Source organism: Sylvia atricapilla, chromosome 3 (genome assembly GCF_009819655.1).
Source record: "Sylvia atricapilla isolate bSylAtr1 chromosome 3, bSylAtr1.pri, whole genome shotgun sequence".
In the NCBI taxonomy this organism is placed as follows: Eukaryota; Metazoa; Chordata; class Aves; order Passeriformes; family Sylviidae; genus Sylvia; species Sylvia atricapilla.
In genome coordinates, this window is record NC_089142.1 from 84969718 (window position 1) to 85041806 (window position 72089).

Consider the following 72089-nt stretch of genomic DNA (forward strand, 5'->3'; position numbering starts at 1 on the left):
TATTTTCCCACTCTGGTTTGTAATAAGTGTATAAATTCTTGAAAGATTGGATATTTATTTTGGTGGATTTTGAAAAATATATGGTATCTGTACTGGATTTCATTCTGAACAACAGTATGGCCCATCTATATACACCACAAATCATATGGATAATGGGAACATGCCACACTGCATTTCACGTTTATGGGAATTAAGTTATATAACTACATAAAATAAATATTTACAGTAATTAGGTTACTAAACATATAGAGGAGATACTCAAAAATATTCAGAAGAGGAGAAGGCACCTGAAGGGTAGGAGATCCTTTCCTCACTAAAATCAGATCCAGGTCACTTGTCCTAGAGATTAATTCTGAAGTTCCTCACCAGGTATCATCCATATTAATGCCAGATGCAATTTGAACATGGTGACATTAATTGCAAATCTAACATATCTGACATAGTAATACCTTTTAGCTCTTCAAAAACTGGGTCACCGGTTTGGTATTCTTAATGTCTATGCTTTGTATCCTGCTGGAATAATGGTAAACCTAGGGGTTCTGTTTAGTCAGTGTATTTGTGGTCAACTGCTTGCTCTATGATTGCACTGGAGAAATCGTCCTGAAATGGCCAGCCCCAAATTACTAATTAGAAGTGAAAATATAGCAAGGTTCCTAGTATTGAACTGAGTTCATGCACCCATTGAGAGAACACGAAAGGATGATGACAGATAGATCTCCAGAAATTTGGGTTCTCAATTTGTGAGTGATGAAGGATCTCAGTTCATTTGGTTGTCTTGTCACACTGAATAATTCAAACAGCTGTAATTGTAATCATGAATCAGTGCAGTCAGCAGCGAAGTTGCAGCAGAGTAACTGAGAAAGGAGCATGACCAGAGAATACATCAGCCATGTTCATTCTCTTGTGTGCAGCTACTTCATGGCACAGTCATGACTGTGAAAAATAGCCTCCTGCCTGAAATCAAATGATAAATCAATGATAAATCAGTAAAGAAAGGAGACAGATAAGGAATGAAATCTCATGGGGAGATGGCAAAGGGGGCTGGAGGGGTAGGAGGGAAGTAGAGGAGGGGAAGGTGATGAGTCCTGGAAGGTCAGGCTAGAGATGTAATTCCATCTCAAATAAACTCAAGTTCTTATAGGCTGATCTAAATGGCAGAAGTGAGGTTCCCCTTCTGGCCTGAGGTTCTGCATGGTTCTGTAATGTAAATTCCCCAGGGAGGGAAATGTTCTTTTTACCCTTATTCAAAACTGTGCTTGGTGGTCTTTGTAAAGGAAATACAACCTGGGTGGATTCACCCCTTAGATTCTGATGTCACAGGCCAGCAGTAATGCTCTGATTTGGGCACCCAGCAGGTACAGAAAACTGTAGCCCAGAAGTTGCAGCCAAAAGTGTATTGGTCTCATCTGCATTCATGACTTCTAACCAGTGTTACCCATTAGTCAACACTCAGCATATCACGGGCAGCTACATTTCAATCATTTGGGTCTGTGCAGTCATTTTGGATGTGTTTGTGTAGCAGCCCAGCCATACAGCAAGCTGAGGCTCTCTGGCAGCTGTTAAAAGCATTTTTACTAATGGCCTCCAGCCTGTTTGCATTTTCATGCACCTGCTGAGCTTGGAATTGGCCTCACAACTTGATTTTAAAGGTCCACAATCCTGCTGGGATTTCTTCACTAGAAAGTCATCATTTACAGCCTTGTATTAAACAAGAAAATAAAAACAAAAACAAAAAACCAACAAAAAATCAACAAAAAACCCCCAAAAACAAACAGACAAAAAACCCCCAAAAAACCAAACAAACCCAAAAACAAAAACAAAAACAAAAAAACCAAAACCCCCCCCAAAAAAAAAAACCAAAGCAAAAAAACCCAAAACCCAACCAACCAACCAACCAAAAAAAAACCAAAACAACCCCCAAAACTAAAAAAGACCCCAAAACACCAAAACCAAAACCAAAAAAAAAAAAAAAAAGAAAAAACCAACCAAACAAACAAAAAAACCCCAACCAAACAACCCACCAAAAACCAACAAACAAAAAAACCTACCTCCTACTGGCCCTAAATTCAGGAACACCAGTTTTTTTATTATCAAATTTCTGTTATATTGAGTGTTCCTTATCTCATCTCCAGATATTATTACACAACCTGGTAGTATGCAATTGTTCCTTAGCAGATTAATATTTTTTTCTACAGAGCTTTTTATTATATGCACATCCAGAGGTGTATTTGAAAGCAAGAATGAATATCTGGGGTTTTTTTCTCAAAACTGTGTAAGGAAGTCACTATTTGAGGTGATGGAATTTTTGTTTGCTTATTAGGTTTTTTTGCATTATGGTCCAAAGTTTCACATTTTTTAAGTTGCTGATGTGTTTAATGTTTCTGTTGCCATGCACTTTGGTCTGCATTTAGTGACAATGAAACACACAGAAGGTGCACTCTATCCTTCTTGCAAATGAGGAATATTCTCATCATCTCTACAAATACTCACCTGTCCATTTCCAAGTGCCTCAGGCAACCCAGTCTCACATGACAAGAGCTATCTAGTTTTAAAGTCAGGCTTGACAGACTCAAAGGCAGGAACTTTAAAAGAAGAGGAAGCATTCAGAACTTTTTTTTTTTTTGGTCCTAGTTTTAATTCTTCTGTGCTTTATTTTTCAGGGTGTGAATTTTGGAAGGAATTCTTTGCTTCTTTATGGAGAAGGGGAAAAGGATGTGCAGCCCATCAGGCTTTGGAACAGAGTTCTCTGAAGTTTTCCTAATGGTATTTTCTCTGAAATAGCTAGTGTCCTGTCACAGGATACTAGGACAGAATAATTTATTAGACATAGAGTAGCTGGCTCTAACATGTTCCTACATCTCCATGCCTCCTGTCTCAGCTGTGACGTGTGCAGTGATGCTCTCCTGGGGATCCTGCTTCAGCAGCCTTTGTGTATGATGGTTCCACCAGTGGTCAGCACACAACTACTACCTGGATCTCATCCGTCTGATGGGCACCATTATTCTGTCTGCAGCACATCACACTTACGAGACTAATTATTTGAAGTTTCCCATCTCTGAGTCATGTTTAAAGGAAGGAAGATTAACACATCCTCTCTTTAAGTCTCATCAAGACAGGGTATAAAGCTGGAATTTCATCATGCCTGTGCATTCTCAGATCCTGCCTGTAAACCAACAGTCCTGTCAAAAAGGAGCAACTTCCCTGAAACAACAGTCTCTTTTTCCTGTTGAGACAGCCATCTTGTGATTTGACTCATAAATAGTGGTATTTAACAGCTTTAACAGCTCAGCATTAGACTGCTCTGCATCATTCACTGCAGAGGAGAGGACTGGAGTATTAATACTTTTAAAATAGACCAGTCCCACAGAAGGAACTTGAAAAGTGTCATTAAAGATATCCATTCAATTTCTCATTGCATGAAAAATATTCTGGGCAAACTTCTGCCACAAGTAGATGCCCACCTCTGTAACTGTACAGGTAATGAATGGAGCATTTTCCTCTCCTATTTGCAAACTAAGATTTATGGATTTAAAAGTTAGGAATTATTTTCTTCTCCTGCAGGCCATTGATTTTCAATGTTTTTTTCTCCTGCCAGTTTCTCTAGCCTTGCCTCTGGGCACCTCAAGTGACTGAGTATAACATGTGTTGCTGCGCTCTCCCAAGAAAAACGAACTAAAGCACAAAGTGGTCAGAGCATATTTAAGGGCCCAAACAGGGACGGTGAATGCAGAACAGTTACTCCTCCTGGCTGCTTGCCTCCCTGCAGAACACAACTCCTCACTGACGGGAGAGTAATCTGCAGCATGCAGCAGGAACATCAGCTGAATAAATGCCCTAACAGAGGAGCTGAGTCTTCACTGTGGTCGTAGGAAATGAATGAACCCTCTCATCACCAATTAAGATCATTTGAAGCACTGATATCTCCCATCTGGGATGAGATGCAGCTTATCAACTAATCTGCTTCTTATGAAGAAGAGGTTTCTGTTCTCTCTCCCCCTTTCTTCCATTAGTATTTGATGAAAAATGCAAATGTTCCATTATTACCAAGCTAGGATACCTTTACATCATGAACCATACAGATAAAGAGCACAACATATACACTCGTGCATGGGAACGTATATGCATGAATATAAATGCCTGCACCTGCTGATGTCTGTATCTGGATGTGTATTTATATCTCTGACATTTGCCATCTGTTGAAAGTGTAATACTGGGAATAAGCATCTGGCACTGTTTCGTATAGTAGGGCCTTTTGACAGCTGATGCTAAGGAATGCTGTACCTTTGGGGATTAAGGACTAATTAATTAGGACAAGGAAAACATACTGCAGAACATTAAATTCCTATATTGAAAGCAAGAGTTTCAAGGAACTCTGATTTGGTTTTCATCTGGCCCACAGCCTAAAACCAACCCTAATTTAATGTTTTCAGAGGGATCCCATCATCATGTTTAGGGGAATTTAAAGGTGAAGTATGCAAGACATTAATAACATTTCTTGATCATTCGACATCCAGAATACTATTACACATCCAGAATTGCCCAATTACAAACACTGAACATGGAGAGTCACTGAGAAAAGGTTCCAGAGAAGTAGGCTGCAAGGGGTAGAAGGATGTGCTGTAAGCACCATATGGTGTACTGTGGGTTACCCGCGGGTTAATGGGTGCAAAACATTGCAAGCAGATGTGACATTCAAGCTGTTTAAAGACTAAAATGTTTTCTTAGCTATTCATTGCCCTCCAGGTCAGAAAGTGCTTAAATTTGCTGTAATAAATTTGCTGCACTTATTGCACTGATTCAGAAACCTCCAAGGACAGTCTTTGGTCATCTGTCTTTGCAACCCTTTGCTGGGTGAAGAGTGAGAAATGAAACAAGCAGACATTTAGGATATTATTTTCTTCTCTTGCCAGAGCAGATCAGCCCCATGATTTGGAATATAAACAAGTTTAGCAAAGGGAAATATACCACGTTTTCAATCTCACATCATGCCAGGCAGAGACACCTCTTATTTCTTTGTTACATCTTCCTTTACAAGTGAGTTAATCCCAATTATAACCAAGTGCAGTGTGTAGTTTGGAGATATATCAAATGGGTTATCTTCCTCTAAGGAAAGTGGGAAAGTTTACTGTTGTCTAGAGCTGGCAAACTTGGAAAGAACATTTGAAACCAGAAATATATTTCAATTCATGAAATCTGTAAGGATATAAATGTAAGGAAGTAGTCTGGTCTGCTTTGCTATGCATATGTACATACACAGGCACACACCCACCCCCACACACATGTACACACACACACTTTTATTTTCATTTTGTACAACCACTTGGTTCTTAGCAGGCATCAAATGAAATCCACATAATCACTACTTTCAGAAATTTCCATTTCGTCATCTTGTTTAATATTCTCCAGGATGATAGAATGATATTTTGAGGATTTAGGTTGGATTTTTAGCGGGACTAACTGTGTGGAATTTAACAGGGGAATCATATCTTTTTCTTTCAAGCCAATGACATACATTTTTAGGGGAAAAAAGCTAGTTCCACTACTATAAAGCATGTCAAAAATTAACTTACAGGATTGTATATGCAGATATCTTTAATTATTCCCATAGCCTTCACTTTAAATTCTCTAGCACCCTTAGTTTCTCAGACTTCTCTTTTCTGAAGGCTCCTGTTGATCTCTGTTATTTTCCTTACTATCTGCACTACCCGACCTTTGCCCCTAACACATGGCTGGTGTAGCTGCACATCAGGCTATCCCATATTGACTGTGAGACACCATATAAACTTCTCAGTGTAGAAGTTCTCTTTTCTGCTGTCTTCTGAGATGAGAGGGATAGGCCATTAGTGCTAGCTCACCTCCTTAATGATGAGTGAAAATATTTATTGCACCAAGTAAGTGGGCATCTATGTATCATTTAAGGCATCACTGATGTGCAGTCGTGCTCAGAAGCGAGGCAAGAAAGAATCCCTACCACACATCAGCACTACAGAAGAGTAATCAAATCCAGAGGTGCTGAGTGAGGGACACACAGGAAACAGAAGCAAGGTAGAGATCAGTCAGATTGTGTGTGGAGCACCCTGGGGCCTTAATTGCACCTTAGCAATAAGGGAATGGATTCAGAATGTAACCCAAACTACAGAGCTGCCTTCAGCTGCTCTCACAGGGGTAAAGAGAAAGCCACAGAATAATGCCAGTGGCCCGTCTGGTTGGTAGTGGAAGTAGGGCAGAGACTGGTGGCACCTAAAAGATGATCACAACCCATAAGTAGCTCCAACTCTCTCTGAGGACTGGCCACTTGGTGACTCAACATGAGGCTCCCTGCCTCACCTCTGAGTCCCTAAATCCTCTTCCTCCCAAGTACTGTGAGAACAAAGGTAGTTGTTCTGCACCTGTTTAATTTTGCTCAGTATTAGCAAATCAGCTGATGTAGATTGAGCCTCATTTGTTAGAGCTAAATGAATTAATATTATGATTAACACTAATAAATGCAGTTACTACGGTGTGGAATTTATTACTTTGGCTCTTTGGCAACTATCCATTAATTTAAAATTGTATCTGCTGGCTTACTTCCTTTAATTTTATATGAGAATGTGAAAGAGTATTTCTCTTTAAGAGAGAAAACAGTATGTGATATACTTCGAAAATTCATGGCTGCATATGCTACTAATATTGAAGCTGAGCTCAATGTCTAAATTAAAAACAACCCAGATGTCATGTTCAGAGTGAAGTAGCAACATAATGAAAAAGTCCAACTGCACCACAGTGGAAAAAGAAGAAGAAAATTACCAATTCACTACATAAACGTTTTTAAGAGTTTTTAGTGCAACTTAAATGTACATGTAATTAATGGTTAATATGAAATGCCATATGGACAGTTGGATTATGTAGATTCTGGCACTGGAGGTGTCATTCGTCTCAGAAAACATGAGAAAAAACAGAGAGTTTGAAAAATATTCCAAAGAAAGTTTGACTGGAGCTCTCTAGAATCTATTAATGTTGTTGGTGAGCAACAATCTGAGCAAAACCTACAGAAAGTCAGGTCCTAAATCTAAAAATGCTGCCTCTTTTGTCTGCAGTTTTTAGATCAGGGTTGAGAGTACTCTAGTAATGTAGATCTGTATAAATGTAACAACCGAAAAAGAGATTAAATGCCTTTTACAAGATCTTTTCTCATGCATTCCAAAAAGGTAAATATTTCTTGATTCCTGCTTTATACCTAAAATCCTGAAGTCAAAGACAGTTTGTGGGAAAGAAAAAGCAAATGTCAAAATTTTAAAGATAATTTAAAAAACAATTTCTTCTTAGATTTCAAAGCAGACCACAGAATAACAAATGAATGAAAAGCAGGTACTTTTTTTCCCCAAGGATGTTTTTTTACTGTACATTTTGTAGTAAAAAAAAAAAAAAAAAAAAAAAGAGAAAGAAAATAACGGAAAAAATATTCTGATCACAGGGATGTCATTATCTAAAACTCCAAGTAGGAAACATGACGAATACAAGATCAAGTACACAGCCATGTCACAATATATCTCTGAACCTTTTAAAAAAAATATACATAGAGTTTCTCATGTGTTATTTTCTCTGTGCCTTGCACACCTTCTCCACCTCTTCTACAAAATCATAGTAACAATGTGCAATTTCAGAATAGTTCCCAACAGCTGATCAAACAAATAAATAAACAAATGACAGGACAGTTGCAGTAGCCAGCAAAATGCTAGAAATTTCAGTAAAATTGGTAAGGAAAATAAGTTCTGCTGGATGGGCCATATGCATTTCTACAACCACAGCAATGCTCACCAAAACCCAATCTGAGAATCTGTTTACAAACCCTGAAGAGCTCCTGTTATAAGTATCTTCCTGAGGATGAGAGACAGGGGAGTAGGAGTGCACCAGACTGGGGAAGGGCTACATGTAGTGGACAGGATACATGGGACACCCCCTGCCCTGAGATACCTAAATTTAACTCGGCTTCTGTGGCAAATTTGGAGCATAACCAATCCCCTGAAATATACGAAAACTTAATTTTCCTGATGTTACTGATACAGTCAAGACATGTCATAGTGACTTTACAGACAAGGAGCTTTAGTCACAGTAGGGCGTGAGTGTGTCATTTTAGTGGAGCCAGAGCCTGACCTCTACCAGAAGCCACTGCTATTCATAATGTGGAGAGTTCCCAGGAGCTACTTTTGTTTCCCCTTTCTTTATCCTTTTTAGGGTATCCTGATAACTATTTTCCCCATTTTTGTTAGCAACATCCCTACAGATATCAGTATCTGCTGCAATTTGCCTTGAGCATTGACTAGAAGAGGTTATGAAGGAGATGGAAGAAAGAGGATGATTTTTTTTTTTATTTGTCTCTAGATTTAATTTTTCCTAGGACAAAAAGGGATGGTATTAGAAATGGGTTGTACAGTACATCAGATATTTGACCTTTGTACATCTCCTCCTTTCCATCTGGGGGATTTGATGAGGCTGAAAACAAAACCAAAATATGCATGGGAATATACCTTGTGCTGTGGGGAAAAAAGCAACTCAAAAGCAGTAATAAATCAAAACAAAACAGAAATAATTATATACCAACCAAAAAGTCCATTCAACAACAAATATTGTTTGCCCAGATGTTACAGTTAAGACCATGAGATTATGCTCAACAATTTACTCTGATCTGCCACTGTGGGTACCCTGCCTGCACTTATGAGAAAATCCTTTGCAATGACAACCAGATGTATTCTAGCACCAATAGAATAGAAATCTATTTCTGTGGTTAAAAAAAAAAAAAAAAAAAAAAAAAAAAAAAAAAGAAAAAAAAAAAAGAGGTGCCATTAAGAAAGAAAGAAAGAAAGAAAGAAAGAAAGAAAGAAAGAAAGAAAATAAAAAGAAACCCTATAAAATTACATTTCTGCTGTTAAACTGCTTTTCATCCTCCTTGTTTAATCTTGTGTGAAGGTTCACCAAGAGTCTGAGTAACTTTTGGAAAGCAATGCTAAATACAACTAGCAAATTCCTTGAAACATTCACGCATGGTTTAGTTGGGGCCAGACAGGAACAGAACCATATGTGCCTATTCACATTTCATGACCCTCCTTTTCTTTTACTATGCCTGTAACTTGCTTGCCTATCTTTTTGGCCAGTACAACAGAAAATGTTTCTTCCCCTCTCTTTCCAACTGCATGGCCCTGAAGCAAACCATGCTTTATAACACATGAGGGGAGAAGAGGAGGGGGGAGACACTGATATTTACACCGTGCTTTCCATTACCCACTCTGAGCTCCCGAAAGTCCCTTTTGCCCCTGTTAAGTCATTGTCATCATACTGCAAAAGCATGCCGTTGACCGAGAGGCTCCTCTTTGTCCAAATGTTTGTTATCTTTTTTGGGTAGGTGCAACACTGAGATGTGGCAAAGTCCCCCATGTCAAAAGAATGGCTACGTTTAGTTTTGCCCTCCAGAGGCAACATGAGGAAGCTGCGGAATTTGGACTCTGTCTGGCCCAGCAGTGGCTCTTTGTCCGAGTGGCGGGCCACCGTGGAAGTTCTGGAGTCTGTCATTTCCTCTTTTTTCTGACATTTCAGTTCCAGGGAGGCAAAAGCTCCCATTAGCCGGTCAATGTTGTGTTTTGACCGGGAAGGAGGCCTCCATTTACTGGACAATGTGCCCTGTTCACTTTGGAGGCTGTAGTTGTCACAGTCACGGCTATTTGCAGAGCTGGAGGAAGAGGAGATGCTGCTCCGTGCAGACTGACAGTTAAATTCCATAAGTTCATTTCTCACCACCACTTTGGGATTGACTTGGGGCAAGACTCCATTCTGAACTGGTTGTGCTCCATTTGTCTGTGAGTAGACGTTGCTGACATTAGACATCTTCCCCTGGGAATTGTTGCAGACCTTGTAGCGGACCATGAGAATTACAATGAATACCAACAGAGTTGCCACAATGATGCCTCCAATGATCAGAATCATGGTCCCACCCAGGAACTGGCTGTGCATTGACTGGCACTGAGGGTACTCTTCTTTGGTGAAGAACTGGGCACATCCCACAATATTTGTGGCAGTAAGGGTTGTGGCCGTGTCATCCCACATTGCCAGGACGCAGAGGTCATAGCCTGTTCCAGAAACAAGGTTGGTTACAACAAAGGCCTTGTTTGTGGCTGGTATCATCCTTGGAAAAAAAAAAAAAAAAAAGAAAAAGAAAAAAGAATTGGTTACTATTGACACAAAGGTAAAAGAGAGAACAGAGATTAGAACATGTTAACTGTTCTGAGTACTAGCAGAGATGAGCCATAAAATTCAGAGCCATAAAATTCAAACAAGCATTCCAGCTTCCCAGCTCCTGAGGGTTCGACATCCCAGCCTTCAGTAACACGCAAGTTTTGAGGGCCAGCTCTCAACTGTGCAATAAAGGGAATAGGAAAAACAGATCAAACTAAACTGGGGATTCTTTTTCTCCTCACTTGCATCTGTCCCAATCTGAAATATATTCAAACCTGAACAAATAACTCAGAATAAAAGCATGCAAAGAGCAGTTATTTCTGAGTATGCAAATGACCCTTGTTCTTGCTGAGTCTCAACTTGGCAGTTGTCACATCACTTCACAGGTGCTTTAACATTTACTGTCTAACATCAGCAGGTTACTTACCTTGTGAAGGCAAGGGTCTACATTTGGCTTTCTCATTGATTGATAATGAAAGGCAGGCAACCATTTCTCTCTTTTTCTCCACTCTCCCACTTACTTTCCCCATCCTCCTACTCCCTACTGTGGGAAATATCTCCTAAAAACGCAGCTAGCATCATCATCTTTGCCAGAAATTTATCGCTGCAACCACCTTCCCCTGTGTGAGTGAGAAAGAAACACTGCTATTGGCAGTATGGGCTGTGGAAGTGTGAGGAGAGGCAGGAAGATAGAGGTATGGAAATAAGAAGGTTTCTTTAGAATAAAAAAAATTCTACTCGTGTATAAGTCCATTTCCAAAAACCAAATAGCTAGGCTGAAACTCCAAATTGGGACATTTATGGACATTATTCTTTGCTGTTACAAAACTCAAGCAGTCATTTGAACTCATGCAATATTAGAGCATCACTAGCATTCAAAATTAGCTGATGGGAATGAACATGGTCTACCCCCATTTCAAACTGGTGAAAATTGCAGCACATTAGTGGAACACAATGGAGAATCTCTGATTTGGTGCTCCATGGGTGGTCAAGAATAACACTAAAGAGATACCCCATGCATGTTTCTCATTACTTCTACGTTACAGGCTTGGGTGAAAGGAAAAAAGAAAGCTGAAATTAAAATGGCACATTATGACTTAGATCTGCAGGTTTTTTGCACCAGCAACAAGTAGTCCTACAGGCACTCAGAACACACAGTGAGCTGGTGTGACCATTTGGGATGGCAAGGCCTGGGCACAGGAACAAGGCAGACTCCTCGTGGGAGCGCCAGGCTTCCTCAGCCTCAAATCATTGCCACAGCTAGCACAAACTGCAGCTCTGCAGAGCACCTTCTGTGCAGTGGGAGGGAGCAGACCTGCACAGTGAAGCAGCAACGTCAAGGCACTGCAAAGATGATTTTCTGATCATCTTTGCATTTATGCATTCACGCCACTTACTCAACCCTTCAGTCTGGCCACAGGCGAGGATGTGGCTCCCTTTTAAAAAGCAAACAAACAGAAAAAAAATTCTGTAAGGAAAAGAAATAACGCTGAGAGACACTTGGAATATAAACATCATCTGTCAGGCTTACTCAATGTTGTATTTGAAATTCTAGGCACATTTATCATCCTAATGGAACTGTTTGACACAGATATAGATGACCTATTCAGAATGAGCCAAGAGGTCATAAAGCAGACCTCATAAAACACTCCAAATACTGATACTAAAGTGGTTTCCCAAAGCTGAAATATTTGGTCTCAAACTATTTCTAATTGTAATGTTTTCCCTGTGGCTGTGTGAACAAAACACCTCTGCTCACAGCAGACTGCACTTCGTTGAATTGTTCAAGTTTATATGCATACACCAGGGATGGTATATGGGATAACAGAATACTACTGGTCGTCAAACATTTGATTTTAGACCCTTGAATAGTTTCACTTATTACTTCCTGTCTCCTTCTGTAATGCTATACTCCACTTTTCACCACCACTCCTAGACCAAAGCTTAAAAAAATTCTGCACTCGTTAGGTCATTCAGAAGTTATTTCATTGTAAAACCTCATTACAAACAAGTTGCACTGTTAGCAGAAAGAGTAGTCTGCCCTACAAACTGGGTCTTGGACTTGGGTCATAATTCTTGGAAAAACAGGACTATAACACCATCTGTTAGAGTTGTTCCTTTGGCTTTGCACTAATGGAACACAGAGACAAGAGAGACCACTGTCTCTGAGCAAACAGCAAACACCTGGGTTTACTCACTTTATAGCTTTGCATATGTCTGGTCATCTGTGCTTTTATGCTTTCTCGTCACTTACACAGCCCTTCAGTCTGGCCTCAGGTAAGGGTGTGGCTCTTTTTAAAGAGCAAACAAGCATACAAAAATAGAAATATGTAGCAGAGTTTCTAAGAGATGGAGGACATGATTTGTATTTGGAATGCGGTGTGAGCAATTCCAGACCGGGCCCCTTGCCCTGTGGGACCTGTGGGCCTTTGTGGGGCAGTGGAAATTCAGGCTGTGGCACAGCAAAAATTCACCTCTCTCTGTTAAGGTATTTCGGGTACTAACAGGTGCTCACATGTAGATCTATAGCGCTAATACAGTAGCCTCCGTAAGGTGGCAAATGTGTACATTCTTTGTGTGCCTTGTAATGTCAATAAAGTTGTAAGGAAATAAATATGGATGCACAAACAATAAACGTCAGTACAACATTGATCACTGCATCAGTGTGGATGTGTCGTAGCTCCGTCCGACCTCTCAAAAGGGACCCTAACTTTAGAAATACAGTTGTTCAGCCTCACACACTAATGCCCAATTTTAATGAACACTGATAGCCCAAATAATTTACAACTTGCCTTCTTCAAACACAATTACACAGAAGCTTCCAAGGAAGCGTAACTGCCTAGAATATTTCAAAGAGTGGCAGGTAGTGAATAGTTGCAAGAAATGTATAGCAAATCCATTTTTGAATGTATAGAAGTGAGGCCATAGCTAGTCCTAAAGCCTGGACAGTTAACTGTGTTGAAATGTGCTATAATAAAAACCTCATCTTAGCATTAAAAAGAAACAGAGTAATTCCTTAGTTCAATGAATTCTGGAAGCTACATCTGTGATAATATTTGGACTAATAATGGGTTTTTAAAAGATTACAGTTGTAATCCCAGTTAAGGAAAAATCAATCAACTCTCCGTATACATCTAAAATGAAGAATTTTGGATGTTTCTGTAAATAAACTTTAAACACTCTTCAAAATATTCAAATTATTCTGCTAAGGAACATCTAAGCATGGGAATAAGCATCAATTTCAGGGGTACTAGGAGTTAAGTAATTAATATCAGACTTAGTTTTCTATCTTACAGGGAAGGCAATCTTGTTCTCTTAAACTTGCCAAATTTTAGGAGTGTTTTGGCATTGCTCCATGCTTCAATCTACCCTCCCCAAATGCAGACACATTTTTATTCTGGGATATTGATGACTTTTTATTTGATTGTCCCCAACACAGGTAGCTGCAAGGTGCCACTTTGATCTTTGCTTTGCTGCCTAAGAGGGGATGTCTCTTCATGGCTGCTCCATGCCATGTGCAGTGGCATTAATTGTGAACCACCCTGCCCTTGACTCTGAGACTCAACAACACAGATCTGCTGTAAACCTAAGAAGGGCCAACAAAACTGGGTCTAGGCAGAGATCTTGCAAGGCTTTGTTCAGTCCCCTCATCACCTAAACACAGAAAGTTGGTTTCAGATAGCAAGGATCTGGTGCATTGGAGATCAAAAATAGCTTTTTAAGGTCGTTGGCTTCTGGAACTCAGAAAACCCTGGTGATCACTCACCAGCCCTCAGATAGCAAACATACTTAAAGTTGTGGTATCTTGAAGCAACAAGCTTGATATTGTCCACCTGCTCTTCAGGGCAGGGTGACCTTGCAGAGATGCTTCTTATCACAGAAGAGGAATAAATATCTAAATTTGATACTAGCTTTTCTTCAGGAAAAAAAGGTGACTAAGTTCAGGAGGAGATCAACTAACAAAAGGTTTGCTTATAGATTATAGGTTATGAAAGGTCTTAATCTATCCAGTTTAAGGAGCCCTGGAGCAGTGAGGACTGGGAAAGCAAACACACAAATATGTTAACAGGGAAAGCGTAAATTTAGTTCCAGTGAGACAAAATTTGAAATTTTTATGGAAATTTCACTGTCCAGACACATAAGACATAGTTATTTCTGCCTTTCTCATTTGGTTTATTCTCTTTAGAGTGGGAGGAGCAGGCAAATTCTCTACATTCCTGGCAGGATTTTGTTATCTGATTCTTAATCTAGCTTCTGAATCCTATCTGAAGGTTAAAATATCCCAAAGAAAACTATTCATACATTAATAAGGTTCTAACCTCTCTGAAAATCCTGCCTCTACAGGGAATGAAACAAGAATAGGGGTCTTACAATTGACCTTCTTAATTTAAACGGAAAAGCCCCTTTCTCACACTCTTTGGTGCAATAGCTTTAGTTACTGGAAGAGGAGACCTATGGCCAGGACTAGGGCATGGCATTAGTGTCTGAAACAGAACATCAGTAGACAGATGCTCCTTGGAGAGTTAATGTGTGAGGAAGAGCTGTGAAGCCAAGAGGATTTTAAGGGCTTTTTCAAACAATGCATTCCCATCAATCGTGGAGAGCTGTCTCTCATTTTGTGGAAGCACCAAAATGAGTCCAAGAGACACTTTCTAAAAAAAGGGAAGGAGAGTGCAAGAACTCTTATTTGAAGTCAATCTTATTTTGTATCATCACTAGAATGTCCTTGTTATGTCCTTGTGGACACAACATACAGAAAGCAAGCAATTTTGTGATTATTCACTTCGGTGTGTGGTGATATTAAGAAAATTGGAAAATAAATTAGTTAGAAATGCAGGAGAAAAAGGTTTGCTGCAGAATTCTGTCATAATCCCAGATGTAAGTGAGCACTGAAGCTTGCAGAGAGTGAACTGTGCTGAGAATTTAGGATAACTGAGTTTTATTCTTCCTTTATCAGCTTCACTGATATCAGCCTCCACTTTATCAGTAACTCTCAATTCCTGAGAAATCATTTTGCTGTACTGTAAGGCTCCTCATTTATAAAATTGAGATAATGCCAGCAATCTCCTTTCAAAAGAGGCCTGTAGTGTATCGGAGGAAATTAGTAGATATTGTGATTACACTGTAATATACAAACGCTTCTTTTCTTCTTTGTAGCACTGGGGATTAGCAGGACTGAACTGCCAGTTAATACTGTGGCTATGCAAAACAGACAAATTAGACAAAACCTAGATTAGGTTAATTGGCTAGGCAATTCTTTTCCTTTTCTCCATCAAAAGAAGGATATGATACCATCTAGTTTTAGCCTAAAACTGCTTTAATCACAGAACTTTCAGGGACTTGTCAAAGCAATTCCTTTGGGAAGCTACTTGCAACTTCCAAGACTCAGTTTTAAAGTAACACACTGGATTATGTTGCTTTTCTAATAATCTTTTTTTTTTTTTTTTTTTTTTTTTTTTTTTTTTTTAATATATTACCCAGGACTATATATTACCCATGCAAAACTTTCGTTTTAATATCTGGGTCTAAAGACTACCTGTATGCAATTTCCCCTTCTGAAATGGATGCTAGGACTTTAAAATAGACTCATGCTAATTTATTAAATGCTGTATCAGGAAAAGGTGGGGGAAAAAAAAGGTTAAAAAAGCTTAATTCCTTGGGTGCGAATTTTGTAGCTGTTGTATACCATACACGAATTATGGAGCAACTGCTAAGCACTGGTGTCATTAGGCACCATAACTTGTAATGGGGAGGAGAAAAGAAAGAGAAAGAGGGGTGCAAGTGTGAAATAGTTATTGTTTTGTAAAGTTATATTCCAGTTGGTTATCATACTATTGTTTCTGTGTAATAAAACCTTACTGTGAAAATATCAGTCTCACTGTACACTCCTAAACTTCCTCTTAGATAAAGTTGTTTCAGTTGAGTGCAAAATATTGCTATCAGAACTAGAAATCGATTCAGAAAAGCTAAATACTGGAATCTGAACAATTTTCATTTTCAGGGAAAATCTCATACCAAAAATGATCCTTTCTTTCATTAATAAGTTTCTCCTTTATTTTAAGATTTTTTCCCCTTCAGTCCAGTTCCATATGTTTTTCTGGAGGAAAAGAGAAAAGATTCCAGGTAATTTGCAATTGAGTGTTGTAGAAGAGTCTGAGAGAGTCCTTCATTTCAGGTAGAGTGTCCACCTTCAATCTCAGTAGGATAGAAGCAGGATGGTAGAGAAAGGGGAGAGAGGAAGTATCAGCAGGGGCATACTACAGAGAGATTGACTAAAAATCATGTAAAAATATGATCTTCCAGCAAAGCCAAGACAATTGTAAAGACAGTGAAGTGAATCAAGAGTGGAAAGACTTCAGATGGTGGACAGAGATTAAGAAATCTGGAGAAAAGGGCAGAAAAAGATCAGAGGAAGACTAGAAGGATCTAAATTGAAGTGAAAATGTCACACATGATGTATTGCCTGGGAGCAAGAGCATGCAATTGACAAATTTGGGCTGCAGACTTAGCATTCTTCTTGGCTGCCAAATTTGTGATTTGCTTGAAAGTTTTATATGATATACTGGTTGGGGGTTTTTTTTGTTTTTTTTTTTTTTTGTTTTTTTTTCTATATTTCTATCCAGGAAAGCCCCAGTTTCTGTAGTGATGGAATAAAAATAGAATCTAAAACATTACTAAAAATTAAGTAAGCTAACAATGGAGATTAATTTCTAACCCTTCAGATTTCAAAAGAAATTCTTAAATATATGTCTTCAGCTCATCCTAAGGCCTCAGAAATTAACCAAAAAAAACCAAAAAAACCCCACCAACAAGAAAAAAAAACAAAACAAAATAAAAGAAAACAAACAAACAAAAAACCCCAAAAACATCCACAGGCAAAAAAAGTACCAAGTATATTTCAGTGTGAGATCTCTCTTTCGGCACCAGATTAAAGATTTTTTAATTTAGAATTTGGGAAAGACAGAGACCTATTGTGACCTGCATTTTGAAAAAATGACAGTTTTATTTCTCGTGCCCTGGGAAAAGAGATGTTTGTTAGTATTAGCAACAGGGTATAATTCCTCTGTCAGTCATGTCAACACAAGGAAATGTCAGATAATACCAGGAGGTAGCCAGACTTTTTCAGTAAACACTAAATCAACCCAGCATGAATAATTTCTTGCATTTTTATTTTATTAGTTTTGGGGGCTTTTATGATATGCAATCATAATTTTGCTTTCAGATGGAACATTTATTATTAAACACAAATCCCTTCTTGCTTTTCTGAAACTTATCTTCTCATCACTCATTCATCCAGTTGCCCTTCAGAGAATCTGTCTTGTCAACTAAAACACATAGTACATATAATTTCATCATTATTTCCTAATTTGCTTATGTTCTTTCCTGCTCTTTTGGGGTTGAATGTGGGGAAGAGAAGGCAGAGACAAAAGCAATTGATATGCTTGTCAGAAGATGGTGAGCCAGAGAGATACTGATATTTAATATATGACTTGTGCTATAAGGGAAAGTAAAACCCAAAACATCCCAAACTTTAAACTATTGGCTCTGATCATATTTTTTTATATATATAGGATGCTAAATAATGTTCCATGGGGGTACTTTGAAGCAATTTATCAGGTGAGAGAGGAAAGTGTAGGCTTCTGGGGGACATCACTTCACAAGGCTGAGAAAGGGGAACCACAGTACAAGGAATTCTGCTCCCCTCCATTGCCATTGTTGTGGAAATATGAGCAGAATAAGGGAAAACTCTCTTCTCTTTAAAATTCTCAACAAAATTATTGCAAACCACATGGAGCTGCAGTTGGGTACAATGGGTGAGGCACTCGGATGAAAATCACCAGAAACATCTTCTAATTCTTTGTATCAATGAAGGTGTTCACTTCAGCTGTCCAGGAGAAAGCTACTGCTCTGGGACAATCTCATTTTGGTTCATGTTGGTATGACAACACAAAATTAGCCTTTCAGGTTCCCTGATCTATGCTGTAATTTCTTTCATGTGGACATGACAGCAGGAGATATTTTATGCCCTGAGCTTTCAATTTTATCTTTAGAGGGAAAGCAGATACATTCTAGGAAGCCTTGTCAGCACTAAAGATTAATCCACTCACACCCAAGTTATTCAGCAACACACAGAACACCTTTCACCTCATTATGCTAACTGCCTCAGAAAAAAAATTCCTCGCACTAATTCAAATCCAACTAAAACATATTTAAGCTCATTAGCAGAGTAATTGAAAGCCCACACAATATTTCTGTTGGTAAACGTGAAGCTTAAGTATTTATGGAAACAATGCAGAGGCACAGTAATGAATTCAGTCTGGATCTACACATAAATGTATCGTTAGAAAGCTATCATAATTCACAACAATGTTTCAAAGAGCCAGCTTTACTAATTTCAGATGAGTAAAGTTAGCAAATGACAGTGGCAGCAACGTATTACAACTGCCTTGTTTCTAAAGATGAGAGAGGTAAAAGTTTTCCATGAAAAGGGTGTTCAAGTCATTAAGCAGAACTGAGGACCTGGGACACACTTTCCCCAGGTTTTTATAGACAAATGTCTCATACACTTGTCTGAAGGGTCATGGTTATTCTTTCTGACTCGAGTATTTCTGAATTCTTTTTTGCAGTGTTGGACAGTTACATCAGAAAAGGTCATCCCTCCATGCCAGCAGAGGTTACCAGAAGGGAGCAACATTAGAAGTAATGAGCACATTTAGAAGTTCAAATGAAATTAATTTGGAAAAGGGAATCTGCTATTTTCCTGGCAGAACACAGCTGTCAGATTCAGCCATATGCTGTCCTTTCTTGAGAGTTACAAGTGGGGTTTTCCACTTATTTCCAGGGAGTGAAATCTGTGTAAATCATAATGAAGGGATCCTATTGTGGTTAAGAGATGTCCACCACCTTTTTCTGTGAGAGCTCACGTGAGCTGAGATGAATAGGATCCTCAGCGACTTGCTAGCAATTTTGTCCATGCTTGCAACTCAAAGCACTTGTGCCAGGTTAAATGTCCTGTAGAAACTTGGTGTCCTGCCACACAGGATAATTTTGTGTCCAGAAGGTCATGCTGGAATGACAAAAACTCCAGGCACTGCCTGAAGTTATGTATGCCCATACTTTGTAATTGGCTGGCCAAAGCAAACTCCAACATGCTGTTTCAAGTTCTTCTGTCAAAAAAATCTTTGTGCACTGGTAAGAGAAGTGCAGAGTCAGCTAACAGCTGACAAGACTATTCTAATTATTCCAACCAAAAGAAAGAATCTTGAAATGAAATGAAATGGGCATTACTACCTACAGAAAGTGTATACACTTATAAATCAGCCCCTTTCTCTCACCCTGAAAAGTGTCTCAGCATTCATTTAAGACACAATTTATGCATTATCATTAAATACATATTATTCAAGTGTTTCCCCACCCCAGTGTTTGAACTTGTGGATAGTCTCAAGAGATAAGGAATGGTTATCTACCAGAATCTCAAGCATCTCTCTTATCATGAAGATTAAAAAAATTGTTTAATTCCCAGGGCAGAGAAAGGGAGAACTGCATTTACCAGTTCTTGAAAAATGAGCTAAAAGAATATCTATCAACTCACCACAGACATAGTTTACCTATATTTAGAGAACCTCTCTGGCAAATCCTCTACTCAATTAGCAAACATTGGAATTGCCTTTTACTATGTAAAAGGGATACAGAAGAATTCTTTGCTTCCTGTAAACTGAGGAAAATTTTGAAAAACATATAAGCAAATTAATCATCAAGATTCTGGATTCTGAGCTAGAAGAGAGAAAATCGTTTGGAACAAAAATTTCTATGAAGCATGCACAAGGTAAAGAAAACTGGAAAAATTCAAGGTGACTTTTGCAGTAACATTTGGGAATTTTTTTTTTCATATGCAGAATGAGAACAAGGGCTGCAAAAATCACTAATGGTCAGAAAATATTGTCTCCTAAGGGGAAAAAAAAAGCAGAAAACAAACAACAAAAAAAGCAACATAGATGCCTTCAATGTAATGAAGGCATTTCCTAAAAGCAGAGGTTTGACATTTTGTCATTTTCTGGATATTGCACATAAAGCAAAGGAAAAGGAAGGCTAGAAGGACTGGATAGCCTAGAAAGATGTGGAGATGTTTAATTTTAGATTACTCTACAAAAGAATAGAACATAATTACATCCTTTTCAGTTTGTGATACCAAAATTAGACAAAAGCATTGCTCACCAACCAAAGACACCCTGCTTTTTCCAAAGCTGAGACTGGACTGAAAGTTTACTATGTGAAGAGTGACAAATCCATTACTGAAAAAGAAAGTAAAACCCATTCAGCAAGAAAACAAGTTTTAGCTTATAATTACCTCAGGAGAAAGAAAATGAGAAGTCAGTTAGAGCTTCAAATAGTAACATGATTTTATTGTCTAGAAACATGTTTTATCATTTAGGAATATATTTCTCTGACAAACGATCTTAGATGCCACAGATTTCTGGTGCATAAACAAAATATAGTAAAAAGTAGTCTACTATTTATTTACATTTTACAAACTCTCCACAATTAGGAGTCTAAAAGTAGACTACTAGCAGCCTAGTAAAGATCAACAGTCCAGAATCGAGGCTATGCATCCCATTAGCGAACTCATTGGAAAGAAGAAAGCTTGAGCAGTGTTTATAGGAATTTTCTCTCTTCTAGGTATCAGCTATATACTTTGCAGATATATATTTGGCCATCCTCAAATTAGTTCTCACTCACAGAAAGTATGCAGAAGATTTTTAAGTAGCAGAAAAGGAAAGAAATGCTACTCTTTAACAAAGTTGCATATTAAATAAGTTTATAAATATAGGACTGCTCAAATTTGTTATCTCCCATTTATTTAAGAGAGCCCCAATTGTTCTCTTCAGACAGCAGGATTTCTTCTTATGCTTCAACTTCACCAACTGATTAAAGTTTTACCTGGCTCCTGAGATTTACCCACTAATGGCTTAAATTACTGAATATGGTTTTAAGATCAAATAGACAGTGAGCAGGTGACCAACAAGTTAATTTGTTTGCACAAAGTCCCCAAAATACAACTAACGGTAGGTATGGCATCAAGTCTGTTGATACAGCCACGTCCAGATTTGCTAGGTTTATTGTTCCTTAACCATGATTAATTGCCAATCATAATTCCTGGAGGTTTTTGCAGGCATGGATATTTCATTGTTTACCAGAAGAACAAAAGCTCTTACTTGTTATAGGCATCCATATGAGGTCATTACTGAGAATGAAAAGCAGCTTATGAATAATTTTACTGAAAAACTATAAATTCTGTGGAATAACGTGTAAGAGTGTTCTGTACTGTTGAAAGTGAGATGAAAGAATGGATTTTTCTTTATCTTTGCTTGAAAAACTTTCAAAGAGTAATGAAGGAAGAGACTGATAGATTGCTCTGCTTTGGAGAGCTCCAAGGGTAAAGACTGAAAAACTCAAAAATTTCACTCTGTAGAATCTTCTGTGAGCTTTCCCGCTGTTAAGTCCAAATAGCTTAAATAAGTACAATAAGCAAAAATTACCCTGAGAGCTAAAAAGGAGTGTGGAATAAAATGCAAATCAAATGCACAATGGTACTAAGTGCACATCTTTTGCGTGCTTGAAGAATACAGAATCATTAGTCACCTCTACGATCAGTCAAGGGAGTGCTGTCCTCATCCTGTCAAAATGAGCAGTAGTAGAAATTTGCCAAACCTTCGTTGATATTTAGGAACAAAACTGTTGAGCTGAACATTGATTCATTACACCAAGCAGCATCAAAACCTCCGTGTGATCCCCCCAAAAAGACTAAGAAGTCAAAATTCAGACTCATTCCTAGAAAAGGAGCACAATACATACTTTTAAAAATCACTACATAGAAAAATAAGATTTCGGACTTCTTTGGAGAACAGAGCTAGGACTGCATTCTGGGGTATATATGTTATAGGACTCTGTTTTCCTATACGTGTATTTGTCATGAGTACTATCAGTATAGTAATCAGCATTTGACCCAACTTGTCTAATACCCAATGTAAACCTAAAGAGGAAGCTTAAGCATGATCCTCTGTACCCACTCTAAGGGCTGAAAGATTTGTTAGATCTGCTGTGATTAAAGAACAAATTATGTTGCATTCAGGAAAGCATTTTTTCCTCTTTTAATAAATAGTTACCTCAGAAGCACCAGAGTGCAGCTCAGAGTGTATGAACATGAGAATAAAGAAATTTTACTCCCTTACAAAGTACTGCAAAGTTGTGCCTTCTTAGCAGAACTGCTGATTTTGGCTTGTCTGCAGCAGGTTGGGTCAGAGGGAGTTCCAAACTTGCCTCTGTAGCACTTGATACATATCTGCTGGGCTCTGAGCTCACCTCTCTAAATGTTATTTCAGGCCCCTTCCTGGGTCACACCCAGACAGGGCCAATTCCATGACATGTGGGACATGCAGAACCATCAGTCTGTGGCAGGACTTCAGCAAGTCTTTGGCATGAAGAGAGAATAAGGGCCACATGAGCATCTTGACTGATGAGATGGTCTTTCCTACTTTCTTGCTGGGGAAGTCAGCCAGCTTTGTAGAGGTTTTAAATTTTTTTTAGAAGTTTAATTTCTTTCTTTATTTCTCTGTTTCACCAAAATGATGGAAGGACAGTCACCCGCAGAAGAAATGACGCTGCAAACCTGCTGAACAGCAGTTCTGACTGTACAAGATGTAGCCTGTACCCAACTGCCTGCCAAAGGAACCCCCACGTTGCCCTCATATATGTAGTAAAAGAAACAAGGTGCGAATGGTACAATAAGAGCTGTCTGAAAATCTGCTTGGGAGCTGCGTTTGTTTCCACAGTGGCTGGAGACATCTCAAGCTGGACACACCCCTCTTTCATCCCTGGTGCCTCTCTCAGGAGATAGTAGGGATGTAAAAAATCCTGATTCCAAGTGCCTCAAGGGCTTTTCATTCACTTTAAGATTGCTTTCAAACCCATTTAAGGTGTAGTAATTTCCCTGCTGTGTTCACTCTGTTTTTGCAGGTGTGTATTTGTACCATTGCTCCACGTTCAAGCATGAATCTTTTATCGATATTTGATATTCATGCTATTGATGTTTACCCTGCTGTGATAGTGCCAAAAATCATAGTGAAAGTGCCAAAAATCATTACTTGGTGGTTGGAAAGGGCTGCAATCAGAGATGAAGTGGAGATAACTCTGGCACTGCAGAAAACTTCTATGAGCTATTGGCTTTTACAAAACTCTTAGAATTTACTATCTAATATGCCTCATGGGCAGACTAAAATTAACTTACCTCAGACAACAGAAACTCCAGATAGAGCCAAATGATTCCTCACAATGCATGTGTTTTTCTCTTCCACAATAACCTAACTATAAGCTACAAGTCAAAAATGAGTCTGATCCTAAATTCATGTGGCTATGCACTTAATGAAGATAAAACTCTGACTCACAGTGATTAAATTTCAATGAAATATTGAAGAATGCTTAATTGGTTTCAATACTTCAGCAGTAAAAAGAATTTATTCTGTCATGACTAAAATTCATAACCATGTTTCAGAAAATGAGAAGGTCTTTAATGACCATGCTGGCAACATTATCAGCGCCATAGAAAAGGTGAATGATCAGAAAAGCTTCTATAAGCATCTGCATAATTTCTCACTCCATAGTGTAACTATATGGTAGCCTGCCCCAGATCTCACTCAAGTCTTTTTTCCTCATGTGCACTCTGGGTTTGTTGGCAAATACTGGCCTCTTTATTCTCTAAAGTGTCCTAGAACTTTCATAGTCATATTTCTGATGCCATTGCTATGTGGATATTTTTTCTTACCTTGCTATGGAATGAATCATTACGCCCTCCCTCCAGCACGAAGACAAATGTGAATGCTGCTCCTGAACATATGGTAGAGCCTAAAAAAAGGGTTATCTTGTAGGATGTACACTTGTAGGAGTGTATCTGTATGCATCACTTATCACATCGTCCCCAACAGAGAATTTAAGAGATGATAGCTTCTCTTTTTCTTTCTCAAACTGCTCATGTTCAGCATTTCTCTGTCTACTGCTTTCCAACACGCTCATGATTCCTCGAGAGAGGAAAGCCCACTCCCAGTACAACTGGCCTTTTATGTACTGCTCAGCAAACTTGGAATTGCTTTACATTCAGGGACAAGTTTTATAAGGTTCAAAAACAAATGTACAGAAGTTTTCCTCATTTCCATGTTCATAACTTCTGTGTGACATTATAGACACTTTTTTGTCTCTGAAAAGAGCATCCTGTAATCGTATGAAGAGACAGAATTCCGAAGTTACAAATTTCTACACTGCTCTCAGTTTGAGGGGCCAGCATAATATTTTATCCCAAAGCAATCTTCTCAGATTACAAAGTCTGTCTCCCTCAAGAAGCTGTGGGCCTCTTCAGAGTGACCTATGTGATAACAGCAAAGGGTCATTTTTCTGTGCACATTCACTAGTGTCAAGCAAATACTTTGAGGATTTCATAAAGCTTTAACCAGTATTTAAAAGTATTTAACTAGAGTAGCCTCTAATGGAAATGCTTTCTATAACTCAAGAGACAGCTATCATGAGTTGAAGGAACACCTGGCTCCATTTTTGTCCATAAGACAATCCTATAGAGGTGAAGATGGCTCTTCCAAGGATTTAAATAGATTATAAGATCTAAAATAGACTTAAAGCTTGGTAGAGAAATGGCTGCTGTAGCTGTCCACACAAAAGTTTACAAAATTGTTAAAAAAGCAAACCTAGCCTGGAAAACTGAATGAAACAGAACCCCCTTACCTAAGCAGAAATCCCAAGTTTGATGTCAGAAATGCACACTTCTAAGGATGGGAGGGAAAAAAAAAATTGCCATGGATGCAGAATGCCTCAGATAAAGGTGAATTTTAAGTATATGGGTCAATATGACCATAAAATAAACAGTATAGAAATTGCAAAGGCATCAGCATTTTCATCTTGGTTTAAATCAGAGTAGAGTCATGGGTATGTGCACAGGGGCCCTAGTAAGCTGCCTGGGACTGAGACTGCTCATCCAGCCACAAGCATACTGTGTCTTAATAACTCCTTCAGTGATGACAGCAATCACTTTAAGGCTGAGCTTGTGCTTACTAAACCTGGCCTAATTTGTACCACTGCACTGAGCCTGTGATTATTTCTTAAAAGAAATCTGCTCTTGCAATGTCTCACCTGCAGCCCTGCTGTCTTTGCAATGCTTGAGGCCTGGACACAGACGTTTCAAACACACCAGGAGAAGCAGCAAAGAAGGTGACACTGATGAATGGCTGCAGGGACCACTGACCATCCCAGACTGCAATACACCCCAAAAGACACATCTAGACCAAACCTCTTCCACAATGAATCACAGCACAGAAGGCATCCTGAAGGGAGAGAGGTGTGGCTGCAGTGCTCAAAGTATCTTTGGATGCACCAATCCACGGGGCTGGCTAGTGAAGAGCATCCCAACAGTGAAGCAAGAAAGAAGTGAACATTCTCATATTTTATCATCTCAAATGCAGCCCAGTGCAAAGTGTCATAATATCTTCTTAGTTTACTCAAGTACAAGCACTTTTTGCAAGCTGTATCTTGATAAAATCAACCCACAAAGATATCAGTGGAGCAGGATAGGAGACCTTCGAGGATCATGGCTTAATAGTTTACCCAGAGAATAAACAAAGATAGAGAAAGAATTTGATCCTGCCATATGCTTCCTGCACCTGTGGACTCTGCTTAAGGTTTGGTAGGATCTTTCCTACCACACTTCTAGACAGCCAGCAGCCTCTGAAATGGTCAGTACCTGTGGTTTCCATCAGCCTTACTTTCAGTGATGTTCAAGAAGGGCTGGTACTTGGAGACAAGTACTGACTGAAAGCTTGACAGCCTCTGCCATGTCTGTTATAAAAGCTCTCAAGGAGGACAACGTCATGTAGTGCCTTTTTTTGATACAGCCTAGGAAGATCCATATGACTGCTGTGATGTGACTTCCACTTAAAATGATGAGTATTCACTCACAGAAGTTAAGGCCATTGAAACCTTAATGCATACAACTGTAGCATTAGCTTAAAGAGAGATGTTCAATTTTATTGAACCTGCTGACTTCACCAGAAGAGTTTGATTGACAGTTTGATGGCTTTTATGTTCTTGCCTTTGTAAGGGGTGGTTCTCTAAGGGTAAGAGTGGTATGGGTAGTCATGACCATCTAGTCTGACTTTCTGTTCAGCAGAGTCCAGCACAGGCTGGAGACTTTACCCAGGGGCTCTTCCACTGACCCACAGCACTGTGGTTTACTGCACACAGGGACTAAAGGATTTCTCAGGGGATGAAAAGTTCTTGGCTCTACCTCTGTTTACTGGTCCATACCACAACATCAAAATGTCACATCTCATTTCCACTTTGAATATATAGGTCCTCACTTCAGCCTGAGAAGGGTTTACACATCTGCATACAAAGAAAAAACAGCAAGCAAAGAAAAGATTTTGAGGCAGGATGGAGAGCCTCTTTAGTCTACAAAGTGTATTTAAAGCTGTTGAGATTTATTAAAGTTCTGAAATTTACTTTTGGAAAAGTCAGGGGATGGCATGAACTTCTATACTTCTCAAGAGGAGACAACTATACTTGTTGTGGAGATTTGGAATACAAAAAATAATCTCACGGGTGATGCTTGGTCTATTACTGGCCAAGATGACTGGCTAAATAGTTAATGGATTTTTATAAAATAACTTTTATAAAATGACTGAAAGGCAGACTTGAGAAAGCCCAGATGGGCACAGATAACCTTTCCAAGGTCATGATAAATGTGAAGACAAGCATAAAGAGTTTAATTATAGAAAAATAACTAGGAAAACTTGTTGAAATTGAAGAGAATACAAAGACAACATGGAAAGAAGAAGTCCAAAACATTTCTTGCACAAAAGGTATTAAAAGTCAGTTCTAGAGTGACCAAAGACAGGTTGTTTTTTGTATCCAGTCACTCCCACTTGAAACATGTCTGTGACTGTGAGGAATTTCTGTGTGTTATTATCACTATTAAAAGTGGCATAGAAAAGGTCCCCTAAGATTTAGCTGCTTTTTCTGAAGGTCACAGGACCACATGAACACAGAGGAATGTCAAACCAGTACCTTTTCAGGTTAGCAGGTTAGTTTCTGCTGCACTACTCAGTTCTAAAGTGATTCTACTATCACACATTGCCAGGGAAGCCAGCACCATTCAGCCCCAAGGGTTTTGTGCAGCAGATCCTTTCATGACAAGCCATTTTCAAAACTTCTGTTGTGTAGATCAAACAAAGGTGACCTTCATCCTTTGCTTTTCTCCATTTAAGGTCTGCAGAAGTTCTCTGATCTACTGACAATGGCACATGATGCCCATAGGGAATATCCCATTGTTACCAATGATTAATAGTTGCACTGCACTCCCCTTAGGGTCATAACTACTCAACACTTGAGAATTTGAGAATGATGGAACATCCTGGGTACGGATAAACTTATGAATCCTTCCAAGCCAACAAAAATCACCAGCTGTCTAGGAGGTTTTTCAGAAGTCAGAGTATCATTTTCAGAATAACACGTGCATGTATGACAAGAGTGGGGAAACCAGATCACTGATAGGAGGTACCAGAGAAATAGTTTAAGACTGATTATTGCCACTTCTTAACTCTGTTCACTGTTGTTCACTTTGCAGAAAGAAAATGTCAGAAAGGCAATAATTTATTGTCCACTCTCTCTGTGTCTATGGCAGACGTTTCATTTGCAGCTGTGCTGAGAAGTGCATTCTGAACCACACAGCTTTTCCAAAACCAATAGTATAATAACATCATGAACCAGCTTCCAAAAGGGCTGCCTGTGGGAGTAGTTTATCAGTCACTTGGAGATACTGCCAATTTTAACCACCAAAACCTTTTATTTCTGGTAGCTCTGTAGAAAAAAATTCATACATCAAAGAGAGCTGGACTATGTTTAGGCTGGTGGATTGTTTAGAAATGGCTCAGCCACAAAAGCTCAGCCTTCCTGGCTGCTCAGAGCTCCAAATCACTATGTAGAGACAGAGTCTTGCCCCTGTCCTGGCAAGGTGAGGGGCCAGTCCTGCTGAGCCCAGCTCCTGGGTCTACCTGAGGTGTGGCTCCCAGGAAAGTGAGAGTGGATCTCACTCCACTCTAGCTGGGCATGGGAGCTGGCAGGACCTGGCATGAGGAGGAAAGTCAACCCTCCTTGAGCTGCCTCTGCAGCCATTGTCTGAACAAAACACTGGATCTTGGGGGTACAGAATCCTCTCCAGGGGAGCCAGGCTGTCTGTTTGTGTAGGCTGACAACTACAGTCAACTTTTTTGTAAACAAAACAGAAGGCATGTGAGATTGCCAAAACACTAACTCTCTGCTACACACTGTAATTTTCAGCTGTGAAGTTTAGCAGAGCTTTTCTGGATTCATAGCAGAAAAGTATCTTGTAGTTCTCAGAAGCCGCAGTTCATTAAAAAAATTAAAATATTAAAATGAAGCAGTTTTGTTTGCATCTTTTGGTTTTAATAAGAGTACTAATAAGTCCAAGAAAAAAAGATACCCGTTCAGATACCCATTTTCAAAAGCAGAACTTAGGAAGCTTGTTTTTCAGTGAAAACCTTTAAAATATTAATGGAATAGAATATTATTTCGTACTTATTTTTTCTTACACTTTCCATAATTTCACTTTTCATTTTGGGGGAAATAGAGTTACAATTTTCTGAGTTGTTCTACCTATAGATATTTAGAATTAACAATGGCCTAATTAAGAAAAGCTTGAATTTTTCATTGAATAGTCAGTCTCCCCAAAGTTTTGGTGCTCATCCAGATCTGATTGAACAGTAGTTAAATTTCCATAGTTTCTGAGGATGGAAAATAGGACTGAAACCCACAGGAAAGTCTGTTCTGCTTCCATTCCTGGCCTGCTATACAGCAAAAGAAATCACCTCATTTTACCTCTGTGGTGCAGTAGAGAAGATAGTGGATTTTTATGCAACTCTGTGTGTTAACCCATCCTTGGAAGCAGCACTGAATTTCTAATCTCTGAGTCCTAACAGAAGGTTGTCCCACTTGTGATTACCTCAACTGACGTTACCATTATGTTTGTGATAGACACATGTATAAGGAACATCCTATATTGGCTCATGAAACTGTGTCCTAAGTATATATTCATCTATCTGTGCTCAGTAAAATATTGGTTATCAAGAGGTATCTAAAAATAATGCGGTGAGAAGAAACAGCAGAAGGATTAACAGGCAGTCAAACCATAAAACACAGGATCAAATGATTTATCAAGCAGAAACATTTAAAGAAAGAATCTATGACAGAAAAGTCAACAGTCATAGACCTTATAATTCACCAGTTAGCAAAAATTCTCACAGACCTCCAAGTTTGATAATCCTGAATAGAAAATTTAAAAAAAAAAGAAATTTCAGTCTGGCCATAAATTGAATCACAAGTGGGAAAAGAGGATCCTGTCCTGACAAGAGGTCTGTTGTGACTACTACTAAGCTCTTGGTTTGTAGAAAAATCCAGAGGGGAACAAAAGGAAAAGAAGGAATACATTAAGTTACATGTAATTCTTATTTGGAATGGAAAGGGGGAGTAAAGACAAATAAGACTTTTTCCCCCAGATTGATCCTCTGCCTTCCTGTACCTTTCTATGTGTTCATGTCACCCTATTCAGATTTTATCTTCCATCTTCATTTCTCTGCCTTTAGCTAAATGTTTTAAAGCTCTCTGCGCCTTTTTGAACTGTCATTAAAACAAGGTGTAAGAGACAGCACTGCAGATAAACAGCAACGCATGTCACCTGCTGAGCTGTGCTGTCACTGCTGGCAAAAACCCAGAAGATCACACACTCAAAATTGGGCAAAACATCTGTGAATATGTTCTCAGAGAATATGTTATATCTTACATATAAGAGGGCCTTTTTGTTTCACCTTTATGCAGTTGGGGCAGGACAAATGCAGTACCTATTGCTGTTGTCACAGAAAAGTTGACAAATGTGATGACTCCCAGGACAGGAACTTCAGCTGGAGGTTTTTAGCTCCTGCAGCTGTGACTGTGTGAGGCAGAGCTGTTTGGTTTGTGTCTGGCAGATGGACTCATTACCTGTGCCAAACAATGCCCTCCCGTAAGGAGCTTGTGTAAAGTATTTTGCATTGCTTGGATGTCTCCTGGACCATGTGCCCAAAGCTCCTCCAGGCATTAACATTGGATGCTAATAAACCCATGGTACATTTTGACTGTAAAGTTGATTGGATATCTCAAATTAAACATAAGTTCAGTATTAAAATAGGAGGTTCTGCTAGATCAATTCTTTTCTTGCTTCTTGTAAGAAAAATGAAAATGAAAGCTGTAGCTGTGGGAACCTACCGTGTTCTTCATTTCCCTGGCACCTGTGAGGGATGCTCTGCTCCCAGCCCTTGCTCTGCTCCTCCACCATGTCCTCTGCTCCTTTCCCAGTCCCCCACCAGCAGCTGTCTCCTCTCCCTGCACACTCCAACCATTCCTTTGCCACTGAAAGAGGTGAAAGTAGGGACAATATAGGCTGGAAGCAGGAACACTGTGGTGAGGGGGGTGAGTGCAAAGTGAATGTGATAAATTTAGGGAGCCTTACATCCAGGAGGAGAGTAACTCTTCAAGTGGCATGATGTATGGTGGAAATGGGACTGTCATTCTGAAAGCTGTAACATCCGCAAAGAGATTGATAGCTACACTTCTATATTTCCATATGAAATGCCTTTTTTTTTTTTTTTTTTTTTTTTTTCCTATAAGCAAACAAAACAACTGGTATGGAGAATTTTCAGTCTCCAGAAACAGATGTTGCAATATTGGAATTTCCCATGGGAGAGATATTCCAACATTTGTTCCATTTTAAACAGGGCTAGAAAATAAAACTGAGTTGATACATGGTTTGTTTCTTCCTAGCCATTGCAGAGACAGGTGTTTGGAGGGTGTGCTAGACAGATGTTGCACATTGCTGCAATGACTGTAAGACCGATTACCATTGATCTAGGTTTTTTAAATCAGCTCCTTGTTTGATGTCAAGAGCAGTCAATTACGTTGTGGTTCTGTCCCATTATATGCCAGATTAGGGTTTGCTCTGGCTAAACTGAGTTACTAGATTCAAAACTTCCCCAAGATAACATCTTTTGTTTGGGAACGAGTAAATGTGACCTGATTTGGAAAGCAGCCTGCAGCACTTTTGAGTATATGCCTCCCTGTCATCAGCAAGCTTAACTGGGGTTAAGCAGAGGAGAGGAATATGACAAGAGCTAAGAAACTCAGATCATGTCCTCAGGGACTTTAAGCAGTAGGAAGGACTCCTGTAAGTTTCTATGGCTTTTCTTGGACTCCTTTTGCTACCTTAAAACCACAGAAAGTTTCTGGACTGAAACCGCAAAAAGAGGGTCGAAAACAGGTTTTAACCTGGAGCAGACATACATAGTTTCACTAAAAAATGGACGTGAACCTGGGCAAGCCACATTAACCCAGCCTTTAAAAGGGGTGGTACAGGGACCAGCAAACTTTCAGGAACTACGTCAGAATGGAAGCTGTTTAAGAACAATGAAATAAAGGATTTAGTCTGAAAAGTACTCCAGCTGTGGCATAATTGGTTAATTAAACCACAGCAAACAAAATTATCTACCATGAAAGAGCCCAAATAGGGAAAAAAAAAAAAAAAAAAAAAAAAAAAGAGGAAAGGTGAAACAAAAGACAGTATTATGTTTTAGTGGGAAAAAAACCTTACCTGCAAAAAACCGCACAGCTAAAACCTCATATGCTTTCACTAGGCAGAGTTTGTGTAGCACAAGGTCTTCACCCCACACCAGCCTGTACAGAGGTGCAGCGCCGTGCCCTGGTATGGGACTGCTGCAGTCCCCCAGGCTTTTGTTAATACTCTTCACAAGTGGGAATCCTGCTCCCAGTGCTCATTTCATCTTTCCCCTCGCAAAGAGTTCTTCACCTCATAGAAGTTGCTAGTGTCCCCAGAGAAAAAGAAAAACAAACGATTTAAACTACTAGCCATACATATAGCCTTGTGTGCTCAATGGGGGTCATACCCCTAAGAAAATCATTCACAGGACAGAGGTAATTCTGCACTGTTTTTTTTCTGGCAAAGAGATTGCAGCATTTCTAGTGCCACTGAGGACGCAGGAGATTTGTCTGACACCACCCAGGGAAGCCAGAGCTGTCCCTGCCCCTCTCTTCAGGCAGCAGCCTGTGACAGCCGCCAGCCTGGGCTCCAAGGGCCCTGGAATGGGGAGCCAGCCTCTGATGGTGACTCCGGGTGGCCCTTCCTTCTTCTGCCTGCTCAGGGGCGGCCACATCACTGACTGAAACACCAACCAGAGGAGGCTGCAAGGACCAGGGATGGAGGAGAGAAGCAGGAGTCCCCTTGGCTTCACTGCCTGCTCAGCTTACAAGATCATTTGTCTCCATTCCAGGGATAGAAGAAAAGAGGCACAGCGAGACAGGACAGTTCCAAGCCAATTTCTTTTCCCCTCTGCCACTGCTCAACTTTGGCAGCGCTGTTAAATTCCCCCCCACGGCACTTCTAGGCTGTGAAACTTCACAGCAGAGAGAACAGCAAAACATCACGCTAGTGACACATCCACGCCCCAGAGTAACCGAGCTGAAACTCTGCCTCTGCGCGCCCAAATTAGCCGGATTGGAGCTCCTTTGGACGCTGCCAGCCGCCCCAAGGCCCAGCTGAAGCAGCGTGGGGCTGTGCATCTCCCTCATTCCGCAGCAGCCTCGGGAGCAGAGGCGTCCCCCGCCCGCGGCGGCAGCGGGGCTGATTCCCGGAGCCGACCGCCCGCGGCCAGCCGCCAGACGGCGGAGCTGCTGCCGGGGCTCCGTGCGCTCAGCTGCCCGTATGCCGATCGGGACTGCTGCCTCTGCAGCCCCCGCCCCGAGAAGGATTCCCAGCGCGGTCTGGGATAGCTACATAAGAGCCAATTCCGCAATCTAAGCCGATAAAATAAACGGATGATTAAAAACAAAACAAAACAAAAACAAAACAAAACAAAACAAAAAAACAAAAAACAAAAAAAACAAAACAAACAAAAAAAACCCCACAAAAAAACCCAAAAACAAACTGGGTTGAGCCAGTAGGACTTTTATACATTTTCTAGTCAAAATTAAGTAAATGATGGGACAATAAATATATTAAAATGCTTGCTCAGATCCAAATTAATGGAAGAGGAAGGGGAGGGACGACAGATGGGCGAATACAGCATGAATTCACACCTAGTGTTGGCTGTCTCAAACTGTTCATCTCTGCAAATAAACTAATCTGTAAACCAGAAGCAGCTGATCAAAAGAGGTTTAGGGCATAGCGTCACCTTGCTGTCCCCAGGGATTTTTCAGCCACCCTAAAGCATGAATGTAGCTATGTAGTGGACAGACTCTTCCCCATTCAAGGATGGAGAGTAACATCCTTCTTTCTTGCCCAGCAAGATTTGTTTCCACTCTACAGTTACCTGAAAAGGCCAAAGCCTGTTTCTTTTCTGGACAGAGCTGCTTTATTGGATTGTTGACAAATGTTCTAGGATCTAATATGATCATGCTGTGGCTCTGAGAGGGCAGTAGGGATGTGACAATAGGGACGATCAGCCTGCTGGCCACGCTGTTTTTCTCTGCCATGAAAATCAGAACATTTAATTTTAAACATATACAATTCTCAATGGCATTATAATTTCAAGATTTCTTTAGATAAACGTATAGCCTACTATCCCCACCTTGCCACTATTACAGAGTTCTATAGATTACAGGGTACACGTACATGTTAGACTATAAAACAATACACATTTGTGGGAAAGGGTAGTATGACAATGAAATAACCCATATCTTGTTTTCAAAGACATCCATTACTTCATATTTGCTTCCTTTACTACTGAAAATTCGAGCTACATTTCTCCTATGTTTCTTTTTAAGAACAAAGAAAAGAGAAATTACTTCCTTGTAGTACAAGCCTTCATTGAAAACCTACAAGTACAGCACTCAAAAAATTACATAGAGCATGAACCTGATTTCTGCCTCAAATTTTAAGCTCCTCAGCTTGTCTGAATCGTCTTCTTTCATCTTTCCTAACCAAAGCATTAACACAAACACTACTCACCATCAATATCTCAACTGAAGCCCCAAAACAGGTTTAAGTGTGAAGCAAGTCTTGCATTCAGTGTGCACTGTATCATCTGAAAAGAGACTTCTTCTCCCTCTTAGTGCAAATGTTTTGCTCAGAAAACCTGCCTTTTATAGGCAACTCCAAAACTAAGCAGACTTGTAAGGGATAAAGCTAATCAAGTATTTATAATATAATTTATTTAGTCCAGTGTATTCTTCTCTTTATTTTTTTTCCCAGTGCTTTGTTTTTCCAGTTCTATATTTTTAAGTCATTTCTCTGGGAAAACAAGCTGTATCATCGCTATTATGTGTTAGGGTTAAACAGTTCCATCATTGTACAAGAAAAAGTATATTTTCTTCTGAAAATAGCCTGAGCCTACAAGCAGAAAGCCTGGTGTGAAAGATCATAATAGGAAATTCAGAGCAAGCAATTAGGAGGTAAGTCTGCAGCTATGCCAGTGAAATAAGGCACTATGTTCTGGCAGTGTTTGCAATTTTGACTTATTCTTTCCCTGTCATTCTCTTTGTCTCATGTATTTGATAGATAAAATAGTCCTACATAACCAAATGAATATAATTGCTTGCACAACACTCAAAATAATATTCACAGTCAGAGCCCAGCTGTTCAGCACTGAAAAGACAAGGAGAAAGAGGAACCTACTGCAAGAGGAGCAGGTGCCCTCTTCCAAGACCCTCCTACCAAGAATCTAAACCCACATCAGCTCTGAAACGGGTAAAAAGGCTTTCCAATGACTTCAGATGGGAGCTGTATGGGGTGGGGTGTCAGAAAGCTGGGGAGGTAGGAGCTGTCAAGGCACTCTCACCTGCCTACAGCCTGGAACCTGCACGTGAGCAAGTGGGAGCTCAGTGAAGCAGAATGATCTCAAACTGGCAAGGAAAATTTTAGTAATACAGTGTTTTAGAGCACAATATGCTTTTAAGGATTTTTTTTTTTTTTTTTGATTTGTAACTCCATTGCAAAACACCTGTGGATAAAATTAAATTGCCCTCTCCTTCAAGCAGATATTTTTCAGCCATTACTTTTATTATTGGTTCAACACACTTGAAGGAGATTTCTTAGCAGCCTGAATTGGTGGTGATCCAGTTGAAATGAAGGGTGAAGTGAGGGGAGGGAGGAAATTCTCAGCTATGGACTTAGAAAGACTAGGAGTAGTTGTCACACTCTGTGATTGCTGATACCTTTTCCATTCCTCCTATAAGGACCCAGATATCAGTAGATGTGACCCAAAATGAGGAAGATATTAGAGTGGATCTCTGACACCAACTAGTATTCAACAGATGAGCAGTAGAGAGAAAAGGAGTTTTGGGAACTTGCTGCAGGTGCTGAAGTGAAAATGCAGAGATCAAGTAGACCCTCTTGGGTGGTTAAATATGCATTACACATACAAATTATGGATCTATTAAAATTTTTCATTTAGAGATCAAATTGTTGACTCACCTGAAGCTAAATAAAAATCTTATTTCAGTAGTTCATTTTAGCATCAGATGTATAACTTTTTATTGCAATAAAGGGGGTGGGGACAGATATTGGCACTTAGGTTCAGAGCATCTGAGAGAGGGGATGTGGCAGATGTTATAGGCAAGAACTAGTTCATTCTGAATTCCCCTCAAGTGAAAAAGCTCAGTCTTATTGAGTTGAATTAATAATTGGTAGCAGAGATAAAACAGGATACTGCTGTCTTATGCTGAATCACAAAATTACAGAATATTCTGAGTTGGAATCCACAAGGATAATCAAAGTCCAGCTCCTGGCCATGCATAGGACTGCCCTAAGAATCACATCATGTGCTTGATAGTGTTGCCTAAAGTGATTCTGATTTCCTTTCCACCTTGTGCAACACCCCTAGATGTGGGGCAAGATGAGAATCAGGTGATTTGCCTTCATGTTCAATTCCTGAGACTGAACTTGGGGGTAGAGCTGTCACATACAACTTCTCCACAGGCTTCAATAAATGTTATCTGGCAGAAGTTAAACTTTGAAGGATGTGGGAATGCCTCCGATCTGGCAGCAGGTGCTGTGCTGCCCTACCCTGCTCTGCTGGGGCACTGCAGCACTTTCTCATGAGCCATCACATACATCCTCAGATCAGGGGTATATCTCCCTTAGGGATAAGGGGTCATTTAGTATTTTGCCTTTCTGTGTCAGCAACCAAACAAGAAAATGGTCTGGGCAGTATCCACATGGGTGGGTTCTGCTCATCCTGAACTGGACTTGCTCTGACCAATGGATTCCTCATCAGTTTCTGTACAAGCACCAAGTGGATGCTAGTTTGTCACAACAATATAGGATGAATTTAGGGACATAACTCAGATGTACATCTATTTTTCTTCCATATATTTATTTTTAGTATATTTATTTCATATTTTATATTTCTACTTTCCACTTCATTTTCTGGTAAAACATATAAATTTTCTCATTTTCATCACATTTTCTTTTTTATTCTTTAAAGATTTCTTGTATTGCAAGGGAGGGTGGGATGGTGGGAAAAAAAAAAAACCAAGCACGAAAAAACAAGCAAAAAACCCTACAACCACAACCCCAAAGCAAAAAAACCCTGTCCCTGTACTTCCCCCAGAAAAACAAAGAAAATAAAAATAAAAATAAAATACTAGATTAAAATGTTTTCAGCAGGCAAAAAGAAAACCCTACAGTCCCAGAATACAGACATTTGAAAAGCAGCTTCTTCATTATGACTGCTGCCTTGCAGCAAGCTTGCACTTGCTGAGGGTTCTCCAGGAACCAATAGACACTTCTGCTGCAAACCACTCTCAAATGATCTGAAGTACCAAATGTCCAGGCCAAACTTCTCTCTGCACTGATTATATATATTTTGCTTCCCTTTGGACTGTGACTTCATATTTTTATTTTTATAAAGTGGCGCTCTCTACCTGTGAAATATAAAAGATGATTGCATGCTGATTAACGTCTTCATGCACTGTCCTCCCTCTCAGTTGTTGTTTTATTTAATGTTCAAGTATGTAAAAGCTTTGGCCAAATCAAGGTTTGTATCCTACATACGAAGCAACTGGAATAGCTCAGCTCATGTGCTGAGGCTGAGTCGGGAATTTTGCTCCAGGTGTGAGCCATGGCGGTGGGTCAGTGCCTAGATGTGTTGGAGACGGGTGGAACTGAAAATTGGGTAGAAGTATGGCAGGCATTTATCTGCATGTGTTTATTTGTCTGAAGCCAGTGACCAAATCACAAATAAGGACAGATGTTCGGGGTCTTTCAGATTAAATGAATCCTCTGTCTTTTCCAAAGCTAACCCGTACTCTGTATTTCTAACGCTCCTCAGAGAGAAAATGACATAAACACACTTTGCTACAGAATCAGGCTGTTGAGAAAATTTGCCCTACCAGCAACAGGACAGGGCTTCCTCTGTTTCCAGTCTCAGCTGGAAGATCTCCACACAAGAGGCTTTCCTTGCAAAAAGCATTAGGGCATCCTCTCTGATGCTCAGTGTGGCACTGCTGTTTGAGAGAACATCCTTACATGAATTAGATATTCCTGAACTTTGCAGCACCTCAGTCATGAAGCGCTTTCTTATTGACATGCACTTGACTAGAAGAGTGCATGGGTATATTTATACCACATGCTGTGGGAAATTCAAGCTCTATTAATTACTTCCTCCCTAGGTTAAAGTATCCATAAGTCCAAATGCTGAAGCTATTTTTTGCTCTTGAAAAGGAACTTAACAATCGTCTGATTGCTAAACTGCAGCCAACATTTTACTGAGAGGTGACAGGCTAGTGGGGATCTCAGTTCAGCCACCCTGTAAAGTACTTGCAGTAAAAGGAGCTGTGCAAATATAAATCATTATTATATTGTTTAAGTAATCAAATCCATGGCACCATTGTTTAAATAAACTGGAGATGTGGAGCCATTTATTCATATTTTAGTGCTTAGACTGCCTGCTACATAAAATATATATTTAAAAAATTAGCTTTCAGAAACATATAAAATGCTTTTTTTTTCCCAGTCCTGAATTTATAAGTTAGGGAGACTATAGCACTACAGTATTTCTTAATTTGTACAGCTGTTTTCATCACTTCTAGTATGAAATACCACAAAATAAACCAGACCTAAATCTCTCATAAATCTAATGGTAGTGTCGCACTTCAGATGCACATTTTTAAATAGATGCGTCTTTACTTTAATTCAAAACACAGCCAGAAGGCTCACTATGACCTGGGAAGTTCTACAAAACACTTGCAGATTTATTCGCTTTTGAAAAAGCAGTGAATGTATATATGACACCAATGCCTGCTGGCCAAAACTGAGACAATCCCCCATCATGTAGGGCACTCTATGCATGAAAAAAACCACAATCTCTCTCCCCAGATGCCTTACTTGAATTCAAGTGTTGCAGTTATGTAATCCTCCATCTTAATCATTGATGACTATCCCTGTTGCTGCAGACCACACAATGACTTCAAAGCAAGTCTCCCTATTTATTTATGTGGGCTCCTGGTTCCAAAATATTTTCTAATGTGTTTATCGCTGTGAAGCAAAGTGGTGCTGTCACAGAGGTTACAGATGGGAAACTGAGGTTCAAATATATTCTTTTCTAAGTATTTATATTTCATTTCAATTCCTTATCCAAAATTAATTAAGCTTGCCAGTGCATAAATTGCACTGATATTAAGTATGATGCTTTTACACATCGAAAACATTTTGGAGTCCAGACTGAGAGGAGTAGGTAAGATTTTTATGACAGAGGAGGTTTGCTAGTTATCTCTCCTTTAACCCTGAGTCCAATAACAATTTCTTTGCAGACCTTGATCTTCTTCCATCCCTTTCTCTATTGGACATTGGTGACTCTTTCTGCATGTTTTTCCTTCAAATAAGGAGTGATATTCAGTTCTGCAATTTGTAACAAGCTTCTGGTCTCAGCTAAAAGTGGTGGGTACAATACAACTTTACTGGCACTGATGTTGGTATTACAGTCAAGATGAAAGAATGGAAAGACTGCTGCATTAAAACCCACAGAGGGCAGATCCAAAACCTACTCATTAGATCAGAATCAGAAACACGCACCCTGAATGCACTGAAAGAAATAAAAACCTGCTATGAACTTGAGCAAACGCCCTGAGATAGTAAATACAAGGGAAGGTCAGGTGGGAAAGCAGACAGTGTTCCTCCTGCTAATTTTCATTATAATGGCATTGGTACATCCAAAGACAAATTTCTGATTCTGGTACCATTTCAGCTCAGTGCAAATGGGAGGCGCTGCAGATGATATTTGCCAGAATCTCCCAAAACTTAAATTTTTATTGAGCCATTGCACCTTACAGTAGTCCCCTTTTGCATCATCCTACCAGTGGAAGATCACAGTTGGCATGGAAGAGGAAATGGGACTGGTGTCCTGGGTAATGATCAGCAGAGATGTTGCCATCAGTGAGGAGGAGAGAGCTGCTGCTTCCATTCTTACACCATGAATACAATGTTCATAAAAAATTCTTAGCAGAGAGAGCAACAGATTTCTCTCTTTTGTGCATACATTTCTTGCTAGTGAAGCAGGATTTCTAAAAGCTGAGCACAGCTGATGTGTCTCAGTCCTGGAATACCGACTGTCTTAGTGTATATTAAGTGCCCATCATTTTAGCAGCTAAGCAGTGTCACGTCCCATTTAGCACATACACAGCATTTTATAGAGCACAGCACTGTAGAAATCCTTTCCCCTTAGGTTTTTCCACACACTCGTTGCAGTGATATGCATCTGACCAATTAAAGCAAAACAGCTTTAGTTAATTAACTCTAAGGGACTGAGTGGTTCCCTGACTGGAAGTAGCAAGAACTGGTTTGATATTATGAGTACCATTGATTAACTCTCAGACGCTGGACAATCACTTCATCTTTCTATGCTTCATTTTTCCCTGGTGCAAAATGTAGAGAAAAAAAAATTGTTTTCTTTGGTGAAGTGCTTTTGAGAGCTGTGAATGAAAAGAGCTATGCATCATGAGTGAATCCTCGAAAAAGCCCTGATGGGAGATTTTTCAAAATAACACTGTCCTCACTGAGCTTCTAAAACTGAGCCACAAGCAAATAAAGAAGTAAAGGGCCAAAACCTCATTGTAAGGCAGAAGTGGGGATATGATAAAAAATTTAGGGGTTGCCTAAAATCTTGACAGCAACTTTTTCTTCCAGACCAGGCTGGCAAGATGGCATCTTCATTTCTCTTCATTTCTGCCCATGGCACTCAGTCCTCATCCATCCAGCTCCTAGGCTGCACGTCAGTGGTTTCTTTTTTTTTTTTTTTTTTTTTTTTTTTTTTTGGTGGTTTTATTTGTTTTTGTTTTGTTTGGGGGTTTTGTGGGTTTTTTGTTTTGTTTTGGTGGGGTTTTTTGGTGGTTTTTTTTGTTGTTGTTGTTGTGGTTTTTTGTGGGGGTTTTTTTGGTTTGTTTTTTTTCTTTTTTTTTTTTTTTTGGTGTGTGTGTGTTTGTGGTTCTGTTTTGTTTTGTTTTGCTTTTGGTGGGGGTTTTTTTGTTTGTTTGGTTGGTTGCTTTTTTTTTAACCTGGCCATCCTCCTCCCTAAAAAATTGACACATCCAACCACTTCCAACATCTGAAAATCCATGCAACCTTCTCTTTCTGGTTGCAGCGATATTCCTGTTCACTGGGCCAAATTAATTTTACAATGACCATATGACTTATACATGTTTCAGAGTGTTTTTCAGTCTTACACTGAAAGTGCTAAAGATCTTAACTATTGCTGAATTTTGCCAAAAGCATTGCCTTGGGAAAAAAAAATGGCACTAGCCTTTTTTCTTCCATTCTATTCCTAATTCTCTATCATTACTTAACTTTATCTTATCCTTTCATTCTGCTTAACTCCACATAGTTGGTTTCCAAACCTAACATGCTGGCTCTTCTGTACATTAGCAAGAGCAAAATGAATAATTTTCACTTTTTAATTTATTTATTTCAAGATATTTTTACAGTTGAGGAATGGAGGTGGGCAGAACTGAATTTCATTGGAATTATTCAGTATTTAAATAAATATCCTTAAAAAAATGGGCTTTGGGCTTGCTGGTCAATGTTCCTGCTTTTGGCAATGAGTGAGTGAATTTGGAATAGCTAAATTGATTACTTTATTCTTTCAGGTCTACAACTGACTCAGAGAAAATGAATTGTTGGCACAAAATTTTGTCCATGTCAACTAAACATTCTGTTCTGGAGAAGCGTTAAAATTAGATTTCGTTGCAGGAGGAGGGTGAGGGAAAGATGTCACATGAATGTTTACTTCCTCTCTTTTTGACTTCCTCACACTAAAGAAAACCACCCTGTGGTAAAGAAGAAAATAACAAGGCTTATTGTGGGATGTGGAGGCTGGGTACCATGACCTGATGAGTGCCTTAGCTCTTCCTGCAGGCAGCAGGAGAACAGAATAGCCACCAGGTAATAACACCAAACCTACCACGAAAATCAATGGCTTTGACTATATTTTGGCCACAGTTCATTCTTGAATTAGATTCAACCCCCAAATCCTATTATATCTATACCAGATGTTATTTTTCTCCACTGCTTCAGGATGCTTATAAAGGTATAAGAATTTATATGTTTGGTTCTACTTTTCCATAAGATTCTGACTTCTGCTGGTAGATCATATGCAACCAAAGATACAGTGGAGTTCAATGAAATCTTGGCAATAGAAAGGAAGACAAGATGGTTTCTAGGGATTGATCACTAGCATGAATATACCAATCATGCTTCCAAAACACAAGGAAAAAACAGTAGTACTGTTTTCTTGTACTGTTTCTACACATTTTTAGTCCCTAAAAATTTATTGTTGCTTTACTGTAGGAGTGGTTCCTGCTTTATATCATTAAGTCAGAAGCGTTGTAGAACTGGAGGATCATAAGGAACATTCAGGGTTTGCTTTTGAAATTCTATCTACCTCTTCTTGCATTTAATATGGTATAAAAAATTAAATGCTCCAAAGTTGTCAGCCATTATGGTTGTGTAAACAGATGTTAGTGAAATAAGAAATAAGCTCTTTCATATAGGTGAAAAATGTCTTGTTAACAACCCCAGATCTTGAATCACAGAATAATTAGAGCCTGTGTTATCGGTAGACAGCACAAACTTCCTCCCACGTTGCTTCCTCTCTAAGTAGTCTGTTTCAATCCCACCTACAGGAGGTGGAAAGGGAAATTTCTGAATTCTAGTCTTCAAGTTTTCCTTTCTTTGTTAAGCGTACTAGGGACACTACCAACTGCAGTACTATTTTTTTCCCAAATTGAAAATTTTACTGAAAACAGCTGTTGGAAAATGAGTACTACAGAGATTTGCAATGTGTGACTTGGACAGAAAAGCAATGAACAAACCAACTGTTTGCCAAACGTACAGAGAGAATGCAAATTTATCAGATACCACTAATGCTACTGGTCACGGCACCATCTCAGTTCAAAGTCAAATCGGCAAAAAGTCAAAGAGTAAAAGACTTCTTATGTTGATTTCCACCCCTTGCCATCATCAGAGGACAAAACAAAAATTCATTTACCTGTAGATCAGGACTTCATCATCTGAGCAGTTATACTGCAGCTGATACATTTTTACCCGAGGGGCTGACTTGCTGACTGTCCACTTGACCAAAGCTGAGGTAGTGGTCACATCTGATACCAGGACAGCCCTTTCTGGTGGGCCTTTTGTTTCACCCCGATTGGACTTGGTGGAGCTGGTGATGTCCGAGAGCCTGGACTTCGGTGGAGCTGCTTTGCCTGTGCCATTGCTGAGGTGGGGGAGCTGAACAATCGAGAGTTCAATTGTTGCAGTGGACTCTCCAGCAGCATTGGCTGCTATGCACGTGAAAGTTCCGTAGTCCTTGGAGGTGGTGATGTGTATATCTAAGGTGCCATTGTCGTAGACAGCCGTCCTCGAGGAGTTTCCGATGAGACGGTCATCGGGGGCCACCCAATGGATGATTGGTGTGGGGTCCCCAATGGCTTTGCACTTCAGCGTGGCAGTCTGCCCTTCTAGAACCAGCAGCTTGTGAGTGTGTTGTGTAATAAGAGGAGGCTCACAAACAAATTCCTCTTCCCGCACGTACCAGAAGTACCTTCCCTTTAGACTTGGGGGAGAAGCACAGGTTTCCATATCATCGTCCCTGTCGAGCCGCCTTAGCCACAGCAGCTCACAGTTGCAATGCAGTGGATTTCCCCCAAAGCTGAGGGACAGAGGTGGCGAAAACGGGGTGACAACCAATGGAATTACTTGTGATCTGGCAAATATAGGGTCAGGAGGGAGCTTCTGCAGTCTGTTGGATGTTAGATCCAATCTGGCCAATTTTTGAAGATCTGCAAATGTCCCCTCTGTTATATAATCTATTAGATTGTGATCTAAACTGAGCTGGTGCAAGTTTATCATCTTTCTTATAGATTCCCAGGGAATGCTTCGGAGGTTATTGTAGGAAAGGTCTAAGTCTTCCAATGTCAGTAAAAAATCCTCAAAGGCTTCATCAGAAATGCTGCTTAGCTGATTGTTGTTTAAAATCAAATGCTGAAGGTTAATTAAACCTCTTAAAGTATCCTCTTCAATCTCAGGCAACCTGTTGCTGTCCAGATGTAAAGACCGAAGACTCTCCAAGTCAGTGAAGGAGTAGGGCTGTATGTAACTAATGGTGTTTCTGGACAAAGTGAGGTCAACAAGTCCAGACATATTGGCAAAATCCTGTCTGCTGATATTGATAATAAAGTTGCCCCCAAGACGGAGTTCAACAGTCCTTCGATCTATGTCAAGTGGTACAAAGAGGAGACCCTTGGAGGGACACAAAGTCCCCAGTGACTCAGACAGGTTCTGACAGACACAGTATTTGGGACAAGCATTGACTGTGACAGCCATTCCAAACACCAGGATTCCGCAGAGCAATTTTTCCATTGTAAATCACGCAACAGTACCTGGAAGGAATGAGAAGAGTGGAAAAGAACATCAGCAATTATGATATAATATTTATGATACCTTTCTTCCTATGTTTTGCCTAACATCTACCTCCAGAGAGACTTTGTGATGACTCCTCTCAGGAGTCACACCTAAAGGCACCATCCCTACAGGATGGGACAGTTACATGTTATAAAAGTGTTATAAAAACATGATAAAATCTTCCTTTCCTTTCCTTTCCTTTTCCTTTCCTTTCCTTTCCTTTCCTTTCCTTTCCTTTCCTTTCCTTTCCTTTCCTTTCCTTTCCTTTCCTTTCCTTTCCTTTCCTTCCTTTCCTTTCCTTCCTTTCCTTTCCTTTCCTTTCCTTTCCTTTCCTTTCCTTTCCTTTCCTTTCCTTCCTTTCCTTTCCTTTCCTTTCCTTTCCTTTCCTTTCCTTCCTTTCCTTTCCTTTCCTTTCCTTTCCTTTCCTTTCCTTTCCTTTCCTTTCCTTCCCTTCCCTTCCCTTCCCTTCCCTTCCTTCCCTTCCCTTCCCTTCCCTTCCCTTCTTCCCTTCCCTTCCCTTCCCTTCCCTTCCCTTCCCTTCCCCCTTCCCTTCCCTTCCCTTCCCTTCCCTTCCCTTCCCTTCCTTCCCTTCCCTTCCCTTCCCTTCCCTTCCCTTCCTTCCCTTCCCTTTCCTTCCCTTCCCTTTCCCTTCCCTTCCTTTCCTTTCCTTTCCTTTCCTTTCCTTTCCTTTCCTTTCCTTTCCTTTCCTTTCCTTTCCTTTCCTTTCCTTTTCCTTTCCTTTCCTTTCCTTTCCTTTCCTTTCCTTTCCTTTCCTTTCCTTTCCTTTCCTTTCCTTTCCTTTCCTTTCCTTTCCTTTCCTTTCCTTTCCTTTCCTTTCCTTTCCTTTCCTTTCCTTTCCTTTCCTTTCCTTTCCTTTCCTTTCACCACAGATTGCAAGGCTAATTAAAAACCCTGAAAGATTTCATTTGAAATAGTGTCTGCTTCTTTGGGAGTAGAAGCTAGAATCAGTATCTATAATAATTACTTTCTGCTGCATAATAATGTGCAATTAGTTTTAGGGTTGAAGCAGCTGACTTTATGGATAAAAATAACCACATTTTTACCCTTCAGTAATGTGGTTAATAATGACCATGTAATTATCTGGCCAGTTCTGGGGCAAGCTACTTGCCCACTCATAATAAAATTTATGATAGACAGCATTAGAAGCAGAAATCACATGTGTAATTGCCACCTGGTTTCACCCTGTGCTCAGCCAAACCATGGAAAGGGTGACAACATCTAGCTCCAAAGAAAAGCGGTCCAGGGGCAGACTGTGCTACCTTAGGCCCCTGGCAAGCTTTTTGACAACTACATGCTCTCACACTGCAACCCCTATTGTTGTAGGGAAACTCTTGCCTGTCTCCATGGCCCTCCCTTGCACCCTGTCAATTCATCTTTCCACCATTATCTCCCTTCTTTCCAATCTCCCACACACTTTTCCAGCTCAAACTGCAGGGATGTGTCTTTGGAGAATAAACAAAACTCATGCCTGGGATGGCTTTGAGAGACAATTGTAACTGGGAGAAGTTGAAGCCCTGGGTTTGGGAATATTTGCTTACACAGGTTTGCTAACATTCTTCCCACATATGCAGGACATAGGGAAACTTTCTTTCTGTTTCTCCCTTTCCCAGACCTTGCTATTCAGTAGGGCTGAAGAATGGTTAGATCATTCATTTCTAGCCCTCATTCTCCTTCTGAGGAAAGGGGAAGGTAGACAAAGAGCTATATTTTTATGAGGGCTCTCCCAGGCTTTTTTGCTGGGATGATGTGCTCCAGTCTCCAAGACCCTCCCGTGTGGCACTAGCTACAGGCACAGTTCAGGCTCTCATGTTGAACGTGGCTATTTTGCCTCTCTTTAACCTTCAATCACTATATAAACTTGCACCACTGTTTGGTATATGCCATATCCCTTCTCAGTCATGCAGGTGCTCATACACTTAGCAGTTTTTTGGCATATGTTTTGAGAGATTAAACCTTACTGGGGTAAGACACACCAAAAACAAAAGAAAAACTACCACTCCAGTAATTTTTAAAGAACTCTTTAAACAAGTCTTGCTCTACCTTCTTGTGAAAGGATTGAAAACTAAGGGCCTATGATTGGAGCTCTGCCCAAAAGTTTCTGATTTGTGCCTTGGGTGAGGTGGCTTGGTATCTCCTCTCTAGGATATGCAAGATGAGTCAGAAAGAAGGAACGGTAGAAATGCAAGATGCTATGAGTGCTGAACTATGTAGCATGTGCTCTTTACGGCAAGGTTTTCTGCATGGTGTGATGATGGTAATTATATACTGTTATTACTATTTCATAGCAGAGGAAACGACTGAAGCATCTGTGTTTGTTGAGCTTTACAAACAAAATGAAAGCGAGACACTTTTAGAAAGGATGGCTTGAGAAGAGTAATCTTACCTTCAATAGTAAATAAAGGGCTACTGAACAAAATGTTTGGAGATAAGCATGTGTGTTACTGATGCAAATCTGTGACATACATACCAAAAAGCTATAAATATCCCTTACAATATTATCAATTGGTACTTCAGTAGCTGGCAATTGGCTTTTTCAATCTTAATTATAAATGTATTATGCAGCTTTAATTTAGTGTATTACCCTACCAGCTGAAATGATAAACAAAAAGCAGTTTAAAAGGGGGAGAAATAGATACAGTTAATTAGTAATAAGCCCTTTCATAGCTTCTCCCTCATCTACATTCCCACCCTCTGAATATCTATTCAAAAATGTGAATACACACTTGCGACAGTCGTGTCTCCTTTAAGTGTCTCAATTCTCTAACCACATTTTTTCCGGATGCTGGTAAATATCAGAGCGCTTTGGGGAGACGGTTGACTCTAAGCATCAGAATAAAGAACATTCACAGGAAAAAAAGTAAAAATGGGGGGAGGAACAGAAGTTAATTACATAAAATAGGGACTGGAGCACCAAGAGCGGGATGAGAAGCAGGAGGCCTAAATGGCAAAGCAAACCCTGATGGGGAAACCATCTGTGGATGGCTCGAAAGAGCATCATCTGCCTGTGTGTGCTTGCACGTGTGCATGAGAGTCACAGAGTGCAGCATGTGCTTCTGCCAGCAAGAGGGCAAATTGGCAACAGCCACTGTCATTCCAGCTATTGCACAAGCTAAAAAGTACTAATGTAAATATTGTTTGTTTACAGAGGAAATTTCTTGCCTTTGTGATCATTTGCTAGCATTGTTATTTCAAGCTTTTGAGCCCGGGATTTCTCTATAATGTAATCCTGAAGTGAACAGCTCACAATGCAATGAAGAGGGTGTAAACCCAAAGGATGTCCTACAGGGCATTGGAGACAACATAAGATGGACAGGACTCCTTAAGGAGAAAATCTGGGACTTCCATAGGGCAAATCATTTCCCTTTCTCCAGGCAGACAAAGCCCTTGGGCCAAAGATGAGGTAAGAATTCACAGACTAATTGAATCATAGAATGGTCTGGGCTGGAAGGGACTTTAAAGATCATCATAGTTCCAACCCACCTGCCAAGGGACACCTTTCACTAGACCAGGCTGCTCAGACAGAGCCCCATCCAGCCTGGACCTGAGCACTTCCAGGGATGATTCCAGATAATACTGCAATTCTTGAGCCTGCACAACTATAATAATATCCTTTAAAATCTAGACCATCCCACAAAGTCATTGCAATTGCTAGTTGCCAAGGAGATGGATGTATAATAAAAATCGTTTTGATTTAATTTCTGGTAATTTTCTTGTACGACAGAAAATAAAGTGTCAAGTTTAGGGCTTGTTTTTGCTGACCAATATGGTCACCTTGTTCACAATATCTCTTGTTAACTGCAACACCAAGAATTTTATAAGCTGCTAATGGCAGTTTTGTGATAAGCTCCCCATTCTGATTTACATTTTAAAGATATCTATCAGCCTGATAAAGCATATTTCTCACAGCAAGTCAGTAAATCTGGAGGAGTTTCTGTCTCAGCCCAAGATGAAAAATAGCCCCTTTAGTCCTCTTAGAACACGGATTCATATGAATTAATATGTGCAAGAGCCATAAAACTTGGTGTTTTGTATTCAGATTTTCCTTATAAAGGTACAAATTCTGGGATTTGGCATCTCATTTCAGCAATGTCTCCAAGGCATTTTTTAATTCTATATTCATTGAACTTTGCATTTAAATCAAATAACCTTTGCCAACCGCAGCTCCAAGCGCAAGGTAACTGTCAGACAAATAATATGCAGCATAAAGGCTGGGAAAAAGAGAGAGAAAGAAAAAATTTAAAAAGGAGAGGTGGATGGATAGTGATTCTGATTCTTCAGTTTCCAAGCACCCTGGGAACCCAGGCTTCAGGGACTGTGTGGGTGAGATAAAATACCTCCCTTCAGTTTTGTAGGTGCAGTGGAGAAATTGGTTTTTCTTTCCTGAGATTTACCCTGTTCTTTGCTATTTATCTTCTCTTATCTCTGTTTTAAGTGAATTTACGTGACTAGAAAATCTACCCTCAATGTGGAGCTTGAAGGATTGCAGTGATGGTTGAAGTTTCACACATATTTTCATAAGCAGTTTAATCAACAAGGAATAAAAGAGGACAGGACTATGTCAGGACAAAATTTACACCTTAATCCCTTGCCTTGCCAAAAAACTGTGTGGAAAGGTAGATTTTGTGTTCTCCCTGATCCATGCAAGTAGTTTATGCTTCACTCACCAAGCAATTGCAATGCCCACAATGAAAGTAAATATCTCTGCATCTAGATGTGTCCTCTATATTACATCCATGGAAACACAGGCTTGGTGTTAGGCCACTGCTGGCTTTGTTACCACCTGTGAAACCCTGCAGGTGCCTAAAGACAATTTGTACCTAGCAGTTTACAGGCTCAAATTCAGGATAACCAACACTGCTTTTGTTGAGCTTTTGTCTTTTCTGCCTGCCTAGGTTCCTTCATCCTTTGGGGGTAAGGCTGATCTTCATCAGGTGCATACAGACAATACAACGGAGGTTTTGTCTAGGCCTTTTAAGGAGCTGGTTTCACTGAAAAAAACTAATAGCTCTAGCATGTGAACTGCTTGCTTTCACCAGCCACCTTACACTTTACACATCATAAAGGGGGAACATTTACAGCACACATTTCTCCATGTACTTGTGGCTGTCTATACAAAACTTCACCCATATTGTGACTGATATTGTTTCCACAGTAATAGAAAAAAGGGAACTCTGGGTAAAGTGTAACAAATTTATTGCCCTTTGTACAACTTTTTCTTGAATATTGCAGCCATAGCAAAGTTACAACTAAAAATATTTTCACGTCCTTAGCACCAGGAGGTTTATTTATGTGGTTTGATTCTTTTGAATGCTGATCTCCTGTTTCCCCATTTCCAAGCAGCTGGGAGTCCCTCCTACCTCCTCTGTGCTCCCTAGCTCTGGAAGCAGTTTTTTGCTTGCCAGTGTTTAGGGAAAGCTAGGCTAAAAGGATGGATGTGTCCAAATAAAATTGCCTCATAAGATGGTCCTAAACATGAAACCACTTTTTGTTAAGGTTGCAGTCTTTAAAAAGCTGGTTGTAACTGCATCCAAAACAAAGGTAAGGAAAATGCATAAAGGCTAATTTTAAAGAAGGGTCACTCTGTGAAGCCTGATTTAATCCATTCAACAGATCCCAAGGAAATAACCAAATATTTTCTTAGGCAGGGCTTTCTCACACAAAGAATATACTAGTCTCATTCAGTCTTTCCTGGGCAAAACCTGTGTCTCTATGTGTGTATTCTTGGAAAGCTTTTCTTTGTTTTTCATAATGCTTTCATGATTTTGTTCTTGACACCAGTTGTGCTATTTCTTTTTTTAAATACTAACATTACCCAATTCCTTACCACTCCCAGGATGGAAGTAATGCATCTGTCAAAAGCCCAGATTATCGATGTAGCTTTCATCTCTCCTAGTTTACTAAAGTATCTAATTTCTTTCATTAAAACCAGTATTTTCCATATATCCTAAAAGAACAACTCCATATACTAATGTTCCAGCACACTTAATCTCTAAAATTGGTCACCTCTTCACATTTCAGGTTACTTAGGCCAACAAACACGCCTTGGACACTTTCATGAATTTTCAACACATAAGACTTAAAAGTCAGTAGTAACCCTAAATCTTATCAGACAAATTTCTGAATCAGTAAAAAATTTTGTTTCTGCTTGATATAGTTAAACTATTAGCAAATAGTTTACCTTCTAGGTGAGCTCTTGGAAACCATGGTACAAATTCTTCCCTAGTGTCACTTTCTTGCAATATATATGGAAAGGCCATTCTGGGCAGTAATATGTGTGTGCTCATTGTGCTGGTTTCAGCTGGAAGAAGAAATTCTGAGAAATATGTATGTACATATACACTAATTTGTTTAAATTTTTCACAGAGGTATTGATCCAGGAGAAACATTTTATGTTTTTTAATCTTCTCTGCCAAAGATATCCCTGATGTCTGGACAGTGTGTGTGTCTAGTAGCCTTAGTGACTCTAGAGCACTTAGACCTACAATGCACTTACATCCTAGTTCCTAAGAAATTCAGCAAGAGCTCTTAAGTAAAAAGGACACTAGATGTAGGTCTGTTAGATCGCTCTTCACTATTACTAGCACTTTGTTGAAGTTGCTGTTATAAGCCATTTGGTCTTAAGAAATGTGCAAAATTAGTCAAGATTTTGCGATTCATTTTGTGAGAAAATAAAACTTAGTGAACACATTCTGTGTACTTCCTAGCATCTGCCTGTCTGGCACTTCCCCACAATACATTTGGGACATTTTTATCACTTCAGATAAAATCTGAAGTGCAGAAGCCTCAGAATTATTTACTACTCTCACTTTTCAAGAATACATTCAAGAATAGAATAAGTTTAATGAAAGCAGAGGAGAGAGACTTGGTTAACTTTGTTAGACTTTTGTGAAGGAAATTATGCATCATTGTGTCTACCTCATGTTTGGAATCAGAATATCCACAGGGAAGACAGGCATTATTAACATCTTGGCTACTGAAAAGGCTTTGGCCTGAGTTCAGCCTTTTTAGATAACAGTCAGTCCACTCTGCTAAGATGGTCTGAGCTGTGCAGGTTCTCCATTGTCTAATAAGCAGTGAACTTCTTCCACAGTCATGCTGTAATACCAGGACTGGGTCAATTAGGGGCACACATCCTTTGGAAACTGGACTTTCTTCTAGTTTCCATCCAAAGGGTGCAGGTGCCACTGCTTCCCTTTGAGTACTCTCTAGACCCTGTCTGACCTGGCATCATGCCACTTGAAGCTGGGACTGAAAAGCCTTCATGCACACACAGGGAAAAGAGCAAAAGAAACAAGCGCCTAAAATTCCTCTTGGTAATTAGCCTAAACTTCTTGTGCTGCAGAAGATGGAAATTTTTACTCCAGGATGATGCCTACCTGTAATGCCAAGGTCAGTCTCATTTATATCTGTCTTGAAGCTTACAGTTCAATTTTTAATTGCTGGGTGCTGATTGTAGTAACTAGATTGATTCAGTCTTGTAGCATAAATCCAATAAGCATGCTTGATTTACTCATTCATCAAATATTGTACTTTAGAAAACTACCTACATGAAATGCATGATTTCCAAGTGAAGACATTAAATTTTAGAAACACTAAAAACAGATATTTTGAATGCTTCACCTAATACCTTTCTTACAGTGGTTTCATGAAACCTGAACAGTCTTACAAACAAGATTTTTTTAATAGGCTGATACTTGTCAGTGGGTAAAACCTCTGACAAAATAGAAAAAAATATATAGCTCTATCCAGAACTTGTGAATTGCACATTATAACCTCAATAATCATAGCCAGGTTTTGTTGACTAGTGTGATTTTACCTGTGAAAACAGTTGGACTTGGATCATTCTACCTTCACTGACTAGAAAGCACAGGCTTAACTGCCTGATTTGTTGGCACAAAACAGTGCTTAGCTACCTGAATGCTTTTTGGTAATGCACAAAATTTAAATGTGCGGGCAGTTGCTTGTAAGTATACAAAAACAAACTGAAGACAAAGAGGCCCTTTAGAAAATCCAAGTGTGTTAGTTTGGTAAACAGATACACTTAGGTGTGCTGAATGAGCAACAGTCCTATCTGCAGTTTCCTAGAGCTTTCCAGTGCAGTCACATCTGTGCAGGATGGTGATTTCCCATGACAGATACACAGGAGACGAGGAACAGGATTTTCACCACCACTAATTATAAATGGCATGAGCACTAATTATAAATGGCTTGGGCTGATTTGTTTTTTCTGTCCCACAGACCATTTGAAGGTCCATTCATTTTTGCTTGTTCATTTAATGCCTGTCAAAGTTTATCGTATTTAATGCTGTGTGCCAGTCTCCATGAGGTTTCATCTGCAAGCTCATGAGTCAGCTAAGCTGAGCCCCTCTGCTATTTTTAGCCATCCAGTTCATTTATTTATCTTGTTCTTAACAGCAATCCTACGTTTTGCTTTATCAGCACAGTAGAGAAGTTACCAGTTATTCTGTTTCTTACTCACTTTGAACACACAGAGAAGCTGCAAAGGTGCTAAGGAGCAGCTCTCTCTCAGAGATATTGCCTGTGGCATGAAACATAAATGTCCATCAACAGAGCCTACTGCTTTCTGCAAATACAACTGAAGGCCTCTTCTCATGCTCTGAATCCAAATTCCCCTTGGCTCTGAGCCATCACAGAAAATGCTCAGGTAACCTTTTAGCTTACTTTAATTCTCCTAAAAGTCTTTATGCATTCTTATTTCCATCCACATCAAAGGAAGTGCAGGATAATTAGAGTTGGGATTCTTTTCTTTATCTGGGATTGTTACTTTTTAAAATTATTTTTCTTTTTTCCTTTTTTTTTTTTTTTTTTTTTTTTTTTTTTTAATTGACCCTTCTTTCAGCCCTAGAGACAAAATCTGTCCAATATTCTGTAGGAAGTATTCTTTATTTGGACTGCAGGTTTTCTTTCATGTATAACCTACATGCAAAGAGGCACTGGAAGGAAATCCAAGGCATACAGAACTAAAGATCTTTTCCTGATTTTTTTCTCATAAATGTAATTGGGCCCACAAAGTGATATGCAATGATCTGGAAATACTTTGAAACATAAGCAAGGCAAATTTGAAGTCCACACTAAAAACAAAACAAAACCCCAAACAAACAAACAAACAAAAAACACCAAAAAAAAACCCCCTCAAACAAAGCAACAACAACCAACCAACCAAAAAAACCCAAGCGCTTTTGCTGAGTGCTCAGGATTTCTAAGGATGTTAGCTTGGGCATTTGGTGGCAGAGGTCCCCTGTTACAGGGAATACAACCCCAGTGGCTTGTCTCTGTGGTTGGCTCATGGTTCAGTGAGAAATTGGCAGAGTTCTGAGAAGGAAACATGAGAACACAACACATGACCTTCACAGTCTCTGTGCTCTTTCAGCAGCCTGGTAAACTTTCTACTGTACTTGCTTTTCACTTCCTTGCTTTTCACTTCCCACTTGGATGGGACTAGATCTGTCCATTACATTTCTCTTTATAGCACTTCTCCCTTTTTGGTTCACACACAGGAGGACGATTTACTCTTTCTCTGGAGGACTTAACATTCCCCTTCTACCACGAGAAAAGCAGCTTTTAAAAATTGTAGACTTTCTTGCATTTGGTTACACAGTTACTTATTTCCAAACAGCTGTAAATGGAAGGGGAAGATAAAGGAGGACTTTTGGTAGCAATATAGTTCTTTCACACCAGAACCTTAATGCACTTTAAAAAAGCAGAACTTCTACCTATTTTTAAGAGGTGAGTAAGAGAAGACACAATCTGCCTCAAATGTTTTGCCCAGGATAATTCATCACGTTCCTCACGGAAAACCCAACTCTCAAAACTTCTCTTTGCACAGTGATGTTTCCACATGTAAGGCATGTCACTGTACAACTTTTTAACACAAATCTGGTGTCATGGATAGTGTTTATGTAATTACATTGAAAGGAGAGATGCAGTGCCTGTGTCTCTGGGGAAGAAATTTGGCTTTAACATTGACTCCTGGATTACTTCATCATGTCTTGCTATGTATGTAACCTTGGATGAGTTTCAATTAACTTCTTTCTCCTTTGTAAGATAATTATAAATACTGACTTCTGCTAATCAGTTGTGTGGTATCTGGAAACTGTGTGTGCATGCAAGAACAGTTTATGGGGAAGTCTGTTGTCATGGCACAGGAAGGGAGATTGTGGATAAAAGACTTCTTGTACAGCCTTTTCTCTGGCTCAGTCATTGGTTCCTCATCACCCCAAGACTGACAGACAGCAGAAGGCACTGGCAGTGTGTGTCTGAGTGTGGCTGAAGTGACTTTGTCCCCAGTGCTCCATCTGCTGCCCTGAGTGCCTGCAGAAGAGAGGCCCCTGAAAGGCACTTTACTTCCTCTCTTGACATTTCACATGCTTCTCCTCCAATGGCTAAACCACAACTCAGAGACTCACCTGTCACCAGCAGGAAGTTCATATGTAGTGGAGTAGGTTTCAAATTTTCCTGACTGAGAAGAAACCTTGACTACTACAAATAAGTACACCGGGAAACAGCACCAGGAAAGCAAACGGAAAGGAAATAAAAAGCATCCCCAATCTATTACTTTATAAATAACAACAGTACAAGTACGTTATGATATTTCAGTCATGCTAAGACTGAAGGTTTTTGTCCTTTTTGTAAGGCAACAGAGCTCGTGGAGGGTTTGGAGCACAAGCCTTATGAGGAGTGTCTGAGAGAGATGGGGCTGTTTCACCTGGAAAAAAGGGGGCTCAGGGGGAATATTATTGTTCTCTACAACTACCTAAAAGGAGGTTGTAGGAGGTTGGGAGTTGATCTCATGTCTTGGACATCAAGCAGCAGAACAAGAGGAAATGGCGTCAAGTGTACTAGAACAGGTTTGGATTGAAAATAAGAAAAGTTTCTTCACCAAAAGGTTTATCAAGCACTGGAATATGTTGCCCAGGGAAGTGGCTAAATACCATAAGGTATTTAAATGACATGTAAATGTGTCACTTAGAGACATGGTTTAGTGGTTGGACTCAGTGATCTTAAAGGCCTTTTCTAATCAAAACAATTTTATGATCCCATGTGTGTGCTGTTTGATTTAATCATGAATGGTTTGGGCTGTAAGGAACCTTAAACATCGTCTAGTTCTAGGCTCCCTTCAGGAACACCTTTCACTAGACCAGGTTGCTCGAACCACCAACAAACTTGGTGTTGAACACCTCCTGGGAATGAGGCATCCACAGCTTCTCCAGGCAACCTGTTCCAGTATCTCACCACCCTCACAGTAAAGAACTTTTTCCTAACATCCAATCTAAATCTACTATCTTTCAGCTTGAAGCCATTCCCCCTTGTCCTGTTACTACAGTTCCTGAGGAAGAGTCCCTCTCTGGCTTCTCCGCAGACCCCCTTCAGATACTGGATGGCTTCTGTGAGGTCTCAGTGTAACCCTTTCCTCTCCAGGCTGAACAGACCCCACTCTCTCAGCCTGTCTTCATCCAGGAGCTGCTCCAGTGCTTTTAACAACTTCACAGCCCTCCTGTGCACTTGCTCCAGTAGTTCTACATGCTATGCTGGGAGCACAGAACTGTGCACTGCACTCTAGGTGTTGTCTCACTAGAACAGAGTAAAGAGGTGAAACCACTTTCCTGGCCCTCCTGACCAGGCTGCTTTGGATGCAGCCCAGGATATGGTTGACTTTCCGTGCTGCAAGTGCACAGTGCCAGCTCATGTTGAGCTGCTCCTCAAACTCCATCTGGTCTGCAGAGACCTTGTTCCAGGAATGATGGAAAGTCTTTCAGGTTAGTCTGGAGGAAGGTGAATGGAAAGCAAGATGAGGAAAGCTGATTTTCTACTACACTTGCTATGTTTATTTATGAGGAAACAAAAGTCTTCAATCCCCAGGGCTCTCTGTGCAGCACCTTTCACTGGCACTAAGTCAGCAAAAAAAGAACAAGTCTCTTAAAATTAAAATGAAGGGAAAACATGCAGTAAAATAAAATACATAAGACCCCAATATTTCAAATATACATTCTGCTTCACTTTGCAGTTTCAGCTCACCAGCTATGCTCAGAATGACAGTCTTATCAGATAAGAGCAGCCAGCTGCTATACGCTGCATTTAAATTTATATTGCCAACAACAGGCTCCATTACCCAAGGATTTTCTTGTTGCATTCCTAATACTGCCTTTCTGCATGCTTTATTGTTTCTCATTTCCTTACGTACTCTTTACTTTCTAGTGTGTATCAGCATATCTTGGTATTTGTTTCACACATTTTGGGGTTTTTTACTTACTCTGTCTTTGACTAGTTTTCCTTTTTTGTGTCTCTAAACTCTTTCTGCTTCTCAAATACCATCTCTAAAGCTGCTTGCACATTCTTTGCTGTCTCTTTCTTGCTTTCTGCTGCATCCCAGCCCCCCCTTCATTCCCTAATCATTTGATCACTGCACTTCTTTGATGTGTGAGGCTTCCAGTTCAGTCCCAATTTAATTATGTTTTTCAGAAGACTGACCTCTGTGGTCCCAATTTGTTCAAGACATTTCCTTCATTGATCCAAGGCCAGATCCTCTTACTGCCTGTTCTAAGCTAGATCCTTGATATTAGAAGCAGACATGTATTAGCACTTAAGGTCAGTTTGCATATATCAGCAGTTAATTGCACTGATTTATTTGTAGTAGATACAACACACTCTTCCTTGACCCAAGGTCTAGATGCATTAACACAAAATCAAGGGGAAATAATTAGAGGTATTCTCATACTACAGCAGATGCACTTTCTTTACTATTCGTAAGAATACTCAAAGAATAGATTGCATTTGTCAGTAAATTGCAACACATCCCAAAGATGTACATATTTATTTTCTGTCAGGCTACTGTAGAAACAACGTCCACATTATTGGATTTTCCCTTCTTAAATTCTCCACCTATCATCTACTGTTTGGGAAATAATCAGAAAGATGGTTCAAGCTTTGAGGCAGAAAGTCAAACCAATGTTTTCCAGAAAGGATAAGAGTCCTGTAGAACAATTACAGAGCAAAACAAACTGCTATGTAGGCACCCAGAGTGGCTGTCTATAAAATACTAGTCTGACATACACTAAATTCTCCCCTATATTAGCAAACAAACATCTGCTTTCTTCAGCAGAGCAGTAAAATCCTCCTATCTGTAGCAAAAAGTGTTATGGAAAACTGAAATACAATTTCCCTTCCAGGGAGGAAAAACTGCAATATTTCAGCCAGGAGAAGTGGGGAAAAGTGATGATTGCTGCTGTTCATTGCTTCTACAGGGCCTGCAGTCAGAGGAGACCCTAGTGAAGGGTGCAGGGCACAGTGAGGGCACTGAGTTGTGTGTCTACTAGGCACAAGGAGTGGCAAAGGTCTCTCTGCATTAGACTGAGTTAATTAAAGACAACTCTGTGCTTGACAGGATCTACAAATGCCTCGATCCACTTTGTCCAGTTGTATCCGAGGATGATGTCACATCTCAGTAGACCAGCATGAGCAGTTTACCCTCACTTGCTGCCAAAAGCTGCCTGAGCAGCAGATCAGCACGAAGGTTACACTTGATCTGACTGAGAAGTGTCAAGGAAACTGAGCCTCTGGATAAAACTAGAGCTGCCTCAGGCCCACAGCACTCCTTCCCCAAAGCAGGAAGCTCAGAGTGGGATGAAATATCTGCTACTGTGAGAGAAAAGGTGTTGGTCTCTGGGAGTGAGGTGCCGGCCTTTAAAGTGAGAGCTGTTGAAATTCTGAGCGAACTTGACTGTCCCTTGGCAGTCCTTTGTTCCTCGCTATGGTCATCATTAGATGTTGTTTTTCACATCAATGGGAATTTTTTGTTCTGAATGAGTTTTTCAGTTTAAATATAGGAGAAAAGCTTCATCTTCTCCCTCATGCTATTTGTATACATATAATCATGGGGTGTGAGAAAATGCAGAAATTTTTCTCAGGAGACACATATTCTTATAAAAGAAGAGATTAAAATAATCAGATAATAATAATTCAGGAACAAATAAAAATTAAGTCTTGGACTATCAAAATTCACTGTGATTTTCCAACATATGTTTAAATGGCCTAAGGAGCACATCACTTACCTCAACCAAGCAACTCACAGAGTAGCACCTTTCAGTCTCAGAAATATTTTATAACACCCAAACTTCTTTTCCGGATGAAATTTATCTGCCCAACACACACTCAACTCATTTTCTCACTTCTGAGTTTGCTCACAGCAAGGTCTGCAAACACATTCACATCCTTGTAACAACTGCTCAGAATGGGAAGGATGTGTCCATGCTGCAGGAATTACTTTCTGCTGGGCATTTTCCCACTCATGCTGCTTTATGCCTGTTGACTCATGGAAGGCATTTTGTACATCTGAATTCTGGAGACTGATCTGTTCTCTCCTTTTTCTGAACTAGATTCCAGAGTCTCCATTTTTATAACCTGTGGGAGGTTTGCCCAAGTGAAATGTGAGTAAGGATTTCAAGACATGGACCTCTGAGTCACAAACTCCTTGAAAAAGCCACCAAAAAATGGCAAAATACCCCAGTCCAATGTACTGGAAGCTGGATTACAAAAGCATCCCGGTTCTTCTTATACAGAGCTACTCAATGGTACCTCCTGACAATAAAAATAAGGATGATGAATACAACATCTGGGGCAGGCCCCTCTGCAGGGTGTCATTTTCAGGATAGCAGTGAGTGTTTGACACTTCTTTGGCCAAAAAAGCATCAAATCTTCAATTTTGCTGGAGAGATCTAAACAAAACAACAGTTTAACCTCCTCTGGAAGTATTTCTTGATTTCATTCAGATAATCTTGTTTACCCTAATCTCTTTTCAATAGCTTGTTTTTCCTTGAATCTCTGACATGCACTGGAGTATACTCATGCTTCCTTTTCTATTCGTCAATGGTAGGGGTGCACTGTGGGCGTGCCAAATGCCCAGGAGTCTCACATTTCCTTGGTAACAGCAAAGACTTACTAATCCACAGCAAATAAAAGTAAAATGCAATGCAGGCACTGAGATAAGGGTTAGGATGCTTGATTTCCTTTCCTGGTAATTTAGTCTCTAATATCTCTTCAGATTCTCTCCCATCTGGGCTTTATTTTCATCATTACTGAAGGGGTAAATTATGTTGCCCAGTAGACAGCACCAAGAGTCAAAACCTAATGCTATATTTAAGGATTTAATAACACATTGGAGCCTAGAAAAAAAGCACAATAGGAAGCGCTAAATACCTGTCAGCGTCTACATAGTTAATTCAGTGGCAAGCCACATGTGTGCTGGTGTGCACCACAAGCACAGAGCAGCAAAAGGCAGACACAGCAATTGGTGCCCAGAATGTGACCAGAAACTCCCCTGGGAGCTCTCCCAACGGTCCTGACACACAGCAAGGAACAGTCTCCAGAACACCCTGGAGGAATTATCCCTAGCAGATCAGAGACCTCCTCAGACCAAGCTCCTGAGGGAGAATGCACCCCTGTGCATTTGGGAACTCTTGATGGGACTGGGGCTTTGCCCACAGCCTGTCAAAGGGTCTGTGCTGTGATGCGGCCATGAACAGGTCAGCACACTGCACAGCTCCAGAAACTATGAGAAAGAGATCAACTGGATCTTCTCCAGGACTCTGCAAGTATAACTGAAAACCCCAGCTCCTGATGGGGCTGATGAAGGGCCAGGCACCTGGAAAACAGCTTTGTGAAAAATATCTGGAAGCCCTGGTGGATGCCTTGTTGAACTTGCATCTGAAACATACCTGTGTGGCAAAGAACAACAGCAGCCTCCAGGCAAAGTGTTGCCAGCAGTTGAGGGAGGCTTTCCTTTTCCTGCACTCAGCACTCAGGTGAGACAGTTCTGGACTGATGGGTCTAGTCATGACCTCCCCAGGGAAAAGACACAAGGCCATACTGGAGGGAACTCAGAGAAGTGCCAATAAGTGCCACTTTAGTGATGGTTAAAGGGCTGGAGCCATCCTGTCACGAAGAAACACTGAGATAGCTGGAACTGTTCAGCCTTGAGAAGGCTCGGGGGAATCTTACCAGTATGTATCAATACTTGATGAGGCGGAATAAAGAAGCTGCAGCCAGAATCTGCTCAGTTGTATTCAGTCACAGGACAAGAGGAAACTGACAAAATTGAAATACAGTCAATTCTTCTTCAACACAAGAAAATACATTTTTTACCACGAAGGCAGTTAAATAGCAGGATGGGTTTTCCAGAGAAGTCAAGGAGCCCCCATCCTAGGATATGTTCAAATCCTGCCTGAATACAGTCCCAGCCAACCTGTCCTAGCTGACCCTGCTTTGAGCAGGCAGGTGGACTAAATGATCTCCCAAGGTGTCTTTCAAACTCAGCTATAGGCTGAGTATATTTTTTATGTTACTTATCTAAAGGGCATTCTAGATCTTACCGCAGAGGCAAAACAGCTTCTGCCCTTGTACTATACAGCATCACCACTCTTGCAACTTTGAACATGATGCAGACAAGTAACCAGTGAGTTCTACAATAATGGACTCTGTTCAAAAGGAAATTAATCTCTAGGGAAGATGATTCTGTCAAACCAGCTCTGATTATAGCAAATACCTCAGTCCAGAACACAAGCTAATGATTTCCCTCATCCATCAGACTTTGTAGTCCTGGCTCAGGCACCAGGCATTGCTGAGAACCGCCAACATTCATGGATCAATAGTCCACACACAAACAGGGTCAGATTGCACTAGTTGATAAATTATGGTAAACTCATTGCTAAAAATCAATTCTTTGTTAAAATGGCTGAGAATGATTGCAACCAAATGTTGTTTAGGGAAGCAAAGGTCCTAGAGTCCCCCTTTCATTATTGCCTACTTAAACCAACTGAAATCACATTATTATACTTATGGTTTCTTTTTTTCCCCCACTTTAGGTAAATAGGGGATGCGGCTGAAGTCATCACTTTTTCCTATGACTGTCAGAGGAGTGGGGTGCAAAGAGGAGGTGGACAGGGTGGGTGAAGGAAAACATATTTGTGCTCATCATTCCATGGAAAGAAACTGAGAACATGGATAAAACAAGGTTAGGTCTGACTCGTAAACAAAGGAGGAGTCCCAGTTCCATTTCTGCAGCTTGTCCTGACTTTCTTTCTCTCCTGGCTTGATGGTTCAGTGCATGTGGTTCATTACAGCAATGGACTTGAACCTGCAAATTTTCTCTGGTGAAAGGTGAAGACTAGAGATCAACTGGAATTGTGCATTTAATGTCTTTTCAGAAAAAGACATTTGCTGGAAATGACATATATATAGTTATATATAAAATGGCTATGAATTTGGCTATGGAATTTTATATAATATGACTTTGAATCTAAGAGATTCAAACCTTTAAAGAAAAGCTCCATCTCCAGAGGTATAGATGCATGTTTGTCATTGGGTAAAGTGCCTTGGAACACAGAAATGACACAAACAAGATCAGAAAACAGATAAAGCCTAACATAATATGGAAATATTTCTCTCAAGTATCATGTCCTCCATTTGACCACAGCTCGTACTGAGGAATATAGTGAGACACTGCAATGAAAGATGATAGAGTATGGCCATAGGGAGAACCTGCAAACAGAAAGGCACACCCTAAATCAGTGATGGAGCTTGTAGGAATACCCGTGAATTACTTTACTGCTCCCCAGTACATGAGGGCCTGATAACAAAGCAAGTTTTATTGCTACCTGTGGAACTGGATACATCATCACAGCAGTGACATTCAACCCAAAATATTTACAGCATGTTTCATCTCAAATACTGCAAGTTTGTATCTATATAAAAAAGAGCCAAAATAATCCCTCTGTCAAACTGTTGATAACCTGACAACCACCGCTGTACTGTTGAAGCATGAAAGAAATCTAAATTCTGTGATAAAGTGTCTACTGATGAGAAGCCTTCAGTTTCTAGGATTTTACCACTCTAAATCCAGTAAAAGTGTGAGTTACTCCTTTACCAGCATGAGTCAGGAAGCAGCTGGGAAACTGCTTTGCATATGATGCAATGTCCTGAAATATTATGAACGTCTCAAGGTTGGAATACACTCACACAGTGCAGCTGCTTATCAGAATGCAAGTAAATGATTAATCAAAGCACAAAGAGCTGGGAGAAAATGCAACAGGTCCCTTATCCTTTCAGGTGCCTAATTCACTATTTCCCAGCAGTTCCAAACCACTATGCTTTAATTGGTTCCTTGAAGGAAGTTATCATTTCTGCAAGAAATTGCTGGCATGAGGAGAATATTCTTTAATGACAGGGCTGATTTTACAGGCTGCTGTCCAAACTCTTTGTGCAGAAATGATCTAAATAAGAGGTTGGATGATGTAAACATGGGAGAAAAAAATGCCAAGGACTGACCTCTTGACCCTAGTTATAGCTCAGTCGCAGATGTCCTGGAGTCAAGTAAAGCCTTCAGCATTTAACTCTTGTTTATCGTTCCAAATTTAAAATAATTGATAAAAAATAATTGATTCCACCAGTTTAGAAAAAATTGGTCATCAGAATTAAGGTAAGATTGCCTTCTTCATCTGAATCTCTCAGTGATACATAATTTTAAAGGGTTTTTTTATTCCTGTACTGCAAAAGGAAAGCAAAATTTTAACTATGGGGCTTGAATAGGTTGATTAAATTGGTCACAAATTGATAAAACATGGAATAATTATACATGACGTTATTTTTCCTGTGAGGTTTTCATTTTCTTATAATAATAATTGTTTAATATTATACAACTTCAAGAATTCCATGTCAGGGTATTCCTGATAACTGACATTAGAAATCCTGGAGTGATGAGGTATGTATTTGGCCTTTCAAGGCCTTGCTTTTGTAAAGCTTTCATGGAAATTTCCATGGCTGGAAATGGGAAGAAAGGCAGGAAACTGGAGATTACTGACAGTGGCACAACTGCATGCTCAGAGCTTCAACCTTGCCATCTTGTTCCACCCTGGCTGCTGAAAACTGCAGTCAGAGCACATTTCCCTAAGGAGGCAGCATATCATTGATACATAGTCTTTAAATGCTTTACAGGGTATTAATTTCACAGATGGATCCATGGATGTTTTAATAGAACTATTTTATCTTTTTTTTTAGGAGGACAGATTGGAATAAAAAGCAAAACAAAAAATGAAATATATATATATAGCAATGACTAACTGTCTACAAATAGTTGAAACATCTGACTGTTAAAGATTAAAAGGAATTGTTTAACCCATTGCAGAAGTATATAAATCATCAGAATTTAGTGTGTGTGAAACAGCTGAAGATGAAAAGGAAATATGATCTTGCCGTGCACAAGCAATTAAATTCACTGCTTTGTCATAGAAAACTGGTATTTGTCTTTTGGAAATTCTCTTATATTCTTCCATGTGAGTTCTCTGTCCTTACAATGAAATCAAAGACTTTCACTCCTCATTGTTTTTCTGTCCTGTCAACACATTTGAAAGAAGTTTGGGCCGAAATTGTTTCTTTCGATGCATCCACATAATATAAGCAAATTATATACCAAATTGCTTTGGGGACCTCGCAGCACTGTCCTAATTAAATAATTATACTCGCACACAAAGTGCCTTATAAATGTTAAATGTCATATTCTACCTAGTCTAATTATATTATGTACCTAGTGCTATAATGTATAATAAATTACTGTTTTCAAAGGCTAATTCAACCCAAATATCAGCAGTCTCATTAAGGGCAAAGGCTACAATTTCAAAGAATATTAGCAGTTTAGGATCTGCAGACATGTTTCCAAAAAAAAAAAAAAAAAAAAAAGTAACACCTACAGGCTTTGGGCATCATTGAGACTCTTTGGGAATCTCATTTTTGGGTAACTAAGTAATCTATGAAATTTCTATAAAGTTATGAAGGACTGTTAAGGACTTCTGAAATTTTGAACCCAGAAGTCTTGTCTGTGAAAAGTCTCCCAGGAAATCAATGGGAATCACATTGCTAAAAAGAATATTTAAATGATCTGGACAAAGCACTCAAAATTTGTCTCAAAGAAAATCCTAGAGTAATGAATACAGACCCCATGCTAGAAGAAGTATAGACCACTTGAGGCTAACAGGTCTTCTTTTGATCTCTCTCTTCAGTAAGTCTTTTGAAGAGCATTATTTTTTTCCTAATGGCAAAACTAATAGAAGAAACCTTTCTTCAGCACAGCCTTGCACTCACTCTTTTAATACACTGGAGAGTAAAACTCCTTTATTAATATACTCTACACTCACACACATATCAAACAATATTTCAAAAGATAAGAAAGGAAAGCAAAGAACTTGGGTGACATTTGTTGACATTTCCAACACGAAGGAAACAAACAAGTTATGCCGTGGCTGAATGTTAAAAAGGCCGTGGAGGGTGAGCTTCCCCTCATCAATATGGCCCTTGGGGCATTTTTAACTCAGCCTGATATTGTGTTCCCTAGTAGGAGGTATTCCTGCAACATGGGAAGACAGGGAAGGCTCCTCTCAGCTCTCTGAAGACCTCAATAAAAAGGTCACCAGATCTTTTATTTCCATTTACATTTTTAAAAGATCAAGGTCACTTTTAAAAGAGAATAATCAAGATGCTCAGCCTGTATCTAAACAAATCTTCAGCTCCAAACAGAAATGAAAATCAAAATACAACAGGTTTCTTTCATTTTTTATTTAAAATTTAAAAAGGGGTTGGAAGTTCTTTCTTTTTCTTCTTTGCTTTTCTGAAATCATGTTAAAATCCCTTTAGAGTGCAACCGAGAAACATCAAAAACCTTAATGTGGCCTGAGGGTGGCTTACTACAAAGCCATGTGCTAATAATACCTCACATTTATAGCTCTTTTCAGCCAGAACTGGATCCCCAGGCTGTGCAGATACTGTGTATGCAAGAATAATAATTCTGAGCCCCCTTGCTGACATGTGGCTCTCTCCATGGGAGCTCAACACTCAGCCCCCAGTGCTCCACCCTTTGGACCTGGGGGGACACCCTGCGTTATGGAAACTACAGAGAACCTCAGTAGAGCAAAAAGCATGCAGACGAGCTGGAACTCACCAGAAAAGAGAAGCTGTGCGACCTGCCCTTGCAGAAGGTGTCTTGAGCTCACTAAAGAAACAGCCACATTGCTGCAGGAGGTGCCCTGGAGCCTTCTGGGGGCTCTGGCTAACACCAGGAATGTACAGCAGTTCCCTGCTGCCATCCTGACAGCACGTTCCTGCTGTGATATCTCTCTGCCTGCAAGGCTTTCTATACAAGGAGAGGCAAATCTCTGACTAGGTCTGATCAATGGTCTCAAAACCACAGCACAAGCCACAGAGTTCTTAAAGAAAATCAAACCTTCAGTTTTATTGTAACAAATCTCATGCTTCCATTATCTGAATTTTGCAGAGCACCAGCTCATCAGGTAGGAAAATTTTATATGATGAAATCTATTAATAAACCACCAGGATTACTCTGGATTCATGTTTAACACTTGCTAAGTTTTCAAATTATATGAACTTAAGGCATGGTATTTTACAGATGTCTGTTTCACTGTACTGGTGAGTAAAAAGGTGATATACTAATTTATCTCAAATAAAGGAAAAACACATTTTCTCTGTGCATGGGAATCAGCCCTTTTACCCATGTCCAAATACTGCGCTACTCCTCAGTGATGCACATCAGCATGACCGAATTAAAAGTCAGCAGAGCAATGCTCATTTAGATCTAATGTGTCTACTTCTAGATCTTTACCACAACGGTAATAAAGTAATGATTAATAACGATCCCAGCTCACATTATTTAGTGGCACTAATCATAGAATATCTCAAAGCATTTGTAAGCTATTTGCACAGGGAGTTGCACCCACAGTAATGTATACACATAGAAGAATCACATCAGTTAATTAAAATTTCTTTTGTATACCTCGTAGGTCCAAAATCAAATACTGATTTAATCCTGTCAGTTCCACTCCCTACACTGTCATGTTATGTCTTTTCCAGTATTCATCCATCATAACAATCCGTGGGTTTAAGATCACAGAATCATGTTCTTTTTCAGACTTTCTGCAAATAATATTGCTACCACTGGTACAGTTTTAATTAAATTGTTCCTCTTTTAACACTCTGCTGTGAATTATACATATGTTTAATTTGCTCACTTTTAGACTTAGTAAACACTTTATACGGTCCATAACTTTATATTTTGGATAATGAAAAAAAAGCAGAATTTAAACTGCAGAGAAAATTGTCAATCATTCCTTCCTGTCATTTTCCAAGTAAGCTGGAATGTTGGCACTCATCTGTAGCTCTAGTGGCATTTACATTTTTAATGAAGTAGCTTATTTGCTGAACAATGTCCTTCCCCTTGCAGTTGTTCTGTGGATTATGCCTAATTTTATGAATCCTCTCTGTGCCAGATTTCACAGAGGTTTATTCCATTTCTTCTTTTCTGTGTATGTGCCTTACCTGAACTTACCAGTCCATTTCCTCAACAGGTATAAATCCCTGCCCACTGACTCTGCACCTCATAATTCAGTCTGAAATTGAGCCTTATGCAAAGTACAAGGAAACTTTCACCTAATGAAGGCAGCCGACTTAGAGCTGAGCGACGTGGAGAAAATAGGGCACAACTGTCACTCACCAATAATGCCATTTACCACCGTCTCTATCACTGCACAGCAGAAAACCCTGCAAAGCCTCTCTCTTAGGTGGGCCAGCTAAGTCTGTAACTCTCTGTAAGCACTTGATGACAAAATGCACCCAAGAGACAAACTGCTGCCAGGTGTGGTTTCCACAGTTACTCTGATCAATTCTATTTGATACCGGCTTTCGCATCCCTAAGCTACCAAGCATAAAAGCACATAATCTCGGATACGACTTTATAGCTTTTAAAAGAAAGGAGGACAAGGTAAATACAGAGGTGTGAGATGTAGCTGAGTCCTCTTGAGCCTGCAGCCACTGCAAGAGCTTTACTGGATTATTTCAGGGCCTGGCATCTGCCTCTGTCATGGACAAGGACAGTAGTAATGATGGGGACAAGGAGACAGAAATACTAACTGTACTCACCACAGACAAACTGGATGCTGTCAGTGCTTATCAGTATGCCAGGACCAGCATTGCTCCACATTATTGCTGAGTCTGACAGAGGGGCAGATACCAGTCCCACAGCAGCGTCTCACCATATCTGCCACCTCTCTGTAGTTTTAAACTCCAACATATAAGATACCTGTCTAAAACACATCACCTCCTCAGTTTCCCATCTTCCCATCTCCTGTTTCCTCCTGTGATGGACCTCCAGCTATGTTTCCTTTTGTCCTCTGCGTTCAGTATTTCTGTCAGTCTTTTTTAACATCTTCATCAATGATCTACATGAGGGGATCAAGTGCCCCCTCAGTCAGTTTGTAGACAACACCAGGCTGGGCAGCACTGTAGATGGAATATAGGAAGTTTTGTAGAGGAATCCAGGCAGGCTGGATCAATGGGCCAAGGCCAATTGTATGAATTCAACAAGGCTTAGTGCTGGATCCTCTCTCTAGGTCACAGCAACACCAAGAATTTCTACTGGCCTGGGACAGAGTGTCTGGGAAGCTGCCCAGGAGAAAAGGACTTGGAGGTGCTGCTCAACAGCAACTGAACATGAGCCAGTGTGGCCAAAAAGGTCAATGGCATCCTGGCCTGTATCAAAACCAGTGTGGCCAGCTGCACCAGGGCAGTGATTGTCCCTCTCTACTCAGCACTGATGGGGCCACACCATGAAGTGCGGTGTCCAGTTTTGGATCCTTCACAAGAAGAACATTGAGGGGTTGCAGAGTGCCCGGAGAAGGGCAACAGAGCTGATGAAATGTCGGGAGCACAAGTCCTGTGAGGAGAGGTTGGGGGAGCTGAGGTTGCTTAGCCTGGGGAAAAGGAGGCTCAGAGGGGGAATTGTATTGCTCCTGCCTGGACAGAGGCTGTAGCAAGGAGGGGGTCAGTCTTTTCTCCCAGAAAACAAGCAACAGAATAGAGAAAATGACTTCAAGTTTTGCCAGGGGAGTCTAGATTTTTATTAGGGAAAATTTCTTCATTGAAAAGTTATTCAAGCATCAAGAGGAGCTGCCCAGATAAGGGGTTAAGTCACCATCCCTGGAACTATTTAAAAGACCTGTACATATGCCAGTTAGGGACCTGGTTTATTTTTGGTCTCAGAAGTGCTGGGTTAACAGTTGGACTTAGTGGTCTAAAAGATCTTTTCCAACATTAACAATTCTACAATTCTACATGCCACCAGTATTTATTCTGACTGGCTGATGTATTGTGACTTCTCAAAAATTAATATCTGTGGTTTGGTTTCAAATTATTGAACACCAGGCCTTTATTATTATTGTTAATTCTTTATTTTCTGAGTTCCCATATTTTTTAAAAATTAGTCTGCCCTGTTCCTGCAGTTTTAAATAGCAGATAACTATCTGAGGTAAAAAAAAAGCCATGATATATTTAATAAAAATAATTATTTTTAATCAGTTTTCAGAAGTTCTTTGAAAGTTCACAGTGGTCTTTAATTACATTTTATTCCAAATCCAACTTCCTGTTTACATGTTTACTTTCTATTTTATTTCCTACCTATCCTATTTTTCAAGTGCAGATAGCAGGAAGTATCTCTAATGCAGACAGAGGACCAGAATTCATGTTCAAAACTAAAGCATTCTTTGATCTTCCCCCCGGTTCATTTACTGAAAGAAATTGTCCCTCTAGAAACAAAACAAATTGGTTTAATCTTATCACTCGATGAAATGCCAGTTGGCTTTAATTTGTGCAACTCCACCTAACTCTTGGGGCTATTCTCAGGAAGCCAGGCTCAGTTTGCAGTAACTCCAAGGTCACTCCTGGTGGTCAGTGGAAGGAGATGGACTTTTCACTGTACCTCAAAATTGAATTATCATCTGAAGGTATTTATCCTGTGACAAGAGACATAGGCTCAAGTGACTACTATGCCCTCAGCTCCCAGAGAATTCAGACCTGACTGTTTTATCCTAGAAAGAAAAAGGTAAACAGGCATTTATCCAACGTACATTTTTCATTTTATTCTTACAGCAGCAACACTAATGTTTTCCTTCTATCTGCCTGATCTTCCATATAAAAAAGTTTCATGTCCATGTGCCAGTTTTAATTGGAGAGGTTGAAATTAATTTTATTTTGATGGGTTTATACTATTCTCCACAGTTTTACTAGAAGTGACTTTCTGCTTCAGGGAGCTTTGTGAATAGAGGGAGCAGCTGCAGGACAATCTTCTAATATAAAAATGGGCTTTGTAGAACTTCCTTGTGTAACTCCCTGAATATAACTGCTTGACCTTGAGAAAAGAAGCAGGAGGTGTGTGTGTTTAACTTAAGTATTAACAGATAGGCTAGACAGTGAATCCTTCAATAGTCCACTAAAAAAGCAAGAGATTCAACATAAAAGGTAAGTTCTGACCTTTATATTTAAGCCTTCTTCAGTTACTAAAGAAAAGAACTGAGGCTTCTCTATGTTAGTCAACAGTACTGTCCAACTTCCAGTACAAAGTAATCCTCTATCCCATACTGGGAGATAAAACAAGTAGAAAAAAGGCCTAATCCTTCCTAAATGACTCTACTCTTCCCAAGAGGATGAGTATATGTCAGCCAGCTGCCCTGAAGTAAAATCTTTACTCATTAAAATAGTACATTATCACTTAGGTCAGTATGGGATGAGGCACAGAATTTGCTCCAGTCGCAAGGTTTTAATCTTTCAGCCAGATTCATTCGAGTAGCTCTGGAGGTCTCAAATTACCTATTCCACTGATCTGCAGGAAGTAATATGCCTGTGAAGGGATTTAGTTGCAGAAACATTACTGGAAAGATGCGCCTTAGGTTTTCTGTAGTGACTATTTTGCTGTAAAAGCTTGACAATTTAATACTTCCTAAAACTTTATGAATTTTTGATTAAATACATTGTATGATCATTTGGGGTATTTTTCACTTTTAGTCACACTGCACAGTTTGGAGACTGCACATACAGGAGCAGAGACTGCAGATAAATTCTCTGACTTCTGTGATTAAAACCTAGACATACGAAGGATTAAATATATTCATGAATAGTTACTCACATGACAAAATAGGCAAGAAGAGCTGAAATGACAACACTCAACCAAGAGTGAAAGAGATTTAATTTTCATTTTTCCCTCCTAACACTGCATCTCACAAGAAGACTGCGCTTCTCTCTCAAGAACATTGTAGAAACACAGCTTTATGCAGCATACTCAAATTATGACAAGTGCAAGGTTGATTTCCACCATAACCTTAAGCAAAAGTTTTTAAGACCCAAGCAGAATTTCTGAGAGAGCCACAATCAGTGCTTTCTATTTCTGTTTCAAACCCAGATCTCCCTTTTCTGATTTTCTGTTTGCATCTGTCACTCTGCCTGATAATAAACGACAGATTGTCTCTTGCCCAAGCATTGCCACCCAGACCTCAATTTGAGCATTAACAGCCCCTAGGTAGAACTTGATACATAGCTCCTCAGCAAGTTTAAGATCTCTAGGAGCTCCTTAGGGACAGTCCTAAATCTAAGTTTGTCAGGTGAACACAACCATCATTTGCTATTTAAATTCACTGTAGTGCTGTCAACACTTCTTTGAAGTGATGACTGAACAGGTGGATTTATTTCAGAGTGGCTGACAGCCAGTGCTCTTTCTATGAGACCTTTATTTTAGAACTTGGTATTAGATCCTGCTTTTAAGTACTTAAGGAAAAAAAAAAAAAAAAAAAAAAAAAAAAGAGGAAAAATATATATATGTTCACTTTTCCACTCTTTGTTTCCTGCCATCCCAATGGAGCTGCACCTGCAGCAATCAGGTGGAAAAAGAGTGCTATTCATCAAGGTGGAAATTGATATGTTACTTTTCTCTGAAACAAAGCTAAGTGTAACTGTTTTTTTCTAAGTGTAAAAGAAAAGAGCAAGTGCTGCAATGTTTACAGGGTAAAATTTCCCCAATGAATTTGATGCATTGCTGTGTGATGTGGCAGTTGCCTGGTAGAAAACCAAAACAACCAATAAAAAATCCACTTAAAGCAAGCCTGTTGTGTTACAGCTTTTGCCAGTTGTCTCAGCAAATATGTCACTGCTGGAAGTTGCAGGGCTAGAGACTGAAATCCCCTCTTAAAAAAAATGACGTGCAACATTCCTGGTACTTTAATGCTGGTTCTGCTCTTTTACCCTCTCCTCCTGTCACTTCAGACAAAGCTGTGCTACTGGTGCAACCCACTACAGTATTTGGTGCCTCTGCATTCAAACAAATCTCTGTGCATTGTGTTTGGGATGGAGTCCCTCCACTATTACTCTCTATTTGTGCAGCATCAAAATGTAGTATAATTTGGAGGCTGAGGAAATGTCTTATAATTATTAGGAAGTAAAATCCTGCTACCCTCTGCGCACATCCATATATAATTTTATGGTCTACAAACCAAGTAAAGACTTAGAATTACAGGATCATGGAAGAGTTTGGGCTGGAAAGGACCTAAAAATCATCTATTCCTACACCTCCTGGATAAACAGGGAGATTTTCCACTAGACCACATTGCTCAAAGCCTCATTCAAACCTTGAATATTTGGAGGGATGAGGCATCAATTGCCTGTTTGGGAAACCTCTTCCAATTTGTATGTCCTAGAGTAAGCCCATAAATACTTTACAAGTAGTCTTTACCTCCAAGAAAAACAAAAAATCTAAAATGACAATGTCTGTTGCAAATCCATCAATGCAAAACGAATATGCAAACAAGAGTGTCTACATTGACCTGAAGAGTAAGTGTAAGTCAACTTGCAGTAAGAGAGCCAACAGAAGGGGAGAGAATAAGACAAGTAAGAAATTTCACGA

General features: G+C 39.8%; 1 protein-coding gene across 1 annotated transcript; it reads right to left on the reverse strand.

Annotated features, from left to right (window-relative positions):
* Positions 1-9111: 9111 nt before the first annotated feature.
* LRFN2 (leucine rich repeat and fibronectin type III domain containing 2) lies at positions 9112-44230 on the reverse strand. Its single transcript, XM_066316038.1, has 2 exons — positions 42858-44230; positions 9112-10156 (listed from the first exon to the last, which is right to left on the reverse strand). The coding sequence occupies exons 1-2, from the start codon at positions 44228-44230 to the stop codon at positions 9238-9240; spliced, it is 2292 nt and encodes a 763-aa protein (XP_066172135.1). The 3' UTR covers positions 9112-9237.
* Positions 44231-72089: the final 27859 nt, after the last annotated feature.

Coding starts and splice junctions, on each gene's coding strand:
- LRFN2 (XM_066316038.1), bottom strand. CDS start 44,230: ATGGAAAAATTGCTCTGCGGAATCCTGGTGTTTGGAATGGCTGTCACA. Junction 10,157..42,857: donor GATGAAGTCCTGATCTACAG/GTAAATGAATTT, acceptor TTTTTTTCCAAG/GATGATACCAGCCACAAACA.